This window comes from Pseudophryne corroboree (assembly GCF_028390025.1).
Source record: "Pseudophryne corroboree isolate aPseCor3 chromosome 3 unlocalized genomic scaffold, aPseCor3.hap2 SUPER_3_unloc_14, whole genome shotgun sequence".
Lineage (NCBI taxonomy): Eukaryota > Metazoa > Chordata > Amphibia > Anura > Myobatrachidae > Pseudophryne > Pseudophryne corroboree.
This window is the reverse complement of record NW_026967502.1, coordinates 2,536,283-2,608,371: the sequence shown is the minus strand read 5'-3', so window position 1 is coordinate 2,608,371 and position 72,089 is coordinate 2,536,283. Positions and strand designations below refer to the sequence as shown.

Genomic DNA, 72,089 nt, shown 5'->3' with positions numbered 1-72,089 from the left:
TCCATGAAAACTCACTTCCTGCATGTGGAACGCACAGTCCGGAAGTCAGATGGAACGCACAGGCAGGAAGTAGGGCATGATTGGCACAGGCTGCTTACTGGTTACTGGCCCCTCCCCTCCTTCAACACTGCCCACAGCCCCGCCCTCTGTAATAACAATTAAAATACATGTCCTCAGTGCAGGAGGCCGGCGGCCATTTTCTTGTAGACCACTCCGGCAGCAGCAATAGGTTCCCTGGCCGTGTAATGACTTCAGGAGCGGCGGCCATTTTCCCCTGGTCTGAGCTCCGCCTTCCTTCTATCATTCCCACATGGCAGCAGGAGCAGAGAGCAGCCATTGCTGTGTCTGGCAGCAGGTAATGATATTATTATTATTATTCTATAGGCTGAGCAGCTCTGGTGTCAGGTTCTGTACTACAGGGGGAGCAGCCTCTGGTGCCTTGTTATAGTGCAGCTGGAGCAGCCTCTGGTGCTGCATTATCCCTGTACAGGTGGCTGACACTCTAGTGTCCTATTACTGTAATACAGGTGGCGCAGACCCCGCCGTTACCGTAATACAGGTGGAGCAGACCCCGCCGTTACCGTAATACAGGTGGCGCAGACCCCACCGTTACCGTAATACAGGTGGCGCAGACCCCGCCATTACCGTAATGCAGGTGGAGCAGACCCTGCCGTTACCGTAATACAGGTGGCGCAGACCCCGCCGTTACCGTAATACAGGTGGAGCAGACCCCGCCGTTACCGTAATACAGGTGGCGCAGACCCCGCCGTTACCGCAATACAGGTGGCGCAGACCCCGCCGTTACCGTAATACAGGGGGCGCAGACCCCGCCGTTACCGTAATACAGGTGGCGCAGACCCCGCCGTTACCGTAATACAGGTGGCGCAGATCCCGCCGTTACCGTAATACAGGTGGCGCAGACCCCGCCGTTACTGTAATACAGGTGGAGCAGACCCCGCCGTTACTGTAATACAGGTGGGGCAGACCCCGCCGTTACCGTAATACAGGTGTATCAGACCCCGCCGTTACCGTAATACAGGTGGTGCAGACCCCACCGTTACTGTAATACAGGTGGTGCAGACCCTGCCGCTACCGTTATTCTATACATATAATGGCATTGTACTATACAGTGGAGCGCTATGTGTTGTACTACTCTACGGGGGGAACGACCTGTGGCATCCTCCGATACAGGGGTAGTGGATTATGACATCCTACTACACGGGGAGCAGCCTGTGTTGCCCTTTTATACAGGGGTAAGTGCCTGTGGTGTCTTGTTACTATTATTATATAGGGTGAGCGGCATGTAATGTCTTTCTATACAGAAGGAGTGGCATGTGTTGTCATAATATACAGGGGTAGCATCGTGAGCTGTCATAGTATACAGCGGGAGCAGCCTATGTTGTCATAGTATACAGGGGAAGCAGCCTGTGTTGTCTTAGTATACAGGTAGAGCGGCCTGTGTTGTCATAATATACAAGGGTAGGATCCTGTGCTGTCATAATATACAGGGGGAGTGGCCTGTGTTGTCATAATATACAGGGGTAGCATCCTGTGTTGCCATAGTATACAGGGGGAGCAGCCTGTGTTGTCTTAGTATACAGGTAGAGCGGCCTGTGTTGTCATAATATACAAGGGTAGGATCCTGTGCTGTCATAATATACAGGGGGAGCGGCCTGTGTTGTCATAATATACAGGGGGAGTGGCCTGTGTTGTCATAATATACAGGGGGAGTGGCCTGTGTTATAATATACAGGGGTAGCATCCTGTGTTGCCATAGTATACAGGGGGAGCAGCCTGTGTTGTCTTAGTATACAGGTAGAGCGGCCTGTGTTGTCATAATATACAAGGGTAGGATCCTGTGCTGTCATAATATACAGGGGGAGCGGCCTGTGTTGTCATAATATACAGGGGGAGTGGCCTGTGTTGTCATAATATACAGGGGGAGTGGCCTGTGTTGTCATAATATACAGGGGTAGCATCCTGTGTTGCCATAATATACAGGGTTAGCATCCTGTGATGTCATAGAATACAGGAGGAGCAGCCTATGTTGTCATAATATACAGGGGTAGCATCCTGTGCTGTCATAGTATACAGGAGGAGCGGCCTGTGTTGTCATAATATACAGGGGTAGCATCCTGTGCTGTCATACTATACAGGAGGAGCGGCCTGTGTTGTCATAAAATACAGGGGGTAGCATCCTGTGCTGTTATAGTATACAATGGTAGCATCCTGTGCTGTCATAATATACAGGGGTAGCATCCTGTGCTGTCATAGTATACAGAGGGAGTGTCCTGTGTTGGCATAATATACAGGGGTAGCATCCTGTGCTGTCATAGTATACAGGAGGAGCGGCCTGTGTTGTCATAATATACAGGGGTAGCATCCTGTGCTGTCATAATATACAGGGGGAGTGTCCTGTGTTGTCATAGTATACAGGGGTAGCGGCCTGTGTTGTTATATACAGGGTTAGCATCCTGTGTTGTCATTGTATAGAGGGAGAGTGGCCTGTGTTGTCATAATATACAGGGGGAGTGGCCTGTGTTGTCATAATATACAGGGGAGTGGCCTGTGTTGTCATAATATACAGGGGTAGCATCCTGTGTTGTCATAATATACAGGGGTAGCATCCTGTGTTGCCATAATATACAGGGTTAGCATCCTGTGATGTCATAGTATACAGGAGGAGCAGCCTATGTTGTCATAATATACAGGGGTAGCATCCTGTGCTGTCATAGTATACAGGAGGAGCGGCCTGTGTTGTCATAATATACAGGGGTAGCATCCTGTGCTGTCATACTATACAGGAGGAGCGGCCTGTGTTGTCATAAAATACAGGGGGTAGCATCCTGTGCTGTTATAGTATACAATGGTAGCATCCTGTGCTGTCATAATATACAGGGGTAGCATCCTGTGTTGTCATAATATACAGAGGGAGTGTCCTGTGTTGTCATAATATACAGGGGTAGTATCCTGTGCTGTCATAGTATACAGGAGGAGCGGCCTGTGTTGTCATAATATACAGGGGTAGCATCCTGTGTTGTCATAATATACAGAGGGAGTGTCCTGTGTTGTCATAATATACAGGGGGAGTGGCCTGTGTTGTCATAATATACAGGGGTAGCATCCTGTGTTGTCATAATATACAGAGGGAGTGTCCTGTGTTGTCATAATATACAGGGGTAGTATCCTGTGCTGTCATAGTATACAGGAGGAGCGGCCTGTGTTGTCATAATATACAGGGGTAGCATCCTGTGCTGTCATAGTATACAGGAGGAGCGGCCTGTGTTGTCATAATATACAGGGGTAGCATCCTGTGCTGTCATACTATACAGGAGGAGCGGCCTGTGTTGTCATAAAATACAGGGGGTAGCATCCTGTGCTGTTATAGTATACAATGGTAGCATCCTGTGCTGTCATAATATACAGGGGTAGCATCCTGTGTAGTCATAATATACAGAGGGAGTGTCCTGTGTTGTCATAATATACAGGGGTAGCATCCTGTGCTGTCATAGTATACAGGGGTAGCGGCCTGTGTTGTTATATACAGTGGTAGCGGCCTGTGTTGTCATCGTATTGAGGGAGAGTGGCCTGTGTTGTCATAATATACAGGGGTAGCAGATTATACTGTCATAGTATACAGGGGAGCAGCCTGTGCTGTTATAGTATACAGGGGGTAGCATCCTGTGCTGTCATAGTATACAGGGGTAGCATCCTGTGTTGCCATAGTATACAGGGGGAGCAGCCTGTGTTGTCTTAGTATACAGGTAGAGCGGCCTGTGTTGTCATAATATACAAGGGTAGGATCCTGTGCTGTCATAATATACAGGGGGAGCGGCCTGTGTTGTCATAATATACAGGGGGAGTGGCCTGTGTTGTCATAATATACAGGGGGAGTGGCCTGTGTTGTCATAATATACAGGGGTAGCATCCTGTGTTGCCATAATATACAGGGTTAGTATCCTGTGATGTCATAGAATACAGGAGGAGCAGCCTATGTTGTCATAATATACAGGGGTAGCATCCTGTGCTGTCATAGTATACAGGAGGAGCGGCCTGTGTTGTCATAATATACATGGGTAGCATCCTGTGCTGTCATACTATACAGAAGGAGCGGCCTGTGTTGTCATAAAATACAGGGGGTAGCATCCTGTGCTGTTATAGTATACAACGGTAGCATCCTGTGCTGTCATAATATACAGGGGGAGTGTCCTGTGTTGTCATAATATACAGGGGGAGTGTCCTGTGTTGTCATTATATACAGGGGGAGCGGCCTGTGCTGTCATAATATACAGGGGGAGCATCCTGTGCTGTCATAGTATACAGGGGTAGCGGCCTGTGTTGTTATATACAGGGTTAGCATCCTGTGTTGTCATTGTATAGAGGGAGAGTGGCCTGTGTTGTCATAATATACAGGGGGAGTGTCCTGTGTTGTCATAATATACAGGGGAGTGGCCTGTGTTGTCATAATATACAGGAGAAGCGGCCTGTATTGTCATAAAATACAGGGGGTAGCATACTCTGCTGTTATAGTATACAGGAGGAGCGGCCTGTGTTGTCATAATATACAGGGGTAACATCCTGTGCTGTCATGGTATACAAGGGGAGCGACCTGTAGTGTCATAATAGACAGGGGGATTGGCCTGTATTGTCATAATATACAGGGGGAGTGGCCTGTATTGTCATTGAAAGGAATCCAGCCTCTTCTTTTACCCCTCGATGTGATGGCCACTGACGTCAGTGAGAGCAATCCTTAACGTTACAGATAATACACGACACCATGTAGTTAAGAATCACTCTGTTTATTTAATAAATTACAGCGTACTATATAGAAGAGAAACATGGGTGTATACAATATGTGCAAGCATATGATTGGATAAATAGAAGTAGCATACGACATTACATGCAGGATATTTTAGTAACACACAGAAGTAACAGTTTTGATCTAGTATGTAATTGTCCTTGAAGATAAGACACACACAAGCCTTATATTATATGAACAGACAAAGGCATCTTGTAGAGAGTGCGTACGTGTCTATTCAAACACATAACAATTCATATAGCACGTTTAACCCTTCAATCCCCTCTTAGAATCATGATTGTTATATGACATGATTCTTAAGTGAGGCTCCTTTCTTGTTCCTCCAGTTCTTGAGATATTGGACATAATCGTCGGGTCCCTTACTATCAGAGGAGGTGACAGGACTGGTGGTTATATCATAGTACATCAGGGCCTTATCAATGCCTTTGGAGGTAAGTTTCTTTCCACAGGGAATTACACAATAAACTATAATGCCTAAAAGAATTAAAGTTACAAGTATGAATATGCTTATTTGCACAAGAGCCTGTTTCCAATTTTCAAACCACCCAAAATATTGGCTCCATGGGTTATCAATACCTGAATTTTTCTTGAGTTCTATGGATAAGGTTTCTAACTTGTTTATGGCTAAAGTAACCTTACCATTGGGACCAGTGTTGTCAGGAATATATGTACAACAGCCTTCCACCTTACTAATGTAAACACATGTACCGCCTTTTTCTGCTAGAATCATGTCAAGGCCCATTCTATTTTGAAATGTCATTTGGGAAGTGGCTTCTAGCTGTTCAGCTATACCTTTAAGAGCATCTTTGGTATCATTAACAAATCTTTGTTGATTATAATATATATAATTAATCCAGGCTACGTTTTTATTTACAGTTACTATAGGGAACAATGACTCAAAACCCGCAGCCACCTCATCTCTAGCTTTGAACTCATTTGGAACACCTCTTGGGACCCCTATAGCATCAATGTACACGTGGGGGTCAAAGCTACCTCCTGGGAGTGCTCTTTTCTTTCGATTAGCAGGAGTATTAGAGGGAGGATTGGGGTCATCGGTGATCATTAGGAGTGGCATTATGACTTTGGCCAGGGCACACTCACCATACCATGGTGTGTCTAATTTAGTTCTAAGCTTCATATCCCCACATATATAATAAATGTCGCCTAGTGATCTAGTTTGGTTAACTAAAACAGTTGTTCTTTTATTTGCACAATACCCTGGTGGGAAGGTTTTTAAATTTCTCCCTGGGGTGATGTTAGATGTATAACAGGTATAGTTTCCAGGATATATGGTTATGGTGCTTCCTGGGTTGGGATTTTTTGACAATATGGGATATTCCCTTTTCCACATTTCGCACTGACTGTCATTTGTTTTGGTGTCATTAAAAAGGCTGAAAAAACAATTTTCCTGTTCTAGGGGTATATTAAGGGGCACTGTACCTAGGTGGGGCCTAGATTTGCCACAGACATAACAGTTACTTTTATTATGTTTGCTAGCACTATACTTCATCCATTCTAACCAGAAATTAATGTCAGAGAAACCAGTTTCAATGGCTAAAGTGTCTTTAAAAGTAGGGTCATTAATGGCAACCATATCCTTAAAAGTGGAAATATGGGGTTTTAAGGGTTTATTTTGGGGGTCAATTTTGGGCTGATATTTTGGGTTTTTGTACATATCCCATAAATAAAACCTTTGTCTTGCACTATAGTATCCTGCTTGCCACCATATACCAACTACATAAGTTGCATTATCCCGGTTGCTGGGATGCACTATGTTTAGCCTGAACCGATATGAGTCTGGGCCCTCTTCCATTTTATGAATAGACAATCTTTGAAGTAGGTTCAGATGTTGACCATATCTGTTTCTGGCAGCTGATGGGCGATATCCCCAATCTGTTCCTGTATTCCACCCCACAGCTTCCCAGGAATTACAATTAGATCCATAATATCTAATGTCATAGTACCATTCGTCAGTAACACAAATATATACTGTCTCAGACATTCCTGATTTCCTCCTTTGTTGTATATAATATTTGTCATCAGCAATTTTGGGGAACATAAAATAGTCAAGGATATATGTGGCTACGTGTGTGTTAGAGGAATTGTACCACAAGGTGGGGACCCCATCTGTTTGTGTGATGCTGACTTCACATATTGTGAGGTGAATGAGGGCCAGTAGGGCTATCGAGATAGTCCCCAGGATAGAGATAGGGGGCAGGTTCTTCATCGTTTTCTGTTCTTCTGTCTTCGCTAGGTGGGAGGTCAGGGCTGTCTGCCCCGGTTCGTACCTCACTGGAATCACTTGCTTCCCTCTCTAGGTCTGGTCTAGGAACCTTTTTTACTCGGGATGCATGGATCCAGGTAGGACTTTCCTCTGTCAGGACTGCTGTTCGGGTAGCTGCTACGACCTCTGTCTCTGGACCATAGGTGAAGTCTCCTGGGCTCTTGTTCCTGGGGAGCACCTTCACCACGACTCTGTCTCCGACTTTAAAGGGGTGTGTAGGTTCCTGTGGATTCAAAGGGTTTTTACAAACAACCTCATGTTCAATTTCATTCAGTTTTGTTATCAGGGACCTGACATACTCTTCTCTGATGAGTTCTAGATCTCCTTCCTGTATTACTAGTGGTTTCTTAGCCCAGGGTGTAGGAAAAGGCCTACCCATTAGTATTTCAAATGGGGAGTAACCCAGAGTCTTTTGTGGGGTCATTCTGATCTCTGCTAGGATAATAGGAAGGACCTTCTTCCATTTATGGAAGGTACCCCCTGTGGCCTTCCTAAGCTTGTCTTTGAGGGTCCTATTCATGCGTTCTACGACCCCTGAACTCTGCGGATGGTACGGGATGTGGAACTTCCATTCCACCTGTAGGGTCTTTACCAGAGCCTGTGTAATTTTTGCTGTAAAGGCGGAGCCTTTATCACTATTGATTTGCAATGGGCACCCCCATCTGGGGATGATTTCCTGAGTTAGGATCCTAGCAACTGTCTTTGCATCCTCAGATTTAGTGGGGAATACCTCTGGCCATCGAGAGAACATGTCTACAATGACCAGGGCATACTCCTGTTTACCAGTACCTGGGATATGGGTGAAGTCAATTTGCAGGTGTGTAAAGGGTGTGGTGGGGTATTCAAGATGCTGATGTTTTGCCTTGTCAGGGTTGTTGGGGTTGTTTCGCAGACAAGTGATGCATCTACTGACATACTGATCTACTAATGACTTGGCATCCGTGACATAGAAATCATTACGTAAGAGTAAGGTAGTTGTTGCCTTACTGTGGTGTCCTATGCCATGGTAGTGGGCAATAAACAAGGGTGCACTGGACTGGGGTATACAAGGTTTCCCCTCTTTGCAGATTAATCCTGTTTTAGGATTCTTCTGCAAAACTGGGTAAGTCCAGTCAGCTAGGTCGGCATTGGAGGCTGAGGCCTGTAACTGGGTGATCAGGTAATGGTTGTCGAGAGCTGGGGGGGTCATGATGGACATGTGGGCCTGAGTGATGGGCTGTGAGGCCGCATGTTTGGCAGCAGAGTCAGCAAGAGCATTTCCAAGGGAGACTGCATCCTTCCCCCCCGTGTGTGCCCTGCAATGGAGGATTGCAATGTCAGAGGGCAGGTTTATGGCATGCAGAAGGTCAGAGATGAGTTGGGCATGTGATATGCCTTTTCCATCAGCTCCAAGGAAACCACGGCGTCGCCAAATGACCCCATGGTCATGCACGACGCCGTACGCGTATTTGGAGTCAGTGTAGATGGTGACTGGTTTATTCTGGTAAAGGTGACAAGCCCTTGTGAGAGCAATGAGCTCTGCAGCCTGTGCTGACTGGTAAGGAATGGGCTGTGCTTCCAGAATAATGTCAGGGAGAGTGACAATAGCATAACCCGCTTGGTACGTGGTGTCATTGGGTCTGCTACAGGAACCATCTACAAAAATGACATCCGCGTCGGGGACAGGGACAGGGGACATGTCCAGTCTGGGGGATGTTTCTGACTCAATGGAAGCTGAGCAGTCATGGGGTTCAGGAGGGTGGTCTTCAGGACCTTTGAGCCCCAGTAGAGCGTTGAGAATGGGTGCAGGACCTGAAGAGTTGGTGGCATACTTAATGGTGAGTGAGGGGTGGTTCAAAAGGAGAACCTCATATCCACTGAGGCGCTGAGCTGACATGTGTTGTGTGTGTAACCCTTTTAAAATGGTTAGAACATCATGAGTGGTGTGGAGTATTGTTGTGTGGCCTAGGGTGAGTGTGGTGGCCATTTCAGTTACCATTGCACAGGCTGCAAGTGCCCTGAGGCAAGCAGGCATACCTTGCACTGTGACAGGCATTACTTTGGAAAAAAATGCCACTGGGCGCAACTTTCCTCCATGAAACTGTGTGAGCACCCCCGCCATGGTTTTACAATTGTCCCTTGCAAACAAATGAAAAGGTAGTACATAGTTGGGGAGGCCAAGTGCCGGACTTTTCATTAACATACACTTTAAGCTTTCATATGCAGTTAACATTTCTTGTGACCATTGTACAATATTAGGTTTGTCTTTCAGTGTGGCTTGTCTCAAAATGTTATCATAATAGGAACAATCAGATATCCACTGTCTGCAGTAATTTACCATACCCAGAAAAGACAGCAGTTCTTTCTGGGTAGTTGGGGTGACCAGGCCCAATACAGACTGAATGCGCTGTGGACTGACTTTCCTTTCCCCCTGAGTGAGCACAAAACCTAAGTAATCCACATGCTTCTTACACCATTGCATTTTTGTTTTGGACACCTTGTGTCCACATTCACAAAGCCAGTTTAACAGTGATATACCATCCTCCCGGCAGGCCTCCTCAGTTTGACTACAGAGCAGCAGATCATCTGCATACTGTAGCAGGACTGAACCATGGTGAGGTTGCCAGGGCCCCAATGTGGCCTGGAGTACAATGCTATACACAACAGGTGCGTCAATGTAGCCCTGGGGTAAACGACACCAGGTGAGTTGCTTGCCCTCAAAAGAAAAGGCAAAAAGTAGCTGTGTCTGTGCATCCACTGGAATGCTAAAAAATGCATTTTTTAAATCAATTACCGAAAAAAATGCAGCATCTGCAGGGATAGCTGAAATGAGTGAGTTAATGTCAGGTACAATGGGTGCTATAGGCACAATGAGTTGGTTAATTGCCCTAAGGTCTTGTACAAACCTTACACTGCCATCTGACTTAGCAACTGGGTTGACTGGTGTGCAGTAAGGTGAAATTACGTGTCTGAGAATGCCTTGTTGGAGAAACTGTTGTATCATTGGTCTAAGACCTTCAACCTTCTCTTGTGACAAGGGGTATTGCTTTTGATAGACAGGTTGTGTGTCAGGTTTCAGGGTTGCTCTATATGGTGTGCAAGGAATGAGGCCAGTGTCATAGGGACCCTCCGACCATAGAGCAGGGTTTACTTTGTCAAAATCAGGTGTAATGTCTGTTGCTTCCCACACCGGTAGGTGTGGGGACTCAACCTCCAGGCCACTGCCAGTGGGTGAAGGGAGAATGGAGATTTCGAGCCTGCTAAGAAGATCCCTTCCCAGAAGATTAATTGGACATTCAGGTATTACAGTGAAATTGTGTTTACCCATATATGTGCCTCCCGTGGTTCTGACACTAAGGGCATCTGTCAGGTAAGCATCTGTGGGTATCCCATTGATTCCCATTGAAGGAGCAGTCTTTTCCAAGTGACCGTCGTACAGGTCAGCACACAAAACACTAGTAGTTGCCCCGCTATCCACCAGGAAAGGGATTGCTCTCTTTCCTATAATCAAGGTTAGTAGCGGTGGGTCCTTCCAGTGTCTGGTGAGTTGGGCAAAGGCTGGGATACCCTCCTCCGGGCCCCGTCAGTGGGAGGGGTCCTGCCAGTCAACTCGGAATCGGACATGATCCTGAAAGGGGTTGTTGTGTGACTGTCGGGGATGATCCCGGGAGGGAGCCGGAGCTTGGGGCTGTCGGTGGTTTTGTGAGGGACAAGGGCAATCCCTTGCCCAGTGATCGTCCCTTCCACAGTTGAAGCAGGAGGTTTGTTTCCTGCTGGCAGAGTCAGGGGGGTGGGGTGGCCTGGCTTGTGGGTTTTGATATCGGGCTGGATTACGGGGTGGGCCAGTGGAGTGCTGCTGGCGTCTATCTCCCCGACCTCTCTGATTTTGGAAACTATGGGTTGGGACATTTTGTGAGGGTTTCTTTACATCGAAGCATCCTGCAGCTTCTTTTTCATATAAATGTTTTTCAAACTCCTTAATGTCGTCAGAGGTCCAAGATGAGACACTCTGTTTGACAGGGACCATGATAGACTGCAACAAGTTATTTACAAAGGTGGAAATAAGTAAATGGTCTGTTTCTACAAGGGTGAGACCTACATCTTCAGACCAGCACTTTTTAAACCTCTTCCAAAACTCAGTGACAGTTTCAGTAGGTTTTTGCTTGCATGCTACAGCAATGGGAAGGGAGGCACGGGTCTTAAAGATTTCTTTCATGTGTTCTCCAATTTCCTTCCACATTTGCTTTACACCTTCCTCGGTATTGAGGGGGTAATCAGTGGCATTGTTTAGGACTGCAGGAGTGTTGATAGAGGGAATCTTTTTCCAATCCCACCCGTTGTAGTGGTCTATAACCCCGTCTACAATTAACCTCATATCCTCTTGAGTATAGCTGCGCCCCGTGCAAGCCTTTTTCAAGTAGGCTATGCAACCATCGGGTGCAACAGTGGGTTTGGGACAGTTCTTAACAATTCTGTCTAAATCCTCTATCTCAATGGGTTTCTTTAACAATTGATCCCCTACTGTCATGAAGGGCAGGTGGGTGGCGACACCGAGGAAACCAGTGCCGGATCGCGTTGTGGAGGGGGTGAGAGGGTTGTCAGTAGCAATAGTTAAGTCAGCGTTGCGGCGGGAGGCGGTTTGTCTGTTAGGAGTAGGGGCACTAGGGGCGGGGGTGGTTACGTCTATGTGGAGGGTACTGTCAGGGGGGGCTATTCCTCCTGAGCCTCCTTCTCCTTCCCCTTCCCCTCCTCCCCCTCCCCTTTGCATCGGCATTCGTGACAAAGCAACTGAGCCTCCTTCTCCTTCCCCTTCCCCTCCTCCCCCTCCCCTTTGCATCGGCATTCGTGACAAAGCAACTGCAGCTAAAAGATCTGTGTCTTTTAAGGAGGGGTATAGGGGACTGTAGGGCGGAGGAGAAGAGTTTTTCAGAAACTTGTTGCTTCTAAATTCCTCAGCTTTGTGTAGTCGGGAAGTTACAGATTTTATTCTACGCTGTTTCTGCTTGATATTTTTGTCATACCAATGAGGTGCTATCGTGAGCCATTGCTCTCCTCCAGCGCGCATATATGTCATGTCCCATTGTGGGTCATGATCATACCACGGCCAGGCTTCCTTGTCTCCCAGACAAAGCCCTTTGATCATGTCCATATAAAATGGATAATTAATACCATCACGGGGGAATGGGCTGGGGCTGCCAACTTTCTCTGTCCACCCCGCTAAGTTATCTACCCAAGGGTTAACTAAATAATAATCTGTGGTGGAGTTACGGGCAACATACTCCTTACATGTTTCTCCTGGTAAAGGTGGGGGGTAAATGACTGTCTTACTCTGACCCCCTCCCATAGTAAAGAATACAATCTACACCAGCTTTCTACGCAATTTCTACAACAACTTACAACAACTGTCTATGCAATATCACAACAAAAATGCAGTTTACAAAAAAACCTTCTATGCAATTTCACAACAAAAATACTTTCTATGCAATTTACAAAAACTTTCTATGCATGCATTAGCTAACACCAGTTAATTAGTCATTGACAATATCACAATATTATCTGTATAATGAGAACATGAAATCTTTTGACGGGTACGCTTACCATTCGTACAAGATGTCAGAAAAATACAGCGTTTTAGACAGGAAGCAAGAAAAGTGTTTGAGTAAAGATATCTGGCAGACGAAAACTTACCAGCCGTCTGGACCAAATATAAGAACTTATCTCACTACAAACATACAAGAATATATAGGCGATCAAATCGGGGTATTCTCTACGTTACGTATTTTTTTTTTAAGTATCCCAGATACTAACGTCTTTGGAGAATTGCGCTTGGACCCCTGGTCCTTTCTCAGACGTATTCTTTAAGTCCCAGACATTAAAGATTCTATGGTATCCCTGATACCTGTTTTATGCCTTTACATAAAACTACGTAATATTAAGTCCCGGACTTAAATATTACCTTGTCACGTGTTCCCGGAACACGGAGCGAGTTCAAATTCAGTGTTTGAACGCAATCCCTTACGGCAAAGACAGACAATAAATTCTCTATCTTACCGGTCCGGGGGCGATCAACTGAATCCAGGACTGAGCCCCCACTTTGAAAGGAATCCAGCCTCTTCTTTTACCCCTCGATGTGATGGCCACTGACGTCAGTGAGAGCAATCCTTAACGTTACAGATAATACACGACACCATGTAGTTAAGAATCACTCTGTTTATTTAATAAATTACAGCGTACTATATAGAAGAGAAACATGGGTGTATACAATATGTGCAAGCATATGATTGGATAAATAGAAGTAGCATACGACATTACATGCAGGATATTTTAGTAACACACAGAAGTAACAGTTTTGATCTAGTATGTAATTGTCCTTGAAGATAAGACACACACAAGCCTTATATTATATGAACAGACAAAGGCATCTTGTAGAGAGTGCGTACGTGTCTATTCAAACACATAACAATTCATATAGCACGTTTAACCCTTCAGTCATAGTATACCGGGGTAGCATCCTGTGCTGTTATAGTATACAGGAGAAGCGGCCTGTGTTGGCATAATATACAGGGGTAGCATCCTGTGCTGTCATAGTATACAGGAGGAGCGGCCTGTGTTGTCATAATATACAAGGGTAGGATCCTGTGCTGTCATAATATACAGGGGGAGCGGCCTGTGTTGTCATAATATACAGGGGGAGTGGCCTGTGTTGTCATAATATACAGGGGGAGTGGCCTGTGTTGTCATAATATACAGGGGGAGTGGCCTGTGTTGTCATAATATACAGGGGTAGCATCCTGTGTTGCCATAATATACAGGGTTAGCATCCTGTGATGTCATAGTATACAGGAGGAGCGGCCTGTGTTGTCATAAAATACAGGGGGTAGCATCCTGTGCTGTTATACTATACATTGGTAGCATCCTGTGCTGTCATTGTATACAGGGGTAGCATCCTGTGTTGTCATAATATACAGGGGTAGCATCCTGTGCTGTCATAGTATACAGGAGGAGTGGCCTGTGTTGTCATAATATACAGGGGTAGCATCCTGTGCTGTCATAGTATACAGGAGGAGTGGCCTGTGTTGTCATAAAATACAGGGGGTAGTATCCTGTGCTGTTATAGTATACAATGGTAGCATCCTGTGCTGTCATAGTATACAGGGGTAGCGGCCTGTGTTGTTATATACAGGGTTAGCATCCTGTGTTGTCATTGTATAGAGGGAGAGTGTCCTGTGTTGTCATAATATACAGGGGTAGCATCCTGTGCTGTCATAGTATACAGGGGTAGCGGCCTGTGTTGTTATATACAGTGGTAGCGGCCTGTGTTGTCATCGTATTGAGGGAGAGTGGCCTGTGTTGTCATAATATACAGGGGTAGCAGATTATACTGTCATAGTATACAGGGGAGCAGCCTGTGCTGTTATAGTATACAGGGGGTAGCATCCTGTGCTGTCATAGTATACAGGGGGAGCAGCCTGTGTTGTCATAATATACAGGGGTAGCATCCTGTGCTGTCATATTATACAGGGGGAGTGTCCTGTGTTGTCATAATATACAGGGGGATCATCCTGTGCTGTCATAGTATACAGGGGTAGCGGCCTGTGTTGTTATATACAGGGTTAGCATCCTGTGTTGTCATTGTATAGAGGGAGAGTGGCCTGTGTTGTCATAATATACAGGGGTAGCATCCTGTGCTGTCATAGTATACAGGGGTAGCGGCCTGTGTTGTTATATACAGTGGTAGCGGCCTGTGTTGTCATAATATACAGGGGTAGCATCCTGTGCTGTCATAATATACAGGGGTAGCGGCCTGTGTTGTCATTGTATTGAGGGAGAGTGGCCTGTGTTGTCATAATATACAGGGGTAGCAGATTATACTGTCATAGTATACAGGGGAGCAGCCTGTGCTGTTATAGTATACAGGGGGTAGCATCCTGTGCTGTCATAGTATACAGGGGGAGCAGCCTGTGTTGTCATAATATAGAGGGGTAGCATCCTGTGCTGTCATAGTATACAGTAGGAGCGGCCTGTGTTGTCATAATATACAGGGGTAGCATCCTATGTTGTCATAGTATACAGGGGGAGCTGCCTGTGTTGTCATAATATACAGGGGGAGTGGCCTGTGTTGTCTTAGTATACAGGGGAGCAGCCTGTGTTGTCATAATATACAGGAGGAGCGGTCTGTGTTGTCATAAAATACAGGGGGTAGCATACTGTGCTGTTATAGTATACAGGAGGAGCGGCCTGTGTTGTCATAATATACAGGGGTAACATCCTGTGCTGTCATAGTATACAGGGGGAGCGACCTGTAGTGTCATAATATTCAGGGGGATTGGCCTGTATTGTCATAATATACAGGGGGAGTGGCCTGTATTGTCATAATATACAGGGGGAGTGGCCTGTGTTGTTATAGTGTACAGGGGTAGCATCCTGTGCTGTTATAGTATACAGGAGAAGCGGCCTGTGTTGGCATAATATACAGGGGTAGCATCCTGCGCTGTCATAGTATACAGGAGGAGCGGCCTGTGTTGTCATAAAATACAAGGGTAGCATCCTGTGCTGTCATAGTATACAGGAGGAGCGGCCTGTGTTGTCATAATATACAGGGGTAGCATCAGTGGTCAAAGTGGAAATTTTGAAGTGGGGGTATGCAAAAGTCAAGGACTCAATCATGCGCGTGCGCTCCAGAAAAGGGGGCGTGGTCACTTAAAAGGGGGCATGTTTAGTGTAGTAGAACCCCTTATACTATCTAGTACTGGTGCCTCTTTCACATTACAGCACACAGTACAAGGTGAAATTCACATTATAGCACACTAAATAAGCGGGAAGTCGGCACCAACCCCCACAGATACATCGCCCCCGTATGTGTGTATACTGCCCCCCTATGTGTGTATACCGCCCCCCTATGTGTGTATACCGCCCCCATATGTGTGTATACCACCCTCCTATGTGTGTATACCGCCCTCCTATGTGTGTATACCGCACCACTATGTGTGTATACCGCCCCCTATGTGTGTATACCTCCCCCTATGTGTATATACCGCCCCCTATGTGTGTATACCGCCCCCTATGTGTGTATACCGCCCCCTATGTGTGTATACCGCCCCCTATGTGTGTGTACTGCCCCTATGTGTGTATACATCCCCCTATGTGTGTATACCGCCCCCTATGTCTGTATACCGCCCCCTATGTGTAACAACCTTGTATCACCAGTGACATCAGTGTGTGCAGTGCTGTGTGTGTGTGACACGGGTAATATACACTCCATGCACCACACACTGCAGCACATACACCCTGCCCGGCAGAGAGGGGGCGGCGGCCATTACCTGGAGAAGGAGGCGGCAGCAGAGGAGACCGGGGGCGGAGCTCTGTGTATTGGAAGGGGCTGTTTCCGGGTCACCATCTGCATAGCGCATGGGATTATGGGTAGGGACAGCCACAGTCACTAAGCAACCAGGAGCAGCCCCGCCCAGTCTCCCGACACAGGCCGCAGATACTCATCATCCAGCCCCTCCCATTCTACCCGCCATTGATTTGAGCGTCCCGTCACTCATCATGACGTGTTGGGAGGGAGAGGGGGCTGGACTACGAGCAATGAGCGGGAGAAAGGTGACTGAGTTACTGGACCCTGCGACCAATAGCTAGAGACAGGGGCGGTGCTGGCTGAGTGACGGGATGCTGCAGCCTATGAGAGAGTGGGCTGGGCTGGGGGCTGATCCCATGCGCTGTGCAGGAGGCAGCTGTGGGCGGGGACTGGGCTGCTACCAATAGTAGGGATAGGGGGGCGGGGACAGTGCTGCGGCGTATGGGAGGAAGAGGGGGCGGGGCTGTGATGTATGGGAGGAAGAGGGGGCGGGGCTGCGGCGTATGGGAGGAGGAGGGGCGGGGCTGCGGCGTATGGGAGGGTGAGGGCAGTGATGGGAAATCTAGTTCACTCAGGAGATTAGTTCATGTAGTTCCTGTAGTTCATCCTGTCACTCACTGACTCTGAGACTGAGAGGAGTGATTGGATGTAGAACTAGTCTAGACTATTACACATAGAGGAGGTATTTCTAACACTAGCTCATTGTAGGAGTAAATGATCAGATGTGTGTAATATGTCAGATTGTTTTATATGTAAGAAAAGCAATAAGTTATATAGCAACCTTATAGTGACACACGTATCTCTGCCATATTACTCCCATTGGTGGTACTCCTTTTTACTTCATAATAGGCAAGTGACCCAAATCCAGAGTAACCTCATAAGTCACTTTTTCCGCTGTTGAAATACAATAATTAAAAGAAAAAAGTCTCTTTGCCGCAATGTAACAGACCTTAGAGAGAGAGAAAGTGGAGATGTTGTAAAGTAACCAATCAGCTTCTGTCATTTATCTTCAACAGTATATAAAGTGACAGAAGCTGATTGGTTGCTAGGGGCAACTGCTCCACTTTATGTTACTTGAAGGTTCATAGTACATATCCCCCTGTGTCTTGTGTGGAGTAATCTGACCCTACAGGGACTCAGCGCTGTGTCTTTAGCTGATTGGGAGTGTAGCCTGTCACCTAATATACTGGGGGAATGAATCATGGCTATATGCAGCTCAGTATCAGCTCCATACAATGCATATGCCTGAGCACAGCAGTGCCACACATGGTAGCTTAGAGGTACTGCACTGACTCGTATGGCTGTATGAGTCAGAGATCTGATCAGTGAACTGTAATGAACTACTTGCAAGGAGAGTGACTCGCGAGTCATCAGGACAATGCAGCTCAGTATCAGCTCCACAGAGTGAGTCCACTCCATGTCTGATCACAGCAGTGCCCCCTGTGGCAGCAGAGATTTACTGACTCATGAGTATTGCTGAGTGAGAGCTGAATAACAACAGTGCTGCTGCAGCTGCACCTACACAACACCCAGCAGAAGGTTTAGCACAGCAGTATGCACAGAAGCCAGTAGTACCAGAAGTAGCAGCAAGTGTTTGGACATCTGGACTAATAGGACAGTGATTATATCACAGAAAGGTGAGCAGCATGACCACACATGCGCACTCACAGACACACATAGACTTTGGCTAGGCAGCGCAGATGCTATTTGTTTAGGGTGTGGTATTGAAAGTCGACAGTGTCTAGGTCGACCACTATTGGTCGACAGTAACTAGGTCGACAGGGTCTTTAGGTCGACATGTTCTAGGTCTGCAGATCAAAAGGTCGACATGAGTTTTGAATGTTATTTTGGCGTCGTTTTGTTCCCTCGGCACAGATTACCGTTCCAATCGTAGTCCACATGGATCGTTAAGTATGAAAAGGTTAACAAAAAAAGAAAAAATTGTGAAAACCTCATGTCGACCTAAAGACCCTGTCGACCTAGTCACTGTCGACCAATAGTGGTCGACCTAGACATTGTCGACCTAGTTACTGTCGACTTTCAGTCCGGATCCCATCTTTTTATTAGATCTGTATTGCTGGGCTGTGTTGTACTTTTACCTTTCATTTCACAGCATCAGATTCAGGAAGTGAAAATCCAGTGAAGTGAATGAGACAGTGAGAAGCCTAATGCAGCTGCTGGCTCTATTCTGTCTGTGTCTGACTCCTCCTTCCTGATGAACTAATCTTTGCCAAAGCTGTGACCTGAACAAACTAGTTCACTTTGAGATTAGTTCATTTTGAACTAATCATTCATGAACTACCCATCACCAGAGAGGGAGAGAGGGCGGGGCTGGGTCTAACAGTGACTGGAGCTGCGGCCTATGGGCAGCGAGTGGGCGGGCAGCTCCTGGTTGCTGAGTTGCCGTGGTAGTCACTACCCATAATCCCATGCGCTATGCTGACGATGGCTCGGAAATACCGCCCCACCCACTTCCGGTACATATTCCTCCATCCAGGGTGTGACCTCCTGCCCCCTCATCCTCCAGGTAATGTCCACTAATCCCACCTGTACCCTGTCCCAACCTCTCCTAATACCCCCTCTCCTGCCCCCAACCTCTCCTAATACCCCCTCTCCTGCACCCAATCTCTCCCAATCGCCCCTCTCCTGCCCCAAGTCTCTCCTAATACCACTTCTCCTGCCCCAACCTCTCCTAATACCCCCTCTCCTGCCCCATCCTCTCCTAATACCCCCTCTCCTGCCTCAACCTCTCCTAATACCCCTTCTCCTGCACCCAACCTTTCCTAATACCCAATCTCCTGCACCCAACCTCTCCTAATACCCAATCTCCTGCCCCTACATTCTCCTAATACTCCCTCTCCTGCCCCCATCCTCTCCTAATACCCCCTCTCCTCTCCTAGTACCCCTCTCCAGTCCCCAACCGCTCCTAATACCCAATATCCTGCCCCTACATTCTCCTAATACCCCCTCTCCTGTCCCCAACCTCTCCTAATACCCCCTCTCCTGCCCCCAACTTCTCCTGCCCCAATCTCTCCCAATCCCCCCTCTCCTGCCCCAAGCCTCTCCTAATACCTCCTCTCCTGCCCCATCCTCTCCTAATACCCCCTCTCCTGCCCCAACTTCACCTAATACCCCCTCTACTGCCCCAACCTCTCCTAATACCCCGTCTCCTGCACCCAACCTCTCCTAATACACCATCTCATGCCCCTATCCTCTCCTAATACCCCCTCTCCTGCCCCCATCCTCTCCTGCCCCTATCCTCTCCTAATACCCCATCTCCTGTCCCTCTCCTCTCCTAATACCCCCTCTCCTGCCCCTATCCTCTCTTAATACCCCCTCTACTGTCCCCAACCTCTCCTAATACCCACTCTCCTGCCCCTACATTCTCCTAATACCCCCTCTCCTGCCCCCAACCTCACCTAATACTCCCTCACCTGCCTCCAACCTCTCCTAATACCCCCTCTCCTGCCACCAACTTCTCTTAATACCCCCTCTCCTTCCCCCAACTTCTCATAATACCCCCTCTTCTGCCCCCATCCTCTCCTAATACCCCCTCTCCTGCCCCCAACCTCTCCTAATATCCCCTCTCCTGCCCCCAACCTCTCCTAATATCCCCTCTCCTGCCCCCAAGCTCTCCTAATACCCAATCTCCTGCTCCCAAACTCTCCTAATACCCAATCTCCTGCCCCTACATTCTCCTAATACCCCCTCTTCTTCTCCCAACCTTTCCTAATACCCCCTCTCCTGCCCCTACATTCTCCTAATACCTCCTCTCCTGCCCCCAACCTCTCCTAATACCTCCTCTCCTGCCCCTGACACTCTCCTAATACCCCCTCTCCTGCTCCTATCCTCTCATGATGCCCCCTTATATGCTGCCCCTTAGAATTCTCCTAATGTCACCTCACCTGCTGCCCCTGACATTCTCCTAACGCCCCCTCACCTGCTGCCCCTGACATTCTCCTAACGCCCCCTCACCTGCTGCCCCTGACATTCTCCTAATGCCCCCTCACCTGCTGCCCCTGACATTCTCCTAACACCCCCTTCTCCTGCTGCCCCTGACATTCTCCTAATGCCCCCTCACCTGCTGCCTCTGACATTCTCCTAATGCCCCCTCACCTGCTGCCCCTGACATTCTCCTGATGCTCTCTCATTTGCCACCCCCTGTCTGTCACCTGGTGCCCCTGGCATTCTCCTAATGCCCCCTCACCTGCTGCCCTCTGCATTCTCCTTATGCCCCCTCACCTGCTGTCCGTCTGTCATCTGCTGCCCCTGACATTCTCCTAATGCCTCTGACATTCTCCTAATGCCATCTCGCCTGCTTGCCCTGTCTATCACCTGGTGCCCCTGACATTCTCCTAATACCCCCCCCCCCCCATGCTTCCTCTGACATTCTCCTAATGTCCCCTCACCTGCTGCCCCATATCTGTCCCTGCTGCCTTTCTGACCTGCCGCTCCCTGTCATTCTCCTGTTGCCCCTTCACCTATCTCCTGCCACACCCCAGTCTTCTGCCACCAAAGCCATTTCTAGGGCTAGGCGATTTGTGCAATGGCACGGGGCGAATGCGGCTGCGGTCACTTTGAGACAGTATTCCATGTCTGGTTTCCGCATGGAATAATGTTGAAAGTGTCCCACCCAAAATGGCCACCGCCTCAGAGGAGACACTTCTGACGGTAGCTAGAGGAGATGGCAACTATTTTTGGAGGGCCATTTAAAAGACTGGCAGACGCGAACAGCATCCCCACCTGTCTCTACTGCCGCTCTCATCCTCTAGATAATGGCTGCCGCTTCCCTTCCCCACCTGTCTCTCCTGCCGTCACCCTCCTCCATTTCCTGCCGCTCTCATCCTCCAGGTGATGGCTGCCGTATCCCATTTCACCCTGCAACCCCCCTTACCTGTGGCCCACTGCCACCACTTTCTGCTGCCCCCTACCTGTCCCTTCCCAGTCTCTAGCCGCTCCCCACCTGTCTACTGTTGACCCCCTCACCTGCTCCTTTCCTCACCTGCTGACCATTGTCTCCTACCCCCCCCCCACACACATGCAGCCCCCTGCCTTTCATTACCCCATCTCTACTGCAACCCCTCCTCACCTACCGGATCCCCCCATCCTACCACCTCACCTGCTGCCACCTGTCTTCTACAACCACCCTTTCCTGCTATCACCAGTCTGTTTCCCACTGACCCTACACCTGCCATCCCGTCTGCCCCTGCTGCCCCCTCACCTTCCGACAGCCTGTCTCCTGCTGCCCTCCTTCTTGAGGTGAGGGGATCTGGGAGCGTCACAGTAACATCACTTATATCTATAGTAATAATACAGGGACATGACTGGGGCGGTGAGGAGATCTGGGAGTGTCACAGTGACATCACTTATATCTATAGTAATAATACAGAGACATGACTGGGGAGGTAAGGAGATCTAGGAGTGTATGCAATGATATTTGGTGTTTCCCGCATTTCACAGGAATACACAGTAGTGAAGAAGACGCCCAGCTATCCCCACGTGTCAGGAGGACATAGGAGGACCCAGAGCCCCATCCCGGTGCCTCCACCTCACTCACTGATACATGAGGGAGACAATGACCAGAAGATCCTGGAACTCACCAACAAGATCATTCAGCTGCTGACTGGAGAGGTGACTGCTGGGAATGGGACATTATACAGTAACACCAGGGGACGTGTCTGGGTGATGACTGGAGGGGTGACTGCTGGGAATGGGACATTATACAGTACACCAGTAGACGTGTCTGGGTGATGACTGGAGAGGTGACTGCTGGGAATGGGGCATTATACAGTAACACCAGGGGATGTGTCTGGGTGATGACTGGAGAGGTGACTGCTGGGAATGGGGCATTATACAGTAACACCAGGGGACGTGTCTGGGTGATGACTGGAGAGGTGACTGCTGGGAATGGGACATTATACAGTAACACCAGGGGATGTGTCTGGGTGATGACTGGAGAGGTGACTGCTGGGAATGGGACATTATACAGTAACACCAGGGGATGTGTCTGGGTGATGACTGGAGAGGTGACTGCTGGGAATGGGACATTATACAGTACACCAGTAGACGTGTCTGGGTGATGACTGGAGAGGTGACTGCTGGGAATGGGGCATTATACAGTAACACCAGGGGACGTGTCTGGGTGATGACTGGAGAGGTGACTGATGGGAATGGGACATTATACAGTAACACCGGGGGATGTGTCTGGGTGATGACTGGAGAGGTGATTGCTGGGAATGGGACATTATACAGTAACACCAGGGGACGTGTCTGGGTGATGACTAGAGAGGTGACTGCTGGGAATGGGGCATTGTACAGTAACACCAGGGGACGTGTCTGGGTGATGACTGGAGAGGTGACTGATGGGAATGGGACATTATACAGTAACACCGGGGGATGTGTCTGGGTGATGACTGGAGAGGTGATTGCTGGGAATGGGACATTATACAGTAACACCAGGGGACGTGTCTGGGTGATGACTGGAGAGGTGACTGCTGGGAATGGGACATTATACAGTAACACCAGGGGATGTGTCTGGGTGATGACTGGAGAGGTGACTGCTGGGAATGGGACATTATACAGTACACCAGTAGACGAGTCTGGGTGATGACTGGAGAGGTGACTGCTGGGAATGGGGCATTATACAGTAACACCAGGGGACGTGTCTGGGTGATGACTGGAGAGGTGACTGCTGGGAATGGGACATTATACAGTAACACCAGGGGATGTGTCTGGGTGATGACTGGAGAGGTGACTGCTGGGAAAGGGGCATTATACAGTAACACCAGGGGACGTGTCTGGGTGATGACTGGAGAGGTGACTGCTGGGAATGGGACATTATACAGTAACACCAGGGGATGTGTCTGGGTGATGACTGGAGAGGTGACTGCTGGGAATGGGGCATTATACAGGGGATGTGTCTGGGTGATGACTGGAGAGGTGACTGCTGGGAATGGGGCATTATACAGTAACACCAGGGGATGTGTCTGGGTGATGACTGGAGAGGTGACTGCTGGGAATGGGACATTATACAGTAACACCGGGGGATGTGTCTGGGTGATGACCGGAGAGGTGACTGCTGGGAATGGGACATTATACAGTAACACCAGGGGATGTGTCTGGGTGATGACTGGAGAGGTGACTGCTGGGAATAGGGCATTATACAGTAACACCGGGGGATGTGTCTGGGTGATGACTGGAGTGGTGACTGCTGGGAATGGGGCATTATATAGTAACACCAGGGGACGTGTCTGGGTGATGACTGGAGAGGTGACTGCTGAGAATGGAACATTATACAGTAACACCAGGGGACGTGTCTGGGTGATGACTGGAGTGGTGACTGCTGGGAATGGGGCATTATATAGTAACACCAGGGGACGTGTCTGGGTGATGACTGGAGAGGTGACTGCTGGGAATGGGGCATTATATAGTAACACCAGGGGATGTGTCTGGGTGATGACTAGAGAGGTGACTGCTGGGAATGGAACATTATACAGTAACACCAGGGGACGTGTCTGGGTGATGACTGGAGTGGTGACTGCTGGGAATGGGGCATTATATAGTAACACCAGGGGACGTGTCTGGGTGATGACTGGAGAGATGACTGCTGTGAATGGGACATTATACAGTAACACCAGGGGATGTGTCTGGGTGATGACTGGAGAGGTGGCTGCTGGGAATGGGACATTATACAGTAACACCGGGGGATGTGTCTGGGTGATGACTGGAGAGGTGACTGCTGGGAATGGGACATTATACAGTAACACCAGGGGACGTGTCTGGGTGATGACTGGAGAGGTGAATGCTGGGAATGGGGCATTGTACAGTAACACCAGGGGATGTGTCTGGGTGATGACTGGAGAGGTGACTGCTGGGAATGGGGCATTATACAGTAACACCAGGGGATGTGTCTGGGTGATGACTGGAGAGGTGACTGCTGGGAATGGGACATTATACAGTAACAGCAGGGGACGTGTCGGGTGATGACTGGAGAGGTGACTGCTGGGAATGGGACATTATACAGTAACACCAGGGGACGTGTCTGGGTGATGACTGGAGAGGTGACTGCTGGGAATGGGACATTATACAGTAACACCAGGGGACGTGTCTGGGTGATGACTGGAGAGGTGACTGCTGGGAATGGGACATTGTACAGTAACACCAGGGGATGTTTCTGGGTGATGACTGTATCACTGTGCGTGTCAGGTTCCTATAAGGTGTCAGGATGTCACTGTCTATGTCTCCATGCAGGAGGGGGAGTATATAGAGGAACACAGGGGTCTGTACAAGGACGTGATGATGGAGAATCACCGGCCCCTCACATCACTGGGTAAGAGGAGACTGTCATGTATTGTACAGGGGAGAGCAGGTATGGGGGCCCCTATATACACACGTCATCTGATAATCACATATATACACTATACTCAGTCACTGTGTGTCTCCTACAGATGGACCCAGTAACAGAGATACCTCAGAGAGATGTCCCCGTCCTCTGTATTCCCAGGATTGTACAGAGGAGAATCACAGGACCCCACAGGAGGATCAGGTAGGTGGGATTTAGGGTCTCCCCAATATACCAAAGTGACTGTCACTATATGATCTGTAGAGGAGCTGTGTGTCTTATACACTGATATTATACTGTTTCACCTCAGTTTAATCTGACTGTATGCAAATGTCATTATAGTCTGTGTTTTTTTTTTTTTCTCTTGTGTCCTAGAGGATGCTTGGGTCCATATTAGTACCATGGGGTATAGACGGGTCCACCAGGAGCCATTGGCACTTTAAGAGTTTGAGAGTGTGGGCTGGCTCCCCCCTCTATGCCCCACCTACCAGACTCAGTTTAGAAAATGTGCCCGGAGGAGCCGGTCACGGCTAGGGGAGGGAGCTCTCCTGGGTTCTCTTAGGAAAAGTGTATTTTCTTTATTTCAGAGTTTATTTTTTTACAGGGAGGCTGCTGGTGACAGCCTCCTTGCAGGCGAGGGACTGAGAGGGGAGGAGTAGTGTCCGCCCTGCATGGTCCTGCCCCTGCTGACTGGACGTTGAGCTCCAGCGGGGTCTGATCACGTCCCGCTGCAGGGGAGCGCTCGCCCTGGCAGCCAGCTGCCACACCCTCAGGGAACTGAAGATGACGAGTGAGTCACTGTCCCCCCTTGCAAGCGGAAGAGGGCGGCTAGAGGGTAGGAGCGCGGTCTCAACTGCGCTCCTGGAAGTCTCAGCGGTACTGCGGTGAAGCCCTGGGCCAGCTTCGGACCCTAATCTGACCACAAGCAGCCTGTCGGGGGTCTGTGGATCCAGGCCAGCATAAATCCCTCCGGCCAGTATAATCTTCATTGAGCGGGAAGACAGCGCCATTGAGGGGGCGGAGCTTCTCCTCAGAGCGGACCCAGCAGCGTTCAGCGCCATTTTCCTGCCAGTGGATGCCAGGTCTCTCCTGAATGACTCCAGCTATCTGTACGGTACCAGGGGGTTGTAGAAGGGAGGGGAGGCTGTATTATAGGCTGTCTCTCCTATTAAGGGACACAGTCAGCGCTGGTTTGGGGTCTCCTTATACCTGTAATAGCGCTGTGTGTGGGTTGGCTCCAATCTCTGTCTCTCTGCCATTCTTGGGGGGAAACTCTGTCTTCCAGTACCCTGTGTGTATGTGGGGTGTTTGAGGGTGTATGACAACATGTCCAGGGACACTGTTTCATATGCTGCAGAGGATTTGTCTTCCCAGGAAGATCCCATGCCATGTAATCAGGATTGCACTGTTTTAGCACAGATCCCAGCTAGAGAGCCAGAATGGTTAGCCTCTCTGAGGAGGACTATTTCCCAGATTTCTGATAGGGCTGCTAGGACTGAGCATGCCATTCAGGTCCTCCAGTCCTCTATGGTTGTATGGTCTGATTCTGCCTCCTCGGGGTCCCCTGCGTTTCATTCTCACTAACGTGCGCTGGCAATTATGCAGGATGACACGGACACCGACTCTGACGCTGCAGACGGTGACGGGGATGTGTTGAGGGGGGCGGCATCACTTGATAAGCGGGTGCAGGTGATGATTGAGGCTGTTAGGGATGTTGTACACATTTCAGACACAGTTCCGGAACAGGTGGAGGAGGCCTCCTTCACAGATAATAAGAAGCCCCCCCTCACCTTCCCGGCATCCAAGGAATTGAATGCTATCTTTGAAAAGGCATGGAAAACTCCGGAAAAGAAATTCCAGATTCCCAAGAGGGTCTTGGTGGCTTTTTCCTTCCCAGAGGAAGATAGAAAGAGATGGGAGTCCCCACCGATGGTCGACGCCTCTGTCTCCAGGCTGTCCAAACAGGTGGTATTACCGGTCCCGGGATCTACCGCGTTTAAGGACCCGGCAGATCGCAAAGGTGGATGCTACACGAAAATCCATTTACACGGCTTCAGGGGCCATATTGCGGCCTACTATGGCCTGTGCTTGGATTGCTAAAGCTATTGCCAGGTGGTCAATCACTCTACAGGAGGAGTCATCTACGCTGGACAAAGGTGACGTTGTTTTATTTTTACGTAATATTCAGGATTCTGCAGGGTTCCTGGTGGATTCCATGAAAGACCTGAGTTCCATGGCTGCGTGGATCTCCTCCATGTCCGTCTCGGCTCGCAGGGGTCTCTGGCTGCGCAACTGGTCTGCGGACGCGGAATCCAGGAAGTGTGTGGAGAGCCTACCATACAAAGGTCAGGCTCTCTTTGGGGAGGCGCTGGATGCGTGGATTACCACGGCTACCGCGGGTAAGTCTCCTTTTCTCCCCTCAGTTGCACCGGCTACGAAGAAACCTTTCTCGTATGTCCTAGAGCAGGCATTCCCAACCACGGTCCTCAAGGCACACCAACAGTGCAGGTTTTAGTGATATCCAGGCTACAGCACAGATGGTTAAATCAAAATAACTGAGCTACTAATTAAGTCACTTGTGCTGAAGCCTGGATATCACTAAAACCTGCACTGTTGGTGTGCCTCGAGGACCGTGGTTGGGAATGCCTGTCCTAGAGGATGCTGGGGTCAGCAAAAGAACCATGGGGTGTAGACGGGATCCGCAGGAGACATGGGCACTTTAAGACTTTTAAGGGGCGTGACCTGGCTCCTCCCTCTGTATCCCTCTCCAGACTCAGTTTAGAATTGTGCCCAGTGAGACTGGATGCACTCCAGGGGAGCTCTACTGAGTTTCTCTGAAAAGACTTATGTTAGGTTTTTATGTTCAGCGAGGACTGCTGGCAACAGGCTCCCTGCTTCGTGGGACCTAGGGGAGAGAAGCAGAATCTCTTCCGTATAAGGGTGGTGTGTTTGGTGACGGCCTCACTGATTTAGACTCTACGGCTACCGCGGGTAAGTCGTCCTTTTTACCTAATGTTCCTGCGCAACAAAAAAAAACACACCACTATTAAATGCAGTCCTTTCGGCCCAATAAATACAGGAGAGGCCGAGGTTCCTCCTTCCTTGCTACTAGAGGTAGGGAAAGAGGTAAACGAGCACCCGCCTCATCGAGTTCCCAGGAGCAGAAGTCCTCCCTGGCTTCTGCCAAATCCACCGCATGATGCTGGGACTCCCATAAGGGAGCCCGCACCGGTGGGGGCACGTCTAAAGCTCTTCAGTCAGTTCTGGTTTCGCTCAGGCCTGGACCCGTGGGTTTTACAAATAGTGTCCCAAGGGTTCAAACTAGAGTTTCAAGACTTCCCCCTCGCCGTTTTTTTTTTTTCAAATCGGCCTTACCAGCTTCTCTTCTAGACAGGGAGGTGGTCTGCGGCGCGATACAAAAGTTGTATCAAAACCAGGCTGTGATCCCGGTTCCCCTGTCACAACAGGGAGAAGGCTTTTATTCAAGCCTATTCGTGGTCCTGAAGCCGGACGGTTCGGTCAGACCGATCCTAAACCTAAAATCTCAAAATTTCTACCTGAAGAAATTCAAGATGGAGTCTCTCCGAGTGGTGATCTCCAGTCTGGAGGAAGGGGATTTTATGGTGTCGGTGGACATAAAGGATGCCTACTTGCATGTTCCCATTTATCCTCCACATCAGGCTTACCTGAGGTTTGCAATTCAGGATTGTCATTACCAATTCCAGCCGTTGCCGTTTGGTCTGTCCATGGCTCCGAAGATTTTCACCAAGGTGATGGCGGAAATTATGTTTCTTCTCCGCAAGCAAGGAGTCACAATTATCCCGTACTTGGACGATCTCCTGATAAAGGCGAGATCAAGGGATCATTTGGTACAGAACATTGCACTATCCCTGACAGTGCTTCAACAACATGGTTGAAGCACAGTTAATTTCCGACAACTTGGTTGGCGTTTTTGGGAATGATACTGGACACAGACCTGCAGAGTTTTTCTTCCAGTGGAAAAGGCTCTGGAGATTCAGGGTCTGGTCAAACTCATACTGAAACCAGCAACAGTCTCCATCCATCAATGCATTCGGTTGCTGGGGAAGATGGTTGCGGCCTACGAGGCCATTCGATTTGACAGGTTCCATGCCAGAGTTTTTCAGTGGGACCTGTTGGACAAGTGGTCCGGATCCCACTTCCACATGCACCGGAGGATAATCCTGTCTTCCAAGACCAGAATCTCACTCCTGTGGTGGCTGCACAGCTCTCACCTCCTAGAGGGGCGCAGGTTCGGGATCCAGGACTGGATCCTAGTGACCACGGATGCAAGTCTCCGAGGTTGGGGGGCAGTCACATAAGGGGAAAACTTCCAAGGAAAATGGTCAAGTCAGGAAACTTGACTCCACATCAACGTTCTGGAATTAAGAGCCATTTACAACGGCCTTCTACAAGCGGAACGTCTTCTTCGCACTCTGCCCGTACTGATCAAATCGGACAATGTCACAGCAGTAGCATACATAAACCGCCAGGGCAGAACAAAAAGCAGAGCAGCGATGGCAGAAGCCACAAAGATTCTCCGCTGGGCAGAAAAGCATACAAGCGCTCTATCAGCGATATTCATTCCAGGAGTGGACAGCTGGGAAGCAGACTTCCTCAGCAGACACTATCTCCATCCAGGAGAGTGGGGCCTCCATCAAAAGGTCTTCACAGAAGTGACAAGTCTTTGGGGGGTTCCCCATATAGACATGATGGCGTCTCGTCTCAACTAGAAGCTTCAGAGGTATTGGTCCAGGGACCCTCAAGCAACAGCAGTGGATGCACTGGTGACACCGTGGGTGTTTCAGTCGGTGTATGTATTCCCTCCACTTCCTCTCATTCCAAAAGTTCTAAAGAACAAAAGTTCGAGCAGTCCTCGTGGTCCCAGACTGGCCAAGGAGGATTTGGTACCCGGATCTTCGGGCATTACTCGTAGAAGATCCCTAGCCTCTTCCTCTCCGCGAGGACCTGTTGCAGCAAGGGCCGTGCGTGTATCATGACTTACAGCGGCTACGTTTGACGGCATGGCGGTTGAACGCCTGATCCTAGCTCGCAAGGGTATTCCCAGCGAGGTTATTCCCACTCTTATTCAGGCAGAAAAGGAGTTACGTTGAAACTTTACCACCGTATTTGGAGAAAATATGTTTCTTGGTGTGAATCCAAGAAGGCTCCTACGGAGGAATTTCAGCAGGGGCGTTTTTTCCATTTTCTGCAAGCAGGTGTGGATGCGGGCCTAAAATTGGGCTCGATTAAGGTTCAGATTTCAGCCTTATCGGTTTTCTTTCAAAAACAATTGGCCTCCCTTCCGGAAGTTCAGACTTTCGTGAAGGGTGTGTTACACATCCAACCTCCATTTGTGGCACCATGGGACCTTAATGTGGTGTTGCAGTTCCTTCAATCACGTTGGTTTGAACCCTTAGGGAAGGTGGAATTGAAATTCCTCACTTGGAAAGTGGTCATCCTGTTGGCCTTGGCATCCACAAGGCGGGTGTCTGAGTTAGCGGCCTTGTCTCAAAAGAGCCCTTATTTGATCTTTCATGAAGATAGAGCAGAGTTGAAAACTCGTCAACATTTTCTGCCGAAAGTGGTTTCATCTTTCCACATGAACCAACCGATTGTGGTGCCAGTGGCTACTGACTCTTTGGTTGAATCAAAGTCTCTGGATGTGGTCAGAGCTTTGAAAATTTATGTCGCCAGAACTGCTCCGATTAGGAAAACAGAGGCTCTGTTTGTCCTGTATGCTCCCAACAAGATTGGGTGTCCTACTTCCAAGCAGGCTATTGCACGCTGGATCTATAATACGATTCAGCAGGCTCATTCCACGGCAGGATTGCTGTTACCAAAATCGGTGAAGGCCCACTCTACTAGGAAGGTGGGTTCGTCCTGGGCGGCTGCCCGGGGAGTCTCGGCATTGCAACTTTGCCGAGCTGCTACTTGGTCGCCTGTCCCAGTGCGTACTGTATCTGCGGTATTCGTTGTGGTTACACACTAGTTGTGTTTCACTTCTGTTCAGCATGTTGCTGAATTTTGTTCATGTCCGTTGACCTGTTCAGTTGAATGTCATGTTGTACGGCATGCTTAAGGCGTGAGCTGGTATGATGCTCACCATGGTTTAATAATTCTTTTCCTCGAAATCTCCGTCTCTTTGGGCACAGTTCCTATACTGAGTCTGGAGGAGGGATATAGAGGGAGGAGCCAGGTCACGCCCCTTAAAAGTCTTAAAGTGCCCATGTCTTCTGCGGATCCCTTCTATACCCCATGGTTCTTTTGATGACCTCAGCATCGTCTACGGACTAAGAGAAAAGGATTTACCGGTAGGCATCAAAATCCTATTTTTTCATCTACCACGTCACAGTCCTTTTGGCCTGCGAGGCCTAGAAAGAATAAGCCTTCGAACACCTTCTTCAGAGGTGGTCGTGCCAAAGGAAAGAAACCTGCTCCCGCAGGTTCCCAGACCCAGAAGCCCGCTTCTGATATCCCTAGGTCCCCGCATGACGGTGGACAGCTAGGCTTGGAGGAAGGTCAGGTGGGGGCTAGACTCTGGCAGTTCAGCCACGTCTGGGTATCATCTGGCCTGGACCCCAGGGTCCTGGATATAGTGTCCAGGGGGTACAGACTGGAGTTTCAAGATCCCCCGCCTCACCTTTTCTTCAGGTTGGGTTTGCCAGCCCTGCTGGCAGACAGGACAATTCTTTTGGAGGCCATCAGAAAATTGGTGGTGTCAGAGGTCCTTGTTCCTGTCCCACTTCAGCAGTGGAACAAGGGTTATTATTTGAACCTTTTTGTGGTACCGAAACCGGATGGTTCGGTACGGCCTATTCTAAACTTAAAATCTTTGAACCCTTATCTCAGGGAGTTCAAATTCAAGATGGCATCTGAGAGCTGTCATCTCAGGACTGTCGGAGGGGGAGTTCCTGGTGTCCCTGGACATCAAGGATGCTTACCTCCACATTCCCATTTGTACGCCGCATCAAGCATATCTCAGGTTTGCGCTGATGGACGATCATTATCAGTTCCAGGCGCTACCGTTTGGCCTCTCCACAGCACTGAGGATCTTCATCAAGGTGATAGCGGAGATGATGGTTCTCCTCCGCAAACAGGGGGTGAACATAATTCCATATCTGGATGATCTCCTGATCAAGGCGTTGTCCAGGGTGAGGTTGTTGCGTTACATCGCGCTCAGGAGGCACGGTTTGATCCTAAACCTTCCAAAGTCTCATCTGGAGCCGACAAAGAGGCTGTCTTTCCTGGGAATGATCCTCGACACGGAAGTGCAGAGGGTATTTCTGCCGGTGGATTAAGCGTTGGTGATTCAAGCAATGATCTGGGAGGTCCTAAAGCCTACCCGGGTATCTGTTCATCAATGCATACACCTTCTGGGGAAGATGGTTGCTGCCTACAAGGCTCTGCAGTACGGCAGGTTTCATGCTCGACTCTTTCAGCTGGACCTATTGGACCAGTGGTCGGGCTCTCACCTACACATGCACAAGAGGATACGCCTGTCTCCGAAAGCCAGGATTTCACTCCTCTGGTGGCTGCAACTTCCGCACCTTCTGGAAGGGAGAAGGTTCGGAATTCAAGACTGGATCCTTTTAACCACAGATGCAAGTCTAAGAGGTTGGGGAGCAGTCGCTCTGGGGGAAACCTTTCAGGGACGATGGTCGGATCAAGAGTCACTTCTCCCAATAAACATCCTGGAACTCAGGGCCGTTTACAACGCCCTTCTGCAAGCAGCACACCTTTTACGGGATCGGGCTGTTCAGGTGCAGTCGGACAATGTGACCACAGTGGCCTACATAAACCGACAAGGTGGAATGAAGAGCAGCGCTGCCATGTCAGAGGTGTCAAAAATCCTCATCTGGGCAAAAAGGCACGCGGTGGCGATATCGGCAATCTTCATTCCGGGCGTAGACAACTGGGAAGCAGACTTCCTCAGCAGACACGATCTCCATCCAGGGGAGTGGGGCCTCCATCCGAAGGTGTTCGAGGAGGTAACCGGTTGGTGGGGGGTTCCCCACATATACATGATGGCCTCACGCCTCAACAAGAAGCTTTGGAGGTACTGTTCCAGGCCAAGAGACCGACAGGCAGTGGTGGTGGACGCACTGGTAACACCGTGGGTGTTTAAGTCAGTGTATGTTTTCCCTCCACTTCCTCTGATACCAAAGGTTCTTCAGTTTCGTGAGAAGAACAAAGGTTGAGGCTATCCTCATTGCTCTGGACTGGCCAAGGAGGGCTTGGTACGCGGATCTGCTGGATCTTCTGCTGGCCTTTACCTCTTCGGGAGGATCTGCTTCTGCAGGGGCCGTTCGCTTATCAAGACTTACCGCGGCTACGTTTGACTGCATGGCAGTTGAACGCCAGATCTTAGCTCGGAAAGGTATCCCGAGTGAGGTCATTCCTACCCTGATACAGGCCAGGGAGGGGGTAACGTCTAAACATTACCATCGCATTTGGAAGAAATATATTTCTTGGTGTGAGGCCAAGAAGTTTCCGGCGGTGGAGTTTTGACTTGGACGTTTTCTCCTTTTCCTGCAAGCAGGGGTGGATATGGGACTGAGCCTGGGCTCCATCAAGGTCCAGATCTCTGCTTTGTCCATCTTCTTCCAAAAACAATTGGCTGTTCTTCCTGAGGTTCAGACCTTTTTGAAAGGGGTTCTGCACATCCAGCATCCCTTTGTGGCCCCTACGGCTCCATGGGATCTTGATGTGGTGTGGCAGTTCCTGCAATCTGCTTGGTTTGAGCCTCTACAGGAGGCTGACCTCAAGTTTCTCACATGGAAGGCGGTCACCTTGTTGGCCTTGGCTTCTGCACAACTCGTGTCGGAATTGGGGGCTTTATCTTGTAAAAGCCCCTATCTGATCTTCCATGAAGACAGGGCGGAACTTAGGACTCATGCACAGTTCCACCAAAGGTTGTGTCGGCTTTCCACATCAACCAACCTATTGTGGTGCCAGTGGCTACTGACTCAATTACTTCAAAGGCCTTGGATGTAGGGAGGACTTTGAAGATTTACGTGAAGAGGACGGCTCGTCATAGGAAAAGTGACTCTCTGTTTGTCCTCTATGATCCAAAAAAAATTTGATTTCCTGCTGGATCAGGTTCACTATCCAGTATGCTTATCCCACGGCAGGATTGCCGTGTCCGAGATCTGTAAAGGCCCACTCTACTCGTAAAGTGGGCTCTTTATGGGCGGCTGCCCGGGGTGTCTCGGCGGTACAACTCTGCCAAGCAGCTACTTGGTCTGGGTCGAACACGTTTTGCCAAGTTTTACAAGTCCGATACTTTGGCCTCTGATGACCTCAAGTTTGGTCAAGCAGTGTTGCAAGAGCCTCCGCTCTCCCTCCCGTACTGGGAGCTTTGGTACATCCCCATGCTACTATTATGGACCCCAGCATCCTCTAGGACGTAAGAGAAAATAGGATTTTGGTTACCTACCGGTAAATCCTTTTCTCTATCGTCCTAGTGGATGCTGGGGTTCCTGAAAGGACCATGGGGAATAGCGGCTCCGCAGGAGACAGGGCACAAAAGTAAAGCTTTCCGATCAGGTGGTGTGCACTGGCTCCTCCCCCTATGACCCTCCTCCAAGCCAGTTAGATTTTTGTGCCCGGCCGAGAAGGGTGCAATCTAGGTGGCTCTCCTAAAGAGCTGCTTAGAAAAGTTTAGCTTAGGTTTTTTATTTTACAGTGAGTCCTGCTGGCAACAGGATCACTGCAACGAGGGACTTAGGGGAGAAGAAGTGAACTCACCTGCGTGCAGGATGGATTGGCTTCTTGGCTACTGGACATCAGCTCCAGAGGGACGATCACAGGTACAGCCTGGATGGTCACCGGAGCCTTGCCGCCGGCCCCCTTGCAGATGCTGAAGTAAGAAGAGGTCCAGAATCGGCGGCAGAAGACTCCTCAGTCTTCTAAAGGTAGCGCACAGCACTGCAGCTGTGCGCCATTTTCCTCTCAGCACACTTCACACGGCAGTCACTGAGGGTGCAGGGCGCTGGGAGGGGGGCGCCCTGGGAGGCAAATGAATACCTATTTTGGCTAAAAATACCTCACATATAGCCTCCGGAGGCTATATGGAGATATTTAACCCCTGCCAGAATCCGTTAAGAGCGGGAGACGAGGCCGCCGAAAAAGGGGCGGGGCCTATCTCCTCAGCACACAGCGCCATTTTCCCTCACAGAAAGGCTGGAGGGAAGGCTCCCAGGCTCTCCCCTGCACTGCACTACAGAAACAGGGTTAAAACAGAGAGGGGGGGCACTAATTTGGCGTTAGAAATATAAAAAAGATGCTATAAGGGAAAACACTTATATAAGGTTGTCCCTATATAATTATAGCGTTTTTGGTGTGTGCTGGCAAACTCTCCCTCTGTCTCTCCAAAGGGCTAGTGGGTCCTGTCCTCTATCAGAGCATTCCCTGTGTGTGTGCTGTGTGTCGGTACGTGTGTGTCGACATGTAGGGGGACGATGTTGGTGAGGAGGCGGAGCAATTGCCTGTAATGGTGATGTCACTCTCTAGGGAGTCGACACCGGAATGGATGGCTTATTTAGGGAATTACGTGATAATGTCAACACGCTGCAAGGTCGGTTGACGACATGAGACGGCCGACAAACAATTAGTACCGGTCCAGACGTCTCAAAAACACCGTCAGGGGTTTTAAAACGCCCGTTTACTTTAGTCGGTCGACACAGACACAGACAGGGACACTGAATCCAGTGTCGACGGTGAATAAACAAACGTATTCCTTATTAGGGCCACACGTTAAAGGCAATGAAGGAGGTGTTACATATTTCTGATACTACAAGTACCACAAAAGAGGGTATTATGTGGGATGTGAAAAAACTACCATAGTTTTTCCTGAATCAGATAAATTAAATAAAGTGTGTGATGATGCGTGGGTTCCCCCCGATAGAAAATTATGGGCGGTATACCCTTTCCCGCCAGAAGTTAGGGCGCGTTGGGAAACACCCCTTAGGGTGGATAAGGCGCTCACACGCTTATCAAAACAAGTGGCGGTACCGTCTATAGATAGGGCCGTCCTCAAGGACCAGCTGACAGGAGGCTGGAAAATATCATAAAAAGTATATACACACATACTGGTGTTATACTGCGACCAGCGATCGCCTCAGCCTGGATGTGCTGAGCTGGGGTGGCTTGGTCGGATTCCCTGACTAAAAATATTGATACCCTTGACAGGGACAGTATTTTATTGACTATAGAGCATTTAAAGGATGCATTTCTATATATGCGAGATGCACAGAGGGATATTTGCACTCTGGCATCAAGAGTAAATGCGATGTCCATAACTGCCAGAAGATGTTATGGACACGACAGTGGTCAGGTGATGCAGATTCCAAACGGCACAAAGGTGTATTGCCGTATAAAGGAAGAGGAGTTATTTGGGGTCGGTCCATCGGACCTGGTGGCCACGGCAACTGCTGGAAAATCCACCGTTTTTACCCTAAGTCACATCTCTGCAGAAAAAGACACCGTCTTTTCAGCCTCAGTCCTTTCGTCCCTATAAGATCATATCTGCCCAGGGATAGAGGAAAGGGAAGAAGACTGCAGCAGGCAGCCCATTCCCAGGAACAGAAGCGTTCCACCGCTTCTGACAAGTTCTCAGCATGGCGCTGAGACCGTACAGGACCCCTGGATCCTACAAGTAGTATCCCAGGGGTACAGATTGGAATGTCGAGACGTTTCCCTTTCGCAGGCTCCTGAAGTCTGCTTTACCAAGGTCTCCCTCCGACAAGGAGGTAGTATGGGAAAAAAAAAATTCACAAGCTGTACTCCCAGCAGGTGATAATTAAATTATCCCTCCTACTACAAGAAAAGGGGTACTATTCCACACTATATTGTGGTACTGAAGCCAGAAGGCTAGGTGAGACTTATTCTAAAAAATTTTTTGAACACTTACAAAGGTTCAAATCAAGACAGAGCAGTGATAACGAACCAGGAAGAAGGGGACTATATAGTGTCCCGGGACATCAGGGATGCTTACCTCTATGTCCCAAATTTGCCCTTCTCACTAAGGGTACCTCAGGTTCGTGGTGCAGAACTGTCACTATCAGTTTCAGACGCTGCCGTTTGGATTGTCCACGGCACCCCGGGTCTTTACCAAGGTAATGGCCGAAATGATGATTCTTCTTCGAAGAAAAGGCGTCTTAATTATCCCTTACTTGGACGATCTCCTGATAAGGGCATAGTCCAGGGAACAGTTGGAGGTCGGAGTAGCACTATCTCGGATACTGCTACAACAGCACGGGTGGATTCTAAATATTCCAAAATCGCAGCTGATCCCGACGACACGTCTGCTGTGCCTAGGGATGATTCTGGACACAGTCCAGAAAAAGGTGTTTCTCCCGGAAGAGAAAGCCAGGGAGTTATCCGAGCTAGTCAGGAACCTCCTAAAAACAGTGCATCATTGCACAAGGGTCCTGGTAAAAATGGTGGCTTCCTACGAAGCAATTCCATTCGGCAGATTTCACGCAAGAACTTTTCAGTGGGATCTGCTGGACAAATGGTCCGGATCGCATCTTCAGATGCATCAGCGGATAACCCTATATCCAAGGACAAGGGTGTCTCTCCTGTGGTGGTTATAGAGTGCTCATCTTCTAGAGGGCCGCAGATTCGGCATTCAGGATTGGATGCTGGTGACCACGGAGCCCAGCCCGAGAGGCTGGGGAGCAGTCACACAAGGAAAAAATTTCCAGGGAGTGTGATCAAGTCTGGAGACTTTTCTCCACATAAATATACTGGAGCTAAGGGTAAATTTATAATGCTCTAAGCTTAGCAAGACCTCTGCTTCAAGGTCAGCTGGTATTGATCCAGTGGGAAAAACATCACGGCAGTCGCCCACGTAAACAGACAGGGCGACACAAGAAGCAGGAGGGCAATGGCAAAAACTGCAAGGACTTTTCGCTGGGCGGAAAATCATGTGATAGCACTGTCAGCAGTGTTTCATCCCGGGAATGGAAACTGGGAATGCAGACTTCCTCAGCAGGCACGACCTCCACCCGGGAGAGTGGAAACTTCATCGGGAAGTTTTTTCCACAGGATTGTAAACCGTTGGGAAATACCAAAGGTGGACATGATGGCGTCCCGTCTGAACAAAAAACGGGACAGGTATTGCGCCAGGTCAAGAGACCCTCAGGCAATAGCTGTGGACGTTCTGGTAACACCGTGGGTGTACCAGTCGGTGTATGTGTTCCCTCCTCTGCTTCTCATACCTAAGGTGCTGAGAATTATAAGACGTAGAGGAGTAAGAACTATACTCATGGCTCCGGATTGGCCAAGAAGGACTTGGTACCCGGAACTTCAAGAGATGCTTACAGAGGTCTTATGGCCTCTGCCGCTAAGAAGGGACTTGCTTCAGCAAGTACCATGTCTGTTCCAAGACTTACCGCAGCTGCGTTTGTCGGCATGGCGGTGGAAAGCCGGATCCTAAGGGAAAAAGGCATTCCGGAAGAGGTCATTCCTACCCTGGTCAAAGCCAGAAAGGAGGTGACCGCACAACATTATCACCACATGTGGCGAAAATATGTTGCGTGGTGTGAGGCCAGGAAGGCCCCACAAAGAAATTTCAACTCGGTCGTTTCCTGCATTTCCTGCAAACAGGAGTGTCTATGGGCCTCAAATTGGGGTCCATTAAGGTTCAAATTTCGGCCCTGTCGATTTTCTTCCAGAAAGAATTGGCTTCAGTTCCTGAAGTCCAGAAGTTTGTCAAGGGAGTATTGCATATACAACCCCCTTTTGTGCCTCCAGTGGCACTGTGGGATCTCAACGTAGTTCTGGGATTCCTCAAATCACATTGGTTTAAAACCAGTCAAATCTGTGGATTTGAAGCATCTCACATGAAAAGTGACCATGCTCTTGGCCCTGGCCTGGACCAGGCGAGTGTCAAATTGGTGGTTTTTTCTCAAAAAAGCCCATATCTGTTTGTCCATTCGGACAGGGCAGAGCTGCGGACTCGTCCCCAGTTCTCTCCCTAAGGTGGTGTCAGTGTTTCACCTGAACCAGCTTATTGTGGTGCCTTGCACCTACTAGGGACTTGGAGGACTCCAAGTTGCTAGATGTTGTCAGGGCCCTGAAAATATGTTCCAGGACGGCTGGAGTCAGGAAAACTGACTTGCTGTTATCCTGTATGCACCCAACAAACTGGGTGCTCTTGCTTCTAAGCAGACTATTGCTAGTTGGCTGTGTAATACAATTCAGCTTGCACATTCTGTGGCAGGCCTGCCACAGCCAAAATATGTAAATGCCCATTCCACAAGGAAGGTGGGCTCATCTTGGGCGGCTGCCCGAGGGGTCTCGGCTTTACAACTTTGCCGAGCAGCTACTTGGTCAGGGGCAAACACGTTTGCTAAATTCTACAAATTTGATACCCTGGCTAAGGAGGACCTGGAGTTCTCTCATTCGGTGCTGCAGAGTCATCCGCACTCTCCCGCCCGTTTGGGAGCTTTGGTATAATCCCCATGGTCCTTTCAGGAACCCCAGCATCCACTAGGACGATAGAGAAAATAAGAATTTACTTACCGATAATTCTATTTCTCGGAGTCCGTAGTGGATGCTGGGCGCCCATCCCAAGTGCGGATTATCTGCAATACTTGTACATAGTTACAAAAATCGGGTTATTATTGTTGTGAGCCATCTTTTCAGAGGCTCCGCTGTTATCATACTGTTAACTGGGTTTAGATCACAAGTTGTACGGTGTGATTGGTGTGGCTGGTATGAGTCTTACCCGGGATTCAAAATTCCTCCCTTATTGTGTACGCTCGTCCGGGCACAGTACCTAACTGGCTTGGAGGAGGGTCATAGGGGGAGGAGCCAGTGCACACCACCTGATCGGAAAGCTTTACTTTTGTGCCCTGTCTCCTGCGGAGCCGCTATTCCCCATGGTCCTTTCAGGAACCCCAGCATCCACTACGGACTCCGAGAAATAGAATTATCGGTAAGTAAATTCTTATTTTCTCGTAGTCCGTAGAAGATGCTGGGCATTGGTTTTATGGTTCAGTGTTACCTGGTTCCTAGGTAAATTCTGCGTTGTTTATTATTTCAGCTGTTGCTGAAGTTGTTCCGGCATGTTGTCCGCATTATCCTGTTTGTGTGAGCTGGTATAAATCTCACCACTATCTGTGTAATGCCTTCTCTCTAAGTATGTTGTCTCCTCGGGCACAGTTTCTAGAGTGAGTCTGGTAGGAGGGGCATAGAGGGAGGAGCCAGCCCACACTCTTAAACTCGTAAAGTGCCAATGGCTCCTGGTGGACCCGTCTATACCCCTTGGTAGTAATATGGACCCCAGCATCCTCTATGGACTACGAGAAAAGGATTTACCGGTAGGTAACCAAAATCCAATTTTTTTAGGTAGAACATCTGTCTAATATTAAAACAGAAGATACAGAGGGAGAAGAAGAGACGTATGTGACTGTTATAAAAGAAGAAGATATAGACGGAGAAGAGGAGACATATGTGACTGATATAAAGGCAGAAGATATAGAGGGAGAAGAGGAGACGTATGTGACTGATATAAAGACAGAAGATATAGAGGGAGAAGAAGAGACAAATGTGACCGATATAAAGACAGAAGATATAGAGGGAGAAGAAGAGACAAATGTGACCGATATAAAGGCAGAAGATATAGAGGGAGAAGAAGAGACATATGTGACTGATATGAAGGAAGAAGATACAGAGGGAGAAGAAGACACGTATGTGAGGGGTAATCAGCAGTGTAAGGAGGAGGAGATCCCTACAGATATCAGCACAGGTGAGTAATAAACACTTATTACAGAAGTCAAATATTCTCATTGCTGTCAGTACAGCAATCTCTTATCCTACACCCTCCTCCGCCATCAACCCTGTTCTCAGTTGGGTGTTTCTAACAAGGCTATCCATGACAACTATCACATGTAGAGAGTTATTACACACAGCACTATAATGTTATTAAAAGTAACAAGCAGAAGTTTATTAGTGATTATATATAAATGTGTATATACGTATGTATATAATATAATTAGTATTGTTTTTTGTGGAGTGCCTAATTTATATGCATTTTGTTAGATGATGCAGGTATGAAATATATCCTGCTATACAGTTGACCTGAGCTCACCAAATACAATTCGTATAAGATTTAGAAATAAAATGAAATTTGAATCTAGAACTTCAAGTAAAACAGATTAAAAGCTTATCACAAGTACATATTTGTATAATCATAAGGCAAGCGTTTTGCACTTGTTGTCACCCTTGCATGGGCGGGCTTGTTCTTATCCACTCCAATTCACTCTAAATCCAAATTGCGTGTCACCCAATGCGTTTCATCAATAGTGACTTCTTCAGGGGTGTTTTCTGTTAAAGGCTTTATCCTCAAATATCAATTGTGCAGACTTGAAATAATTGTGTAACCTTCAGACAGTAATTGTGGACTTGTTCATGGTGAACACATTCCTAATTACTTGTGAATAATAGTTCCTGCTCTGTGCAGTTCTGAGGTTATGACTTTAGGGAATGTAATGGTCAGATCAAATATTGCTCAATCTAAGGTCTCCCAGTAGCCTTACTACATACATAAATGTGTCATTACTATTTTAACTAACAATAATAAACAGTGGAGTTTTAGTTCATGTATTGCTCAGTGCATTTAAGCCTGCAGCTCCCGACAAGGGACCCCGCTATACTGCAGGTCCTACTCTATTGCTCAAAATAATTACCATAAAAACAGCTATCACATTAGTGTAAAACTTTAGGTTTGCTCTCAGCATCGGAACATTTGCCGAAAGGCTCGGATTGGTTTTCAGATCATCAGCTGACGTGCCACCATATCTCACGTGGCCCTCCAATTCACCAGATCTGGGACTGTGGGACTGTTTGGCATTGTACTGTTGGTGCAGTTCCTGATGCGTTTGGAACGATTGGTGGTTGCTAGACGCCCTAAATGCCTGTGGTCCTGATTTGTCATGATCTACTTTTGCCCACTGTTCCACAGCTGAGATTCTTGGTGTCCATGTTTCTTCCACTGTAGATGGATACTACTCACTGTCTACAAGGGATCACCAACAAACAAATGCCGGTCTCTGACAAAACCAATGGCTCCCTTATGCCAGTCGTATAACGTGCATGACCTATGGTCCCATCTGAAAAAGAAACAATATCTCAACAAATTTGCATTGCATCAATACCTCAGATATTCTCAATGATCATCCAGTAGTTTGTGTCACCATCTACACACACATGTGCACGTCCCATGTCGTTGTACTTATATATATTTTGGTAAAGCGGCACTCCTCAAGAAGACCTGAAGTTGATATTAAAGAATCAATAGCCGGTGCCCTCCAAACCAAGCTGCATCAGTTGGTATAACGTAATGTGGAATCCATACAAGGAGGCACTCAGAATAAATAGACCGGGCAGGTTTAGTGTACCAACGTTTCAATGCTCTATTCGCGGCATTTTCGTTAGGGTGCAGAACACAAGAGACATACAACCACTCACCTAATATACCCGGTGGAACCGTCCATGTCGCCATCCGTTGCGCGCTCCAGCACATCAAAGTGACGTCATCTGACGCACGCTACGTCCGGGGACACGGAGAGAACCTCGTCCACGTGACCAATAGTAACCAATGAGGAGAAAAGTATCAAGTAACCTGCCAACAAAACAGTGTAACAACACCGATCAAATTCTATCCTCTTAGATATATATATCTTTCTCCGGCAGGGACCACAGGTTATCCATAGGATAACATTGGGATATGATGACGTGACAGCGGATTTGCAACAAACTGTCAAAGCTTTCAGCCTCCCAGCATGCAACGGGCCTGTCCATATATCCCCGCCTCCTGGCTCAGGCAAATCGGCTTTTTGTTTGGTGCGGCAGGAGCCGGACCATGGTCAGAGGGCTGATGTTTAGCAGCCATAAGTTTTCTTATTTTAGTTTTATATGAGTGATCTTTCTAAAAAACATCTTATACTCACCTTAGAGTCGCTCCAACATCTCCCCGCCGGGTCGCGACAACGCTTTCCCATGTGTACAGTGAGGCAGGCACAGGTTCTGGTAAACCTTCATGGGCTACTTTGCACAGACATTATTCAATGTAGCTGAACAGTTTATACCAGCTCCTATACCTGTGATAGGTTTCACTATTAACCCTTACATGCAACATTCATTCTGAGGTTTATACACCTAGGGAATTGTCAGCCTCTCAAAAAAGCAGGCTGAAACGCTAGTGGTAAGTAAATCACATAGACATGATACAACATCTTAACAGTCTACACATGTTTTAGATGAGGATTCGTTGGAGGATGAGGACTCATTGCACTTCAGAAGGTCTCAGCTCAGTGGACATATCTGAGCTAATTAGTGCTATGTAAGCCATTCAATCCTCAGAAGAGGCAGCAGAGCCTGTGTTAAAAAACTAAGGCAACTGTGTTTAAACATCCCAAAACAGCTGATGGAAATTGTGGGTTACGCCCAGTAGGAAATTAGTATTCCAGGAAATGGAATTCCAATTATCCTCGTCCAGCTGGGGACTGTTTAAAAAAAAAAAAAGGGAGATGGCTCCCAAAGTAGATTTGCAGGTCTTAGATTGGTGCGAAAATCTACATTACTTTTGTTTTCAACATCAATAAATGATGTCACTGGTTGTGTGGCCTGACTGGAAAGGCAGCAGGAAGCAGGATAAAGTACTCCTGCTTATATAGGTCCTTTCTGCCTTTTTCAGCTGTTCTACGGGCTCTTTCGGGCCCTTTCTTGCCCCTCTGTGTGTTTTGTAGGTTGCGGAGGCGGGGAGCCATTCATTTGGCTTTTGCAGGTTGCAGCCTACCCCCGGATCCGAAGCCGCGGACTGAAGTTATGCAGTGATCCCACCGCGGACCGGACCTCAGCGAGGTAGCGCTGCTACTCACCGAGGGCTGTGTGGCTCTTGTGCCTAGCCGTGCTGTTGAAGCCGTTTGGAGAGGCTGACTGGGGATCAGCGGTGACCGCGGTGGGAGACACGGAGCGGAGCTGCTCTCCTGGCATCTGATGCGGTGCATACTACGGGGATTGGTGGCCTCAGCAGGGACGCGTCAGTTTAGTCAGCTCACCTGCCCGCAGCCTGCCTTCTCCTACTGTCCGGCCGTTGAAGCCCTGAGTCGTGGCAGCGGGGAATACATGGAGCGATTGCCTGTCATCACTCCAGCAGTGTCCCGGCATCTCCCCTCTCCTAACCCATGGTGCTACGGGGGAATCTGGTGGAGCTGTGAATTATAGAGGACATACACGTGGGGTTCTATGCAGCCAGATACGCTACCCTGTGCCACTGCATCCTAGTACCCTCTCCTCTCCTGCCTTATTACTGACCTGGTTCACCCGCCATAGCCGGACAGTTTCTTCTGATTTGGGCTTCCCTGCCAAAAGTGGCCATCTTGAAAACTGGCAATATAGCCACATGCCCTCCTGAAACCAGCCGCTTCTCTGGGAGCTACAGACACTGCCAGCCCATGATCAGTGCCCTTCACTACAGCCTCAGTGATTTCTGGCAGGGACTTCTGCCGCTGCGGCCCTACCTGGGCAGTAAGTGGTCGCCTGAACTGCTTTTATTATTATTATTATTATTGCCTGGCCTCCACTCCTGCTCTTTTGACTCCCTCTAGTGGCAGACTGTGCTGACTACATCCTCCATACTGTTTGACTGCTTCAATACTTCTGCTATGGCCTCCTGACCTTGTTCTCTAATCTCCGTAATGTTATGCTGATGAATGGGCAGAACTGGAAAATCATCTCATAAGAAAGCTAAACCCATTGTTTAAACTCGTTGTTTAAACCCATGGCTAGCCAGGTGGGCTCTCTTCTTCTCTCGGTTCTCCTTCAAACTCTTTAACCGCCCAGGAACCTTATATCGAAGAGCAGATGCACTATCTCGTTATTTTCAAATGAATGATTCACTCAACTCCTCTGAGAAACAATTTATTCTGAATCCGGCTTCATTTGCTCCAGCTCGTACTGTTCGGGCTGTAACACACTGGCCGGTTTCTCCCGGCTGGCAAAAAGCCGGACAAACTTTGTCCGGCTTTTTGCCATCCGGGAGAAACCGGCAGAGTCTGTCACACAGGACGGCTTTGAGCCGTGTGTAATGCTGTGCGCATGCGCAGCATTAGACACGGCTTGGGAAAAAGGCGTTGTGTGTGAAAGCTCCCCTTCACACACACGGTTCACTGACTGCAAAGACGGTCCGGCAGCCGGACCTTCCAGTGGATAGTTCCGGCTGCAACCCAGCAGCCGGGCCGGGGCCGTGCAGTGTGAAGGGACCCTACCCCTCACACTGTTAATTACAATGCCAACACGGGAAAAAGCAATACGGCTTTTTCCCGGCCGGCAAAAGCCGGCTCGTGTGTTTTAGCCCTTCCTCTACCTCCTCCGGGGAGAACTTTTGTAGCACCAAAATTTTGCAGGAAATTGCTTACGTGGGCTCATTCTTCATCTTTCATGCGTCATGCCAGTGGTCTTAAGACTCTCGGGTTCATTCAGCGATTCTACTGGTAGCCTCATCTTAAAACGGATGTCTTTGAATTTGTAGCAGCCTTTTCCAAGTGTGTTCAACATAAAAGTCCACGAACATCTACCTCGGGTCTTCTTCATCCACTTCCAATACCTCTAAAGCCTTGAACTCACTGTCACAACTGAGGGCCTGAGCTGACAAGAGGCAGCCTCAGTTGTAGGGGCTGAAGTGTAATGAAACCTGGCAGGTTGTATCAGACCCCTAGACATATAGAAGAATTGCCCGAAGGCGTGACCACGACAACCAGAAATAAAAGTCAATGATGTTTATTTATGACAAAACTCCGTAACACAGCAGCAGAAAAAGAAAACATAAAAATCAGCAGAAGATAAATACAGTTCCTGGGTACTACAGGGTGGCAAGGGCCACAGGCTCTGGTAGTGTGAGATAGTTCTTATAATCTTCTAGATGGAAAGTCCTTACCAGGCCCGACTGTAGCAATGGAGATAACCCAGGATAGTACCAGCTGGTGTTCCAGGAAAAGCTGGGCTGCTGTGGATAAAACGGCTGCTGTGGATACTGGCTGGAACCAGACTGTTGTTGGCACAGAGTGGATACTGGCTGGAACCAGTTAAATAATAAATGAAGCTTGAGAGCGGTGAAATATGAAGTGATGTTTGGAGCTTGAGAGCGGTGAAATATGAAGTGATGTTTGGAGCTTGAGAGCGATGAAATTATAATGCCGGTGATAAATGATAAATCTGCAGAAAAGGGTACCGGCACTTTAAGAAGAGCTGACCTCTGCTGGAAGCTGGATGCTGAGAGCAGGTGGATCTGTAACTGGAAGCAGATGGATCCCAGAGGATAGGAGAGTCAGGCTACACCGCAGGTGGAATGCTGGTGTGGGTCTCTTTAGTGGAGGTTTGGAGATGGTAACTGGAACCTGGAAAACAACCACAGGAGAGAGACAAACAGGAACTAGGTATGACAACCAAAGCGCTGACGCCTTCCTTGCTCAGGCACAGCTTATTTATACCTGCAGCAAGGAAGGGATTGGCTAGGCAATTATGCAGATTATCAATACAGACAACAGATTCGAGGAAATGGTCAGATGACAGAATCCAAGATGGCTGCGCCCATGCAGACACTTGGAGGGAAGTTTGGTTTGTAATCCATGTGAGAATTGAAACAGTAATGGCGGCGCCGGCCACAGGAGACGGAAGACGCCAGACTGTTGAATGCACATCTACGCCACGCGGGCACAGCGGAGGCCGCGGCTGACGTAATCGCCACTCTGACACTCTGCATGCAGGATCTCAGTAACAGCGGCGGAGGCCGCGGGAGATGCCATTCCAGATGTAACATGGCGGTGACCGCGTCTCAGAGTGACAGGAGAGGAGGCAGGAATGTGGACATCAGTATAACAGACGGGATCCGGTCCTGGAACGCTGAGCCAGCCTCAGGAGGCATCTGAAAGGTAAATACTGGCATCCAGATACCCGGATCGTGACACTCACATCTCTATGGATTTCATAACCGATTTGCCAGTCTCCATAGGGCACAACACCATTAGGGTCATTTGTGGAATGATTTTCGAAGATGGCTCACTTCATACCCCTCACCGGTCTTCCCTCTGCTCCTCAGCTATCCAAATTGTTTTTCTCATAGATTTTTCATTTGCATGGCCTTCCACAGGAAATAGTTTCTGATCAGGGTCCTCAATTCGTCGCCAAGTTCTGGAAAGCTCTCAGCTCTGTTCTAGGAATCAAGTTGAACTTCTCTTCAGCCTACCATCCCCAGACTGACTGACAGACTGAGAGAGTCGACCAAGATCTGGAAACTTTCTTATGGATGTTCATGTCCCCTGCTCAGGAAGACTGGATGGATTACCTCCCATTTGCTGAGTTTGCATACAATAACCTATATCATTCTTCTACCAATTCCACTCCTTTCTTCATTAATTATAGTTTTCATCCACAAGTTCCTTCCTTGTAATCTCTCCCACCTCTTGAGGTTCCTGCTGCTGAATCTGCTCTTCGTCGGTTCACTAAGATTTGGAGACAAATTTATAAGGCACTACTTAAGACTTCCCAGAAATAAAAGACCTATGCTGATCGGAAACGTAGGGCTGTTCCTAATCTCAAAGTGGGAGATCGTGTTTGGATATCCACCAGAAACCTCAGACTCAATGTTCCTACCAAAAAGTTTGCTCCAAGATTCATCGGTCCGTATCCTATTAAAAGAGTGTTGAATCCTGTTTCTTACAAGGAACTGCCTCCCTATTTTAAAATTCCCAATGCCTTCCACATTTCTCTGCTAAAGCCTCTTGTACTAAATCTTTTTCGGGCAGCTTTCCCTTAACCTCCCAGGGTTAAAGCTGCTCAAAATGAGGAACTCGAGGTTCATAAGTTTCTTGACTTCCGCAAGAGGTATGGTCGTCTCCAGTATCTCATAGATTGGAGAGGATATGGTCCGGAGGAAAGATCTTGGGTGGCTGCAGAGGATGTTCATGCTCCAAGACTGAGTTGTGCCTTTCATTCCAAGAATCCCACTAAGCAGCGTGGGTGTTCGGAGACCACCCTAAAAAGGGGGGTACTGTCAGCATCCAGAATCTTACCACTGGTTCTGGTCCCTGCGGCCTTCCTCTTAGCTGGCTGGTGTCGCTGCGATGGATAGGCACTACAGCAGCAAGGTCCTCCGGTGCGGCTGCCGGGTGTCTGGAGGCCGGGGTCCGGGTCCTGGGGAGGGGAGCATGGCAGCCGAAGGTGTCTGTTTCCAAGTGTCCTGTTGCTGGAGTGCTGCGTCTGGGAGGCTGAGGCCAGAGGTAGTGGCTGTGTGCTGGTTCCACATGTGTCCTCTGTGCAGGGAGCCACCATGTTGGAGACCAATCCTAGTCAATAGGTATCCCAGTTCGAGTCCAGCCAATCCGGTACAGGCTTCCCTTATAAAAAGGGGTTGATGCTTAGCTATGTTGCCAGTACTTCAAGTTACTTGCTGCTGTAAGGTGCCCTGCGCTCTGCACTCCAAGGTGAACCCCTGGTATCCTGGTTCTGTTATGTCCGCCTGTTGGTCAGTTCTGTTATTGCAGTCCTTTGCTCCCAGTCCACCTACTCTTGCAATTTAACCGCTGGGTCCTCTATCTGGTAGAGGGTCTCCGTTTGCTGATGGTGCTCACAGCGATACGCTCTTCGTCAGTGTTTAAAAATCACAAGTCATCTCTTCATTCCATGTTCTTCAGCATAATTTACAAATCACAAGTCACTTCATTCAATATTTTTCAGCGTCGGTTACAAGTCATGAACTTTTCGTCTTTCAGAATTCACTCAGACTTCTCTCCTAGTCATTGTGTATGATTGAGGTCTCATTAAAACTGAATTCCTCTTTCTTCAGTGTATCGTTCTCGGTCATTGTCCTCATTGCCTACCCCTCTACATCTTCGGGCCTAAGTGTTCAATCCATGAATAAGAACTACATTCAGCCACCTCGTTTCCTTCCTTTGCCGATAGCTGCTCCCTCAGTCAATTATCAGTCATCAGATCCCCAACTCAGGCCAAGCGTGACATGGAAGAAGGGGAATTCCTGGTTTCTTTGGATATTAAGGATGCGTATCTTCACATCCCAATATGGCCGCCTCTTCAGGCTTACCTCAGGTTTGCACTGCAGGACAGTCACTACCAGGTCCAGGCCTTGCCTTTCTGTCTATCACTGAGCGTGTTATCAGGGGTGATGGCAGAGATGTTGCTACAACTCCACAAGCAGGAAGTGAACATCATTCCATACTTGGACGATCTCCTCATAATGGCTATATTCAGAGCACAGTTGATGGAAAAGATCAGCCTTCCAACACGACTACTCACGGATCATGGGTGGATTCTCAATCTGCAGAAATCCCACCTAGAACCTACGCAGAGGCTTCAGTTCCTGGTAATGATACTGGACACGATGTCTCAGAAGGTGTTCCTTCCTATGGACAAGGCAAAGATAATTCAGACGATGGTACGTTCCATTTTGAAGCTGAACAAAATCTCGGTACATCTTTGCATACGCTTACTGGGAAAGATGATGGCCTCCTACGACACAATTCAGTACGGAAGATTCCATGCATGACCATTCCAGCTGGATCTGCTGGACAAATGGTCTGGGTCACATCTACACATGCGCCAGATATGCCTTTCACCAAACGCCAGGATTTCCCTCTTATGGTGGTTACTGATATCCCTCCTGGAGGGTCGACACTTCAGAATTCAGGATTGGATTCTGTTGACAACGGATGCAAGCCTCCATTGTTGGGGTACAGTGACCCTAGGGGCTCGGTTCCAATGAAGGTGGTCTGATCAAGAGGCTTCCCTTCCGATAAATGTTTTGGAACTCAGGGTGATTTACAATGCCCTTTTGCTGACCTCTATGTCCTACAGTATCAGGTCATACAGGTATTGTCAGAAAACGCACCAACTGTGGTGTACATAAACCAACAAGGAGGTCCAAACAGCAGAGCTGCAATGAGGGAGGTGTCACAGATACTCCTCTGGGTGGAGCGGAATCCCAAGGCCATTTCCGCCGTATTAATTCCGTGAGTAGACAATTGGGGAGCAGACTTCCTTAGTAGACACGATCTGCACTTGGGGAAATGGGTTCTCTACCCGCAAGTGTTACAGCAGATATTTCATTGGTGGGGCTGCCTGCAAATCGACTTGTTGGTTTCTCAGCTCACCAAGAAGCTCCTGCGCTACTGTTCTGGGACGAGGGATCCACAGGCCGTAGCAGTGGATGCTCTGGCGACACCGTGGATTTACCGGTTGGTGTACTTGTTTCCTCCAGTTCCTCTAATTCCAAGAGTTCTCAAAGGATTTAAAGGGACAGGGTTCAGGCAATTCTGATTGCCCCATACTGGCCCTGTAGGGCCTGGTATGTAGACATTCTAGCCTTATTACTCGTAGGCCCCTGGCCTCTGCCACTTCAGGATGATCGTCTTACACAAGGGCCGTTAGTCTATCCAGACTTACCACAGCTACGTTTGATGCAATGGAAGTATATTGGGAGGATTTTTGCCAGGAAAGAGATTCCGGGCAAGGTTATCTCGACTGTGCTCCAAGCTGGCCAGATGGTCGCATTGAAACATAACCATCGCATATGGAAGAAATGTGTCTCTTGGTGTGAGGGTCAACAGTATTCTGCTGTGGATTTTCATCTGGGACATTTCTTGCACTTCCTGCAGGCTGTTGTGGATGTGGGCCTACATTTAGGCTCCATAAAAGTTCAAATCTCAGACTTATCTTTTTCTACCAGGGAACAATTGGCTGTTCTCCCAGTGGTCCAGATGTTCTTGACAGGTGTCCTTTATATTCGACCACCCTTTGTGCCTCCCACAGCGCCGTGAGTTCTCAATTTGGTTCTGGCCTTTCTCCAATCGGTTTGATTTAACCTTTCCACAAGGTGGACATGGAGTATTTGACATGGCAGGCTATCATGTTGTTGGCCTTGGCCTCGGTGAGGCGTGTTTTGGAATTAGGGGCCTTATCCTGTAAGAGTCCTTCTCTGGTGTTTCATGAGGATAGAGCTGTGCTCAAAACTCGCTAGACATTCTTGCCTAAGGTGCTGTCAGCATTTCATATTAATTGGCCGATGGTGGTTCTGGTTGTCAATGGCACGTCTGTTACACCAATGTCCTTGGACGTGGTTTGGGCTTTGGAGATTTATGTCAAGAGGCCAGCTCGTCTCAAAATCAGACTTGCTTTTTGTTCTCTATGATGCTTCAAAGATTGGTTGTCCTCCTTCGAAGCAGTCTATTGCATGTTGGATCAGGCTTACGATCCAACAGGCTCACTCTTCGGCGGCTTTGCCGCTGCCTAGGTCTGTTCAAGCCCACTCCACACGGTCAGTGGGTTCTTCCTAGGTGGCTGCCCGGGATGTCTCGGCTTTGCAGTTATGCTGGGCAGCTACTTGGTTGGGTTTGAATGCTCTGTTAAGTTTTAAAGGTTCAACACCTTGGCAACTGAGGACTTTCAGTTTGGTCAATCACTTTTGATTGGGTCTCGGCACTCTCCCACCCGGTTTGGAGTTTTGGAACTTCCCCATGGTACTAAGACCAACCCAGTATCCCCTTGGACATTAGAGAAAATAGGATTTTAATACCTACCGGTAAATCCTTTTCTCGTAGTCCATAGGGGATACTGGGCACCCGCTTCTGTGCTTTGATATTTTCCAGCAAGAGTTGTTCTTGTGTGTTGTATTTTTGGTCTGCTTTTGCTGTACCTGTTTTCAAGTTGTGGTTAGTGTTGCTATCCTCTTGTTATGTAGTGTGCTGGTTCGTTCTCTCACCACTTTCTTGTCTCTTTTCCTCCTTTCAAAGTATGTCCGTCTCCTCGGGCACAGTTTTCCTAGACTGAGTCTACAGGAGGGGCATAGAGGGGGGGAGCCAGCACACTCTGAAGAAGTTTTAAAGTGCCAGGCTCCAATGAACCCCATCTATACCCCATGGTACTAAGACCATCCCAGTATCCCCTACAGACTACGAGAAAAGGATTTACCGGTAGGTATTAATATCCTATGTTTTCAGTATAGCAGGGCCATCCTTGGTTGAAGGTATCATTGCGAAGGCGCCGTTTCGCATTACAATAACCTTAGTAGGAAATACCCATTTGTATTGTACATTTCCTTGGGTGGAATAGACGCCTTTTGGCCAGCGTCACAGGAGAAATATCTGGAAATATCTGCAGATTATACAGGCACTCAGCTGTGGATGAGGAAAGCAAAGCAGCCTGGTGAATGCATTCTTTAATATGAAAAAACGAGATTTATGGTAAGAACTTACCTTTGTTAAATCTCTTTCTGCGAGGTACACTGGGCTCCACAAGGATTGGACAATGGAGTGTAGAGTAGGATCTTGATCTGAAGCACCAACAGGCTCAAAGCTTGACTGTTCCCAAGATGCACAGCGCCGCCTCCTCTATAACCCCGCCCCTCCGCACAGGAGCTCAGTTTTCAGTTAACCAGCCCAATGCAGTAGCAGGAAAAGAGACGACAATCATTAGTAGCCACATACACCACACTCTCACGACAGGAGAAGTGTCAGCGGCTAATGCCATACCAACCCAAAGAAGCTAAGTGCGTCAGGGTGGGCGCCTTGTGGAGCCCAGTGTACCTCGCAGAGAGATTTAACAAAGGTAAGTTCTTACCATAAATCTCGTTTTCTGCTGCGGGGTACACTGGGATTGGACAATGGGGATGTCCTAAAGCAGTTCCTTATGGGAGGGGATGCACTGTAGCGGGCACAAGAACCCGGCATCCAAAGGAGGCATCCTGGGAAGCGGCAGTATCGAAGGCATAGAACCTTATGAACGTGTTCACCGAGGACTACGTAGCCGCCTTGCACAATTGTTCAAGGATCGCACCACGGCGGGCCGCCCAAGAGGGTCCCACAGACCGAGTAGAATGGGCAGTAATGTGAGCAGGAGCTGACAGACCAGCCTTCACATAAGCATGTGCAATCACCATTCTAATCCATCTGGGCAAAGTCTGCTTGTGAGCAGGCCAGCCACGTTTGTGAAATCCAAACAATACAAAGAATCAGATTTCCTAATGGAAGCAGTTCTCTTCACATAGATACGGAGAGCCAGTACCACATCCAAAGACCGCTCTTTGGGAGACAAGTCAGGAGAGACAAGGGCAGGAACCACAATCTCCTGATTAAGGTGAAACGAAGAAACCACCTTAGGTAAATATCCGGGATGAGTCCTAAGGACCGCCCGGTCACGGTGAAATATCAGATGAGGTGAGCTACAAGACAAAGCACCCAAATCTGACACCCTTCTAGCTGAGGCAATAGCCAGCAGAAACACCACCTTAAGGGAAAGCCACTTAAGATCAGCTGAACCAAGAGGCTCAAATGGAGGTTCTTTTGCATGCCTCCAAAACCACCAACAAGTCCCAAGGAGCCACAGGCGAGACATAGGGAGGTTGGATACGCAACACACCCTGAGTAAATCTATGAACATCAGGCAAAGTTGCAATCTTTCTCTGAAACCACACCGACAAGGCAAAAATATGAACCTTTAGGGAGGCCAGCCACAAGCCTAAGTCTAGGCCTTGCTGAAGGAAAGCAAAAAGCTGTGCTGTACTAAATTTGGAAGCGTCATGATTGTTAGATGCGCACCAAACAAAGTAAGAATGCCAGACCCTATGGTAAATCCGAGCAGAAGCCGGTTTCCGGGCCCACAACATAGTTTTAATGACCGCATCAGAAAACCCTTTAGCCCTCAAGATGGAAGCTTCAAGAGCCACGCCGTCAAAGACAGCCGGGCCAGGTCCTGGTAGACACATGGGCCCTGAACGAGGAGGTCTGGGTGTTGTGGAAGTCGTATTGGAAGCTCTGACGAGAGGCCCTGTAGGTCTGAGAACCAATGTTGTCTGGGCCACGCTGGAGCTATGAGAAGCAGGATTCCTGCTTGAACTTCCGAATCACTCTGGGCAGAAGTGACACTGGAGAGAACACGTACGGTAGCCGAAACTTCCATGGCACCGCCAGCGCATCCACAAATGCTGCTTGAGGATCCCTTGTCCTTGCTCCGAAGACCGGAACCTTGTGATTGTGTCGAGACGCCATCGGATCCACGTCTGGAAGGCCCCACCTTTCCACTAGGAGTTGAAACGTTTCTGGATGGAGGCCCCACTCTCCGGCGTGTACGTCCTGACGACTGAGAGTCCACTTCCCAATTCAGGACTCCCGGAATGAATATTGCCGGTAGATGGCGTTTCGCCCATTGAAGAATCCGTGATACTTCCTTCATTGCCATGTGGCTTCGAGTGCCGCCTTGATGATTTATGTATGCCACTGTGTGGTGGCGTTGTCCAACTGTATCTGAACAGGACGGTTCTGTATCAAGTGCTGGGCTAGGTTCAACGAGTTGAAGACCGCCCGCAATTCCAGAATGTTGATCGGGAGGAGAGACTTCTCCTTTGTCCACCGTCCCTGAAGGGAGTGTTGCTCCAACACCGTGCCCCAACCCCTCAGACTGGCCTCCGTTGTCAACAGTACCCAGTTGGGTATCCAGAAGGGACGGCCCCTGCCCAGTTGTTGGTCCTGGAGACACCAGTACAGCGACAGACGGACCTCCGGAGTTGAGGAGATCATGTGAGATCTGATCCGGTGAGGCAGGCCGTCCCACTTGGCCAGAATCAGCCTCTGGAGGGGGCGAGAATGAAATTGAGCATACTCCACCATGTCGAATGCTGACACCATAAGGCCCAACACCTGCATTGCCGAATGAATCGACACTTGCGGACGAGAGAGGAAGCAACGAATCCTGTCCTGAAGTTTCAGGACCTTCTCCTGAGACAAGAACAACCGCTGGATGTGAGTGTCCAATAGCGCTCACAGATGCACTGAGCAGGGATCAGGGAGGATTTCTTCTAGTTGATGAGCCACCCGTGGGCTTGTAGAAACCGGATCGTCAAATCTAGGTGACGTAGGAGAATGTCTGGGGAATTTGCCAGGATCAACAGGTCATCTAGATACGGTAGGATCCTGACCCCTTGACGATGGAGTACCGCCATCATGGCCGCCATAACCTTGGTGAAGACTCGTGGAGCCGTTGTTGAACCAAAGGGTAATGCCCGAAACTGGTAGTGAAGGTTGCCAACCGCAAACCTTGGGTATTGTTGATGTGACTCCAAGGCCAGAACTATAGAGCAAAGTGTTTCCATACGGAACTTGGAGACTCTCACAAACTTGTTCAGGGCCTTGAGGTTGAGAATGGGCCGGGAGGACCCATTCGGTTTCGGAACTAGGAATAGCGGAGAATAGTACCCCTGACCTCTCTGAGCAAGAGGCACCTGTACTACGACTCCTGAGTCCAGGAGGGTCTGTACCACCGAATGTAGGGTCTTTGCCTTTACTTGGTCCGAAGGGACGTCTGTCAGGCAAAATCGATGAGGGGGACGGTTTTTGAAGGCTATGGCGTAACCGTGAGTAACGACTTTCCGTACCCAGGCATCTGAAGTGGTCCTCAACCACTCCCTGGTATACCCTAGAAGCCAGCCCCCCACCCTGGTAATCCCCAGAGGGAGGCCTGCCCCGTCATGCGGCAGGCTTATCAGTCTTGGAAGCTGGCTGACGGGCAGCCCAGGCTCTTTTGGGCTTTGGCTTACCGGGTTTGGAAGTGCGGGCCTGCTTGTGGTACGCCTGACCTTTTGCTTTACCTGAAGGACGGAAGGGACGATAGGAAGTACTCTTAGCCTTCGGTACAGAAAGAGCAGTATTAGGCAGACACGCAGTTTTTGGCAGTAGCCAAATCAGCCACTATCTTGTGTAAGTCCTCTCCGAATAGGATATCTCCCTTGAAAGGGAGTACCTGCAGGGTTTTTCTAGAATCCAGATCCACAGACCAGGATCTCAGCCACAAATCCGTCGCGCCAGGACAGACGTAGTAGAAATCTTTGCTGCCAGAATGCCGACATCAGAAGCCGCCTCTTTAATATACAGAGAAGCTGTGACAATATACGACAAGCATTGTCTAGCATGGTCAGAAGAGATTTCAGCTTCCAACTCCTGGGCCCACGCAATAATAGCTTCTGCAGCCCATGTTGCTGCAATAGTGGGCTGCTGTGCAGCACCCGTGAGGGTGTTAATCGCTTTTAGACAACCCTCCACACGTTTGTCTGTAGGCTCCTTAAGAGACGTGATGGTAGTGACCGGTAGAGCTGAGGAGACCACCATCCGCGTCACATGTGAGTCCACTGGAGGAGGGTTCTCCCAATTTTTAGTCCGCTCTTGAGCGAGGGAATAGCGAGCAAGAAGCTTCTTGTGAGGTACAAACTTCTTTCCTGGGTTCTCCCAGGATTCCTGACTTATATCAACCAGGTGATCAGAGTGAGGTAAAACTTGTTTAACCACCTTCTGACGCTTGAATCTATCTGGTTTCTTAGGAGGGCCAGATGGCTCGAGATCATCTGTAATCTGTAAAATGACTCTAATGGCCTCCAAGAGATCAGGAACATCCACTTGTGAGCCAGTATAACAAGCAGTATTATCAGAATCTGTGGGGTCTGTGTAAACGCCATCTTCATCAGACGAGGTGTCAGGGACAGCAGTGGATTGTGAGGGAGTAATGGCCCGCTTAGAGGACACTTTTGTCTTAGGCGGGCGAAGGACAGACTTAGTAGTCAGTGACTGGTTCAATTTCTGTAACTGCGTGGACAAGGTATCTGCCCACGGAGAATTAGCTGCAGGGACTATATATGGTTTTACCGGCATAGGACCCATAGGGGGCATTAGTTTAGTAACTAGCATAGACTGCAATGTTTAGAATGTAGCCCACGGCGGGTCATTGTGTACCACCGTTGCCATAGTACCACTTACCTATGTTCACACGAGGCTCAGTCCACTTCTCCCTGTAGAATCCTCTGGGTGCCTGTGAAAAAATGTATACTCACATAATCCAGTGTAGCTTCTGTTCTTTGTATGATCCACGTACTTGGCAAAACAAAAAAACAGAAACCCGACCACGCACTGAAAGGGGTCCCATGTTTACACATGGGACCCCTTTTCCCGTCTGCCAGGACCCCCCCTGACTCCTGTCAAAGAGGGTCCCTTCAGCCAATCAGAAAGCACCACGTCGGGGCACTCTCTTGATTGGCTGTGTGCTCCTGTAGTGTCTGTCAGGCAGCACACGGCAGAGATACAATGTAGCGCCTATGCGCTCCATTGTATCCAATGATGGGAACTTTGCGGTCAGCGGTGAGGTTACTTTCGGTCAACCACTGACCGCAAAGTTCCCACCATTGGATACAATGGAGCGCACAGGCGCTACATTGTATCTCTGCCGTGTGCAGCCTCACTGACACTACAACTACATGAACCACCAGCGGGAGAAGGCGGCCCAAATGGCCCGCAAGCAATTTAGCAAAGAGTTTAATGTCGCAATTGGGGAGGGAAATAGGTCGGTAGCTCGAGCACTGGGTGGGGTCCTTACCCTCTTTTGGGATCACAGTTATATGTGCTTCCAAGGTCTGCGGAGAAAAGCCTTTCTCGGCAGAGATTGAATTGCACGCCTTCAAGAAGAGTGGCAACAGGGATTGTTTAAAGGCTTTATAGTATCCGACTGGGAAACCATCCGGGCCCGGACTCTTCCCAGTTGGTGTAGCCGCCAAGGCTGTTTCCTGCTCTTCTATGGTAAAGGGTTGTTCCAGAGCATCCAGGTCTGACTCAGGAAGTTTTGGAAATTCAACTTCCGCCAGGTATCTCTGTATCAATACCCTCAGATCAGAGGCAGCCTGAGGGGTTTGATCCTTTCTAAGATTATAGAGGGACTCATAATAATTTTGGAAGGAATGAGCAATCTGAGGCAATGTATATGCAGCACGTCCCCCCGGCTCATGGACAGAGTGATTCGCAAAAAAATAGACCCGCACTTGAGCCCTCAGAGACTAACACCCAGATACGAATGAATAGTGAATGCCCGTATTGTATGAAATAACAGCCGCGTTTGACTGATGGTCTATTCATTCGTAATTCATAACTTTGCCAATCAAACAATTACGAATAGACCAGACACTGCCGAGATTTGTGCTTAGTGAATTCCCGCATTGGGACTTTGAAAAAAAAAAAACACAAATTGGGCAAACTTGGATTATTAGTAAATACTGGCCCATGTCTTCCTGAAGGGTGTCATGCGTTGAAATCAGATCTTTGTGAGACACAACAATCTCTTTCATCTCACTCTGTATGAGTGCCAATCTCACTGATATCAGACCTCAAAGCTTGAATATTACAGTTAAATTCTGAGATTATTTCCGTCCTTAAATGCAGATAACATAGAATGTATAGAGCGTAGAGTAACAGGACCATCTAGAGTGTCTTAAGACGTCTTCAGCCATTACAGCTGGGCTGTGCGACTGACAAGTAGAAGCAGATGATGTTGTAGCGTTCTCAGAAGGACCACCTGAATTCGACGTACCAAAGAGATGGACAGGTGGGGCCGATTTGTTACCTTTTAACCTTTTTTTGGAGGCATGGTAAGCCGGCTACAAAGAGACTGACCTCTCAGAGATAGGAAAATACAAATGATCTATAAATAAAAGGAGCAGTAGTACGCTGTCAGGAGGTTACATCAAGATGACTCCATTCAAAATGACATTCTTAGTCGGGGTGACGGGGGTATCCGAGCCAACATTTCAAGTAATCATGATGTAGTGAAACTCAAATAACATAGTAATGACCGAGAAATTCCACTAGAGGTCAGCGTGACCACAGACGTGAAGTACTCAGCACAGAGAGACACAAATGGAAAAATATATTCAGTGGATAAATCCACAAGATAATATACTGTGAGGTTGTAATCAGAGAGTAATGAGCTGTACTCAGACGATACTTGATACTGGGCTCTGCGTGTAGACTGAGAGGAAGTAGATGATAGTGGTACCATATAAATAGAAGGTAGTTTCACCTCCAGGCAAATGCTTCAGTTTAGTGTAGTGACCCCGGTGACTGTGTGCAGCCCATTCTGTCCCCAGCAGTAGCAGAAGACCCAGTGCTCCCACCTTAGGAAAAAGCGCCTCCAAGTCAGCTATCCGGAGTGTGCAGGAAAGACCAGGCGCACATAGCCCCAGAATACAGCCCATGGCTTCAAAGGTGCCACTAGGCTGCGGCAATGAACAGTGCTCGGAGTGAGCGTCTTTGGGGCAATAGGAGTGGGGAACTTAATAAATTGGGTCTTGGTCGCAGCGGCGGCTGAGAGCTATCAGGTAGGGTAGATAAGAAGCCACTTAGTGAGGAGATCTCCAGAAAGCACGTCTGGATGGACCACGCTCCTCTTATTTATTATTTTATATACTAACAGGGGTGACAGGTGTGGTACATCCCTGCAACGGCAGATCCAATCTCTTTCTCATCAGACTCTGCTGTCTTCCCTGCACTCTCACTCAGATGTTCACTGCTGCCAGTAGCACACGTATGAGAAGCAGAAGTATGGCGGCAGCTGTATAGATTCTGATATGTAATTCTCTATATCATACTTACCGTACACACATCATCCTTATTACTATTGAGAGAATAGAGGTAAGACACTGATGATGGGGGTGTAAAAATAGGATTTTAATTACCTACCGGTAAATCCTTTTCTCTGACGTCCTAAGTGGATGCTGGGACTCCGTAAGGACCATGGGGAATAGCGGCTCCGCAGGAGACTGGGCACAGCTAAAGAAAGCTTTATGACTACCTGGTGTGCACTGGCTCCTCCCACTATGACCCTCCTCAGACCTTAGTTAGAATCTTGTGCCCGGCTGAGCTGGATGCACACTAGGGGCTCTCCTGAGCTCCTAGAAAAGAAAGTATTATTTAGGGTTTTTTTTTCAGTGAGATCTGCTGGCAACAGACTCACTGCTACGAGGGACTAAGGGGAGAAGAAGCGAACCTACCTGCTTGCAGCTAGCTTGGGCTTATTAGGCTACTGGACACCGTTAGCTCCAGAGGGATCGAACACAGGGCCCGACCTCGATCGTCCGGTCCCGGAGCCGCGCCGCCGTCCCCCTTACAGAGCCAGAAGCAAGAAGACGGTCCGGAAAATCGGCGGCAGAAGACTTTGGTCTTCACCAAGGTAGCGCACAGCACTGCAGCTGTGCGCCATTGCTCCTCATACACACCTCACACTCCGGTCACTGATGGGTGCAGGGCGCTGGGGGGGGCGCCCTGAGCAGCAATATTAAACACCATGGCTGGCAAATCTACACAATATATAGTCCTAGAGGCTATATATGTGTAAAATACCCCTGCCAGAGATCCATAACAAAGCGGGAGAAGTCAGCCGAAAAAGGGGCGGGGCTATCTCCCTCAGCACACTGGCGCCATTTTCTCTTCACAGTGCAGCTGGAAGACATCTCCCCAGGCTCTCCCCTGTAGTTTTCAGGCTCAAAGGGTTAAAAAGAGAGGGGGGGCACTAAATTTAGGCGCAATATTGTGTATACAAGCAGCTATTGGGAAAATCACTCAGTTATAGTGTTAATCCCTGCATTATATAGCACTCTGGTGTGTGCTGGCATACTCTCTCTGTCTCCCCAAAGGACTTTGTGGGGTCCTGTCCTCAGTCAGAGCATTCTCTGTGTGTGTGCGGTGTGTCGGTACGGCTGTGTCAACATGTTTGAGGAGGAAGGTTATGTGGAGGCGGAGTAGATGGATAGGTGGAAGGTATTAACCAACAGTGTCAACTCCTTACATAAAAGGCTGGATGATGTAACAGCTGTGGGACAGATGGCTTCTCAGCTCGTGCCTGCCCAGGCGTCTCAAAGGTCATCAGGGGCTCAAAAACGCCCCGCTACCTCAGATGGCAGACACAGATGTCGACACGGAGTCTGACTCCAGTGTCGACGAGGTTGAGACATATACACAATCCACTAGGAACATCCGTAGCATGATCTCAGCAATGAAAAATGTGTTACACTCTGAGATTAACCCAAGTACCACTAAAACAAAAGGGTTTTTATGTTTGGGGAGAAAAAGCAGCCAGTGTTTTGTTCCCCCAGCAGATGAGTGAATGAAGTGTGTGAAGAAGCGTGGGTTCCCCCGATAAGAAACTGGTAATTCCTAAAAAGTTACTGATGGCGTACCCTTTCCCGCCAGAGGATAGGTCACGTTGGGAGATATCCCCTAGGGTGGATAAGGCGCTCGCACGTTTGTCAAAAAAGGTGGCACTGCCGTCTTAGGATACGGCCACTTTGAAGGAGCCTGCTGATAAAAAGCAGGAGGCTATCTTAAAGTCTGTATGTACACACTCAGGTACTATACTGAGACCTGCAATTGCCTCAGCATGGATAGTGCTGCTGCAGCGTGGTCTGTTACCCTGTCAGGACAGGGATACTATTTTGCTAACCATAGAGCATATTAAAGACGTCGTCTTATATATGAGGGATGCACAGAGGGATATTTTCCGGCTGGCATCCAGAATTAATGTAATGTCCATTCTGCCAGGAGGGTATTAGGGACCCGGCAGTGGACAGGTGATGCTGACTTTAAAAGACACATAGAGATTCTGCCTTACAAGGGTGAGGAATTGTTTGGGGATGGTCTCTGGGACCTCGTATCCACAGCAACTGCTGTGAAGAAAATTTTTTACCTCAGGTTTCCTCACAGCCTAAGAAAGCACCGTATTATCAGGTACAGTCCTTTCGGCTTCAGAAAAGCAAGCGGGTCAGAGGCGCTTCCTTTCTGCACAGAGACAAGGGAAGAGGGAAAAAGCTGCACCAGACAGCCAGTTCCCAGGATCAAAGATCTTCCCCCGCTTCCTCTGAGTCCACCGCATGACGCTGGGGCTCCACAGGTGGAGCCAGGTGCGGTGGGGGCGCGTCTCGGGAACTTCAGCGACCAGTGGGCTCGCTCACAGGTGGATTCCTGGGTTCTGCAAGTAGTATCACAGGGATACAAGCTGGAGTTCGAGGCGACTCCCTTTCGCCATTACCTCAAATCAGCCTTGCCTGCTGCCCTTGGAGAAAGGGGAGGTAGTACTGAGGGAAATTCACAAGCTGTACTTCCAGCAGGTGTTAATCAAGGTACCCCTCCTTCAACAAAGTCGGGGTTACTGTTCCACAATGTTTGTGGTACCGAAACCAGACGGTTCGGTGAGACCCATTCTAAAATTGAAATCCTTGAACACTTATATACGAAGGTTCAAGTTCAAAATGGAATCGCTCAGGGCGGTAATTGCAAGCCTGGACGAAGGGGTTACATGGTATCACTGGACATCAAGGATGCTTACCTGCATGTCCCCATTTACCCTCCTCACCAGGAGTACCTCAAAATTGTGGTACAGGACTGTCATTACCAATTCTAGATGTTGCCGTTGGTCTGTCCCCGGCACCGAGTGTATTTACCAAGGTAATGGCCGAAATGATGATACTCCTTCGAAAAAAGGGAGTTATAGTAATCCCGTACTTGGACGATCTCCTTATAAAGGCGAGGTCCAGGGAACAGTTGTTGGTCGGAGTAGCACTATCTCGGGAAGGGCTACAACAGCACGGCTGGATTCTGAATATTCCGAAGTCGCAGCTGGTTCCTACGACACGTCTACTGATCCTGGGTATGGTTCTGGACACAGAACAGGAAAAAGTGTTTCTCCCGGAGGAGAAGGCCAAGGAGTTGTCATCTCTAGTCAGAGACCTCCTTAAACAAATACAGGTGTCGGTGCATCAATGCACGCGAGTCCTGGGAAAGATGCAAGGATCTTCCAGTGGGATCTTTGGACAAGAGGTCCGGATTGCATTTTCAGATGCATCAGCTGATAACCAAGGGCCAGGGTGTCGCTGTGGTGGTGGCTGCAGAGTGCTCATCTTCTAGAGGGTCGCAGATTCGGCATACAGGACTGGGTCCTGGTGACCACGGATGCCAGCCTTCGAGGCTGGGGGGCAGTCACACAGTGAAGAAACTTCCAAGGACTATGGTCGAGTCAGGAGACTTCCCTACACATAAATATTCTGGAACTGAGGGCCATTTACAATGCCCTAAGTCAGGCAAGACCCCTGCTTCAACATCAGCCGGTGCTGATCCAGTCAGACAACAACATGGCGGTCGCCCATGTAAACCAACAGGGCGGCACAAGAAGCAGGATGGCGATGGCAGAAGCCACAAGGATTTTCCGATGGGCGGAATATCATGTGTTAGCACTGTCAGCAGTGTTCATTCCCGGAGCGACCTCTAACCGGGAGAGTGGGGTCTTCATCCAGAAGTCTTCCAAATGATTGTACACCATTGGGATAGGCTACAGGTAGACATGATGGTGTCCCACCTCAACAAAAAGCTAAAAAGATATTGCGCCAGGTCAAGGGACCCTCAGGCGATAGCTGTGGACGCTCTAGTAACACAGAGGGTGTACCAGTCGGTGTATGTGTTCCTTCCTCTGCCTCTCATACCAAGGTATTGAGAATAATAAGAAGGAGAAGAGTAAGAACTATACTCGTGGTTCCGGATTGGCCAAGAAGGGCTTTGCACCCAGAACTTCAAGAAATGATTTCAGAGGACCCATGGCCTCTGCCGCTCAGACAGGACCTGCTGCAGCAGGGGCCCTGTCTGTTCCAAGACTTACCTTGCGTTGACGGCATGGCGGTTGAACACCGGATCCTAAAGGAAAAAGGCATTCCGGGGGAAGTCATTCCTATGCTGATTAAGGCTAGAAAAGAGGTGACCGCAAAACATTATCACCGCATATGGCGAAAATATGTTGCTTGGTGTGAGGCCAGGAAGGCCCCAACGGAGGAATTTCAGCTGGGTTGATTTCTGCACTTCCTACAGTCAGGAGTGACTATGGGCCTAAAATTGGGTTTCATTAAGGTTCAGATTTTGGCTCTGTCGATTTTCTTCCAGAAAGAACTGGCTTCACTGCCTGAAGTTCAGACTTTTGTTAAGGGAGTGCTGCATATTCAGCCCCTTTTGTGCCTCCAGTGGCACCTTGGGATCTCAACGTGGTGTTGAGTTTCCTAAAGTCACATTGGTTTGAACCACTTAAGACCGTGGATTTGAAATATCTCACGTGGAAATTGGTCATGCTGTTGGCCTTGGCTTCGGCCAGGCGTGTGTCAGAATTGGCGGCTTTGTCATGTAAAAGCCCTTATCTGATTTTCCATATGGATAGGGCAGAATTGAGGACTCGTCCCCAGTTTCTCCCCAAGGTGGTATCAGCTTTTCACGTGAACCAACCTATTGTGGTGCCTGCGGCTACTAGGGACTTGGAGGACTCCAAGTTACTGGACGTAGTCAGGGCCTTGAAAATATATGTTTCCAGGACGGCTGGAGTCAGGAAAACTGACTCGCTATTTATCCTGTATGCACCCAACAAGCTGGGTGCTCCTGCTTCGAAGCAGACTATTGCTCGCTGGATATGTAGAACAATTCAGCTTGCGCATTCTGCAGCTGGACTGCCGCATCCTAAATCTGTAAAAGCCCATTCCACGAGGAAGGTGGGCTCTTCTTGGGCGGCTGCCCGAGGGGTCTCGGCTTTACAACTTTGCTGCTACTTGGTCAGGGTCTAACACTTTTGCAAAATTCTACAAATTTGATATCCTGGCTAAGGAGGACCTTGAGTTTGCTCATTCAGTGCTGCAGAGTCATCCGCACTCTCCCGCCCGTTTGGGAGCTTTGGTATAATCCCCATGGTCCTTACGGAGTCCCAGCATCCACTTAGAACGTCAGAGAAAATAAGATTTTACTCACCGGTAAATCTATTTCTCGTAGTCCGTAGTGGATGCTGGGCGCCCATCCCAAGTGCGGATTGTCTGCAATACTTGTATATAGTTATTGTTAAACTAACGGGTTATTGTTGAGAGCCATCTGTTGAGAGGCTCCATTGTATTTCATAACTGGATATAGTATCACGAGTTGTACGGTGTGATTGGTGTGGCTGGTATGAGTCTTACCCGGGATTCAAAAATCCTTCCTAATTGTGTCAGCTCTTCCGGGCATGGTATCCTAACTGAGGTCTGGAGGAGGGTCATAGTGGGAGGAGCCAGTGCACACCAGGTAGTCCTAAACCTTTCTTTAGTTGTGCCCAGTCTCCTGCGGAGCCGCTATTCCCCATGGTCCTTACGGAGTCCCAGCATCCACTACGGACTACGAGAAATAGATTTACCGGTGAGTAAAATCCTATTTTCTCGTAGTCTGTAGAGAATGCTGGGGTCCATTTAGTATCATGGGGTATAGACAGGGCCGTTGGGAGCCACTGGCACTTTAAGAGTTTAATAGTGTGGGCTAGTTTCCCTCTATGCCCCTCCTACCAGACTCAGTCTAGAAACTGTGCCCGAGGAGACGGATATACTTTGAGAGAAGGAAATACACAGATAGTGGTGAAATTCACACCAGCTCACACATAACAAAAAAGCCAAACTCACCAACTTGGAACACTTCAGCAACGGCTAAACCAACAATTCTGAACCAAGTAACAATGCAGTAATACGAAGCACAGGACGGGGGCGCCCAACATCCTCTACGGACTACGAGAAAAGGATTAACCAGTAGGTAATTAAAATCCTATTTTCTCTTACATCCTAGAGGATGCTGGGGTCCATTTAGTACCATGGAGATGTACCAAAGCTCTGTGTCGAGTATCATCCCCAGGAAGGGCAGTCTCCTTGTCTGTTCCAAATGTGACGTTGGAAGGTTCAGGATCCACCCATGATCCCAGAGTAGTTGAGTTGAGAGCGCAATACTCTGCAACAGCTTCTCCTTGGAAGATGCCTCTATCAGCAGATCATCCAGATATGGAATTATGTTCACTCCCTGTTTGCGTAGGAGGAGCATCATCTCCGCCATGACCTTGGTGAACACCCTCGGTGCTGTAGAGAGGCCAAATGGCAACGTCTGGAACTGATAGTGACAGTCCTGTAGTGCAAACCGTAGATAGGCCTGGTGAGGTGGCCAGATCAGAATGTGAAGGTACACATCCTTGATATCCAGGGATACTAGGAATTCCCCCTCCTCCAGACCTGAGATCACCACTCTCAGAGACTCCATCTTTAATTGGAAAACCCTCAAGTAGGGGTTCAACGTCTTCAGGTTCAATATAGGCCTTACCGAACCGCCCGGTTTTGGTACCACAAACAGGTTTGAGTAATAACCCTTGATTTTTGGGTGAGGTGGAACTGGAACAATAACATTTGTTCGTACCAGTTTTTGAATGGCTTCTTGTAGAATATCACTTTCTGTCAGCGAACCTGGTAAGCCTGATTTGAAGAATCTGTGAGGTGGGAGTTCCTGAAACTCCAGTCTGTACCCCTGGGTAACAATATCAGTCACCCAGGGCTCTAGGCATGATGACACCCAGACATGACTGAAAGCTTTTAGTCTCGCTCCCACCTGCCTGATGTCCAGGCTGATAGGTCCATCGTCATGCTGAATATTTGGAGGAAGCTGAACCTGGTTTCTGTTCCTGGGAACCTGTTGGTGCAGGTTTTTGGGATCTTCCCTGACCTCCTCTAAAGAAGGTGTGAGGGGGTTTGGATTTTTTACATTTTCCAGTCCAAAAGGACTGCAGTGTAGGTGTAGGATAAGATTTCCTAGCTAGGGCTGCTGCGGAGAGAAGAAATGTCGACTTACCCGCAGTCGCCGTGGAAATCCACGCATCCAATGCGTCCCCAAATAGTGCCTGACCTGTAAATGGCAGGTTCTCCACACTTTTCTTGGATTCTGCATCCGCAGTCCATTAGCGTAGCCAGAGTCCTCTGCGTGCCGAGACAGCCATGGAAGTAGCAGGCCAATGTCCTTCATGGCCTCCACCATGAAGCCTGCAGAATCCTGTATGTGACGTAAAAACAAGTCAGTGTCACTCCTATCCATAGTATCTAAGTCCTCTAGTAAGGTGCCTGACCACTTTACTATGGCTTTAGAAATCCACGCACAAGCAATAGTGGGCCTTAAAGCCATGCCTGTAGCAGTGTATAGTGATTTGAGCGTAGTCTCAATCTTGCGGTCAGCCAGCTCCTTTAAGGCGGTTGAACCAGGGACAGGTAAAACCACCTTTGTAGACAGCCTAGATACAGAAGCGTCTACAATAGGTGGGTTTTCCCACTTTTCTATTCTCTTCAGGGAAAGGGAAAGCAATGAGAATTTTTAGGGATCTGTAATTTTTTCTCTGGGTTTTCTCAGGATTTTTCAAACAAGGAGTTTAACACAGAAGCAGGGAAGGTAAGTGAGGACTTCTTATTTACTGTAAAATAAGATTCCTCTACTTGTTCTGGACCTTCTCAGAAATATGCAAAACATCCCTAATGGCTTCAATCATTAGCTGCACCCCTTTAGCAAGGGATGCATGCTCCCCCTGCATATCCCCCTCACCATCCCCTGTATCAGAGTCGGTATTAGTGTCAGCTTGCATTATCTGGGCAAGTGTACTTTTTTGGGGTATGTAGGTGGGGTTTTAGATGAAGTAGTGGGAGCTGAATATTTCAAACACTCCACAGATTGTCTCAAAAACTGCGTCTCTTATTATGTGACATCCATGTTGAAATCTGGGATATCATTCCCCTTAAAGAATCCACCCATGGGGGTTCGGATTCAGAATGCTGAGATAGCACATTGCAGTCCTGAGTACATGGAATAGACTCCTCAGGAGAAGATACACACTCTGGTAATGTGGTTACACACACACACACACACACACACACACAGGAAAATGTCAGACACAGTTTCCCCCAGAGTACCTTCAGAGAGTCACAGAGTTTAAGGAGCCAGCCACACAGCGCCCCTGTAGGCAGTTATTATGATAAAAGCCCGGCACTGACTAACCTTAATAGGGAGGGCAGCGCTCCCTGTCAGTGTCCTAGTTCCTATGATCTGCAGGGAGAAAATGGCGCTGGTGAGTGCTGGATCCGCACTGAGAGGAAGCCCCGCCCCTTGTAATGGCGTGCGGCTTCCTGCACTAATTGTTTATACTGGCCTGAGGATTTTAGTGCTAACAGGGGGATTAGCCCCTGTTAGCTGCGTGACCAGTGTAGGGTTTATCCGCGCTGACTCAGGACGCCCCTCAAAGCGCCTACACTGTGTGTTGCTGAGCCTTCCTGGAGCGTAGCCTGTCAGAGCTGCGCTCCCACCCTTGTGCCGCCATACCCTGCCGCTAACCGGGACGCCGGCGCTATACTCGCCACTTTTCTTTCTTCTGGCTCTGTTAGGGGGTGGCGGCCGTGTTGCAGGAGTGAGCAGTCGACTCATGGGCTTGTGATCAGCACCCTCAGGAGCTCAGTGTCCTGTCAGCGGAGTAGAGAACCATTAACTCTTCAGGAAGTTGGTTCCTATTCCCGACCCCCCACCCCCAAGTCCCATGAAGCAGGGAGACTGTTGCCAGCAGCTTTCCTGTAACCTAACTAACTGTAGAAAATAAAAAACTAAGAAAACTCCTAGGAGCTCCTCTAACTGTGACCGACTCCTCTGGGCACATTTTCTAAACTGAGTCTGGTAGGAGGGGCATAGAGGGAGGGCCAAGCCCACACTATTAAACTCTTAAAGTGCCAGTGGCTCCCAAAGGACCTGTCTATACCCCATGGTACTAAATGGACCCCAGCATCCTCTAGGACGTAAGAGAAAGTAGATTATAGCCTAGCAGATGATGATTACAGGGTATCATATGGTGTATTGCATGTAAAATACCTTGTTCCACACCTACTCTGCTGTAGCAATATACCTTATATAAGGGTGAGTAACACATGTACAGGCTTACCAGCGTATGAGCACATACATAAAGGAATGCTACCTTACCAATGCTTCCAGGAGTAACGTTAGGAGACATTTCTCTGATCCATCAGCTCATATGACTGATGTTATTGTTCATCTAGAATCTCCAATTCATACAATATATTCCCCATCCATTGTTTTACATTGGTGCTGACATAGGACTTGGCAAGTGACTACATCTCCATTTATACTTCATGTTTAGTTACCAGTACAAGAGAGATGTATCTGAGTCTTATTATATTACATTTGTTATTGTGAGTGTTCTCAGGAGGGTGGACACAATGATCATCTGAGACACAATAGTATAAAGCCTTTATTAAAAGTTGTTTTATTATACACACCCATTTACAATTAATTGTCCCAGAGAGTTGTCTTCTCCTATTGTTTACAATATTAATATTGTTACAGAAAATGTCACATTTCCATAATGTATTTTATTTCCAGCAGGTGGACACACAAGCAGGAATATCTCAGAAGGACATCTAATGTTATCCCCGGATTGTGACATAAAAGATAATGACAGTAGACAGGATTCTCCAGGAGATAACCCCATTACCCCAATTATACATCCAGCTCTATCAGCTGGTCCCTCTGATCCTGCAAAATATTCTCCTGATCACTCTGATATTGGTGTATCTGGTACAGCTCTGAGAGTAGATACAGAGTTTCCATGTGCTATAGATGCCAAATGTTTTACACAGAACACAAAGCCTATTAACCCACAGACCGGTAAGGCAGGTGAGAGGCAATTTCTGTGTTCTGAGTGTGGGAAATGTTTTGCATACAATTCAGTTCTTATTAGACATCAGAGAAGTCACACAGGTGAGAAGCCATTTCCATGTCCTGAGTGTGGGAAATGTTTTGCACGGAAATCAGATCTTATTATACATCACAGAAGTCACACAGATGAGAAGCCATTTCCATGTTCTGAGTGTGGGAAATGTTTCACACAGAAATCAGTTCTTGTTAGACATCAGAGAAGTCACACAGGTGAGAAGCCATTTCCATGTTTTGAGTGTGGGAAATGTTTTGCATACAAATTAGTTCTTATTAGACATCAGAGAAGTCACACAGGTGAGAAGCCGTATTCCTGTTCTGAGTGTGGGAAATGTTTTTCATCGAAACCAGATCTTGTTTGTCATCAGAGAAGTCACACAGGTGAGAAGCCATATTCCTGTTCTGAGTGTGGGAAATGTTTCGCACAGAACTCAGCTCTTGTTACACATCAGAGAAGTCACACAGGTGAGAAGCCGTATTCCTGTTCTGAGTGTGGGAAATGTTTTATCCAGAAATCACATCTTATTAAACATGAGAGAAGTCACACAGGCGAGAAGCCATTTTCTTGCTATGAGTGTGGGAAATGTTTTATCCAGAAATCACATCTTATTAAACATGAGAGAAGTCACATAGGTGAGAAGCCATTTTCTTGCTATGAGTGTGGGAAATGTTTTACCTGGAAATCACAACTTGTTACACATCAGCGAAGTCACACAGGTGAGAGGCCATTTCCATGTTCTGAGTGTGGGAAATGTTTTGCACACAAATCAGATCTTATTAAACATGAGAGAAGTCACACAGGTGAGAAGCCATTTTTTGCTCAGAATGTGGGAAATGTTTTACACGGAAATTAGATCTTTTTACACATCAGAGAAGTCAGACGGAAAAAGCCATTTCCATGTTCTGAGTGTGTGAAATGTTTTACATAGAAATCACAACTTGTTACACTTCAGCGAAGTCACAAGTGAGAGGCCATTTCCATACTCTGAGAAATAAATCAGCACAATAGACATCACTCAGGTGAGGAACCATTTTAATCTTCTGGAGTATTCTCATCAATGCCATGCGTTGTTCTTCAAGGTTCTTCTATTTCCTATGCTTTTTGCAATATACATGTTACCACTGGGTGAAATAATCAGATGTCATGCCATCATCTACCACTGCTGTACAGATGACCTGTCTTTTGCTCCAGGTACTGAGAACCCAGTACCAATCCTAAATAGTTGTCTAGCTGAGCTCCAGGTGTGGGTGATGCCAGTTGGCTGTGACTCAGTCCTGGTGAAACAGGTCCCTATGATAGAAACTCACCAACAAAGGGCAGGGCTACAGCTCAGCTTTGCAAACCAACCAGACTTAAGCTTGTGGGTTCAGAGTTACAAAATGCTGATCCTGAGTGGAATCTTGGTGTCCTGGATGGTGGAGTGACACTTAGACATCAGGTATCAGCCACAATCAGAAGATTCCCTCAGAAGATCTACCTACAGTCATACATGCACTTGTATCATCACACATAGACTACTGCAATGTCCTCTACCTGGGTCTCCCAGCAAAAGAATTACACGGCTTGTAGCTTGTACAGAATGCAGCAGCCAGGCTGTTACCTAACCAGCCCGTTCCTGCCACATAACACCCATTCTCTGCTCCCTTCACCGGCTGCCTGTAAGATGGTGACTCTATTACATAATCTTACTGACTCTCCCAGCCCTACATGACCAGGGTCCATTGTACCAGAAGCAGCTTCTGCCTCCTTACTGCCCTGCTTTCTTACTTCCATCTGGAGACAAAGGACTGTTACCAGCAGTACCAAGAATCCCCAAGCAGTTCTGAGATGTCAGAGGGGGAGACAGGGTGGTGGCACTAGTGCTGTAGCGGGGGCTGCCAGAGGCACTGTCTATGGGTAATATTGTCCCCAAGCAGTGCTGAGGTGGAAGAGGGGGGGCACAGGGTGGCGAGCAGTAGGGGGAGACAGGGAGGTTGGCAGTAGTGGGGTAAAGACAGGTTGAGGGGAGACAGGGCGGGTGGCAGTAGTGGGGGTAGGCGGGGTGGGTGGCAGTAGTGGGGGAGACAGGGTGGGTGGCAGGAATGGGGGAGACAGGGCAGGTGGCAGTAGTGGGGGGAGACAGGGCAGTGGCAGTAGTGGGGGAGACGGTGGGAGGCAGTAGTGGGGAATACAGGGCAGATGGCCGCAGTGCAGTACCAGGGGCTGCTGGAGGCAGTAAAGAGGTGTATGGGTCTCGCACAGAACCAGTTGATAATTAGACTTATGGATGATTATGCTTCCTTATTTCTAATTAATCCCTTGTATGTGTTACTGTTATTTGCTGTGTCAGCCTTTATGTGTGTTCTGTGTAATAATCCTGAAAGTAGTGCTGCTACCGATCTCATATCATTTGTAGTAACTTGGAAAAGATGAGAGATGAAGTGCACTCTGGAAGCTTATAGGGGGTTAAAGAGGAACGCATATGTGATATCACACAGCCCTCCGGAAAATGGTCCTGGCCTGCCGGCATTCGCCCCTCAGGTATGTGGCCACAATGTGCGTGTCCGCACGGCCGCTGCACATGTGCATTTTGCCAACACCAGCAAACTGCTGCGGGCCACTATTGCGGCTGGGTCTGAATGATATGTATCTGTTTTACTTGCCTGCAATACTAACACGTAACTTGAATTGTTTCTGTGCTTTAAAGGATATTTTATCCATGTGCAGAGTAAAGTATATTTTAAGTTTAAAATATAGACAAAAATCTCTTATTAAAGATATGAAATAAAGTTGTTTAAAAACAAAAGATTTCCGTTGAGTCTTTTTATGTGTCTGTGTATTATCTTATTTCCAGATAATTGTCGCTATG

General features: G+C 48.5%; 1 protein-coding gene across 1 annotated transcript; it reads left to right on the top strand.

Moving 5' to 3' along the window:
- The first annotated feature begins 24,892 nt into the window (after positions 1–24,892).
- Positions 24,893–71,188, top strand: LOC134983415 (oocyte zinc finger protein XlCOF6.1-like). Its single transcript, XM_063949104.1, has 3 exons — positions 24,893–24,989; positions 40,164–40,559; positions 68,908–71,188. Exons 2-3 carry the CDS (start codon positions 40,466–40,468, stop codon positions 70,092–70,094), a joined length of 1,281 nt encoding a protein of 426 aa, XP_063805174.1. The 5' UTR covers positions 24,893–24,989; positions 40,164–40,465; the 3' UTR covers positions 70,095–71,188.
- The last annotated feature ends 901 nt before the right edge of the window (positions 71,189–72,089 follow it).

Bases quoted from the DNA above. Each gene is read 5' to 3' on its own strand.
- LOC134983415 (XM_063949104.1), top strand. From the start codon at position 40,466: ATGAAGGAAGAAGATACAGAGGGAGAAGAAGACACGTATGTGAGGGGT. The intron at 40,560-68,907 runs GTGAGTAATAAA...TTTTATTTCCAG, and splicing joins CCCTACAGATATCAGCACAG to CAGGTGGACACACAAGCAGG.